The 72,089-nt window shown below is 35.2% G+C and overlaps 2 protein-coding genes and 1 pseudogene across 2 annotated transcripts in view; all 3 read left to right on the top strand.

Annotated features, from left to right (window-relative positions):
* Nucleotides 1-19,416: 19,416 nt before the first annotated feature.
* On the top strand, nt 19,417-21,088 carry LOC113688786 (anthocyanidin 3-O-glucosyltransferase 2-like). Its single transcript, XM_027206583.2, has one exon. The coding sequence runs from the start codon at nt 19,561-19,563 to the stop codon at nt 20,989-20,991; it is 1,431 nt and encodes a 476-aa protein (XP_027062384.1). The 5' UTR covers nt 19,417-19,560; the 3' UTR covers nt 20,992-21,088.
* Nucleotides 21,089-34,680: 13,592 nt separating this feature from the next.
* On the top strand, nt 34,681-35,136 carry LOC113690179 (histone H3.2-like; annotated as a pseudogene).
* Nucleotides 35,137-59,662: 24,526 nt separating this feature from the next.
* LOC113689162 (protein FAR1-RELATED SEQUENCE 5-like) overlaps nt 59,663-72,089 on the top strand; it is a 12,614-nt gene continuing 187 nt past the window's right edge. Inside the window, exons 1-4 of the mRNA XM_027206985.2 lie at nt 59,663-60,919; nt 70,778-71,169; nt 71,247-71,802; nt 71,906-71,986. Coding sequence (XP_027062786.2) covers nt 59,663-60,919; nt 70,778-71,169; nt 71,247-71,802; nt 71,906-71,986 — 2,286 coding nt within the window. The remainder of the gene's footprint in view (nt 60,920-70,777; nt 71,170-71,246; nt 71,803-71,905; nt 71,987-72,089) is intronic.

Below are 72,089 nucleotides of genomic sequence, written 5' to 3'. Positions count from 1 at the left end.
TACTTACCATTCACTAACTTGTTATTATTACTTCTAATCACACATTATTTTCTCATTTAAAACTCACTCTTAATCACCAAATTTAGTACACACTCCGTACCGATTACTCACACTTCACCAAGTGATCACACTACCAAAATGCACCAAAACACACCAAAAGCCCTAGTATGCACAAAAAAAACCCTAACTTATGCTATTACTTTAGAAAAATCATAACGTGAGTTATAAATATCAAAAATTCATAAAACTTGGTCTATTAAAAACTATACCTCAAATACTAATAATCTTTAGAAGACACCTCAAAGAGATTCAGTTCATAAGTTGGTCCAAATTGAGCCATAAACTACTACAGCATTCCTATTGTAACTTGTGTAGAACAGAATTTTCAGCCAACTTTAACAATTTTCTGGAATTTCTAGGGATTGAATCAAACTCTGATAGAAAGCCCTATGAGTCTAGTTTTAAATATAACAAACGGAATTCAATTCTGACTTTCTTGTACGAAGTTATAGCCAATTTTCCAAAGCTGCGCAGAGCCTCCTGCGAAAATTTCAAGATTTTCTAACAACTTGAGAATATGAAACTTTTCTTAACAAAATTTACTCTCTTGGCTCAAATTCGACCATTAAAGGAATCGAAAATCAAAGGTAAGTGAGTTCACATAAGGGTTATAAAGACACGTAAAATTTCGGGGTCTCACAGTTATACAAGAGTTGGGCTTAGGAATCAAGTTGTAATCTTGTGGTGTTTTTCTCTCATAATAAGAACAAATTTTTCTTTCCGGGGACGTAGGCTTGGTGATTAAACCGAACCACATTAATTCTTATGTGTTGCTTATTGTTCATGCAAGATATTGTTTTCTATTAAATTGTTAGTCTTTTTCTTTTCAAATAATTGGCCTGATACCCTAACAAGTGGTATCAGAGCTCCGTTAGGATTTTGGTTAATTATTTGAAATTGAGTGGGTGGTGGTATACCATGGGGTTTGGAACTATACAGTTTCCAATTCAACCGTTTAATGGAACTACAAGTTTCACTCTTTGGCAAAGAAGAGTGAAGAATGTTCTAGTTCAACAATGTTTGGCAAAAGCATTGAATGGAAAGAACAAGAAGCCAGAGAGCATAAAGGATGATGAGTTTGAGAAGTTGGACGCAATGTGTGCTAGCACGATTCGGCTCTATGTGGTGGACAACATCATAAATAATGTGATAGATGAGGAAAATTCTGCAGCAGACCTCTGGAAAAAATTGGAAAAGCTTTATCTGGATAAAAGCTTATCCAATAAGTTGCATCTAAAGCAGAAACTTTATGCACTAAAGATGGTGGAGGGTGGCAGTCTCATGGATCACATGAATACGTTCAACGGAATTTTGGATCAATTCCAAAAGGTTGGCGTACATATTGAGGAAGAACATAAGGCCCTTTTACTTCTTATCTCAGTCTCTGATTCTTACGAAAGTGTTGTGACGACCCTGTTGTACGGGAAGGATACTTTAGAGTTTGAGAATGTGCAGTCTTCTTTGTTGGATCATGAAAAACAAAGGAAGGCAAACCAGGATGTGATACAAGAAGCTGCGTTAATTGCTCGAGGTGAGAATAAAAGAGGAAAACAATTTGGTGGTAAATCTAAGGCAGGTGGTTCAAAGGCCAAGAGAAATGGTGGAGTCCATTGTTTTAGTTGTCATGAGTTTGGCCATATCAAAAGATATTGCCATCATCAAAAGAAAAATGATGAGAATGACTATGATGATGTTGCTGAATATGCATCGGGTGGAGATATTCTCACAATCTCCAAAGGTAATAATACTTTTTCTCGTGATGGTTGGATTTCAGATTCTAGATGTGTTTCACATGTTTGCTCCAGGTTAGACTATTTTGATACTCTCCAAAGAAAAAAGACAGGTTTTATGTCCTTGGGTGATGGATCTACTTGTCAAGTCAAAGGTGTTGGAGTGGTGAAAATCAAAATATTGAAGGGAGAGATTCGTTCTTTGGGTGGTGTGGTTTATGTCCCAAAATTACGAAGGAATCTAATTTCTTTAAGCCAGTTAGACTCTGAGGGCTACCATTTTTCCGCTGCAGGTGGAGTCTTGAAAATCACACATAGCGAGACGGTCTTGTTGATAGGGAAGAAGTATGGTAATTTGTACCATTTGAATACCTCAATGAATTGGGAGTGGAAGGGGATCCAAGAATGCTCTCAAATTTCAAATGGTGGTGAGAGGAAAAGTCCTGCTATGGGAGAGGGTGAATTGAGGCCTCTCTCGTGCGTCAACTAGATGTTGGACTCGATTAGGTACACACGTTCATTTGCCGATTGAATCAGTGAAAAACAAGACCGTCTTGATTCGGGTGTGTAGTTAGGCACCAAGGTATTTGGTGAAAATAGGCAAATGGAGTTTTTTGGATGGTTTGCTATGTTTGATAAAAGAAATATTCGTCAAGGTGGAGATTTGTTAGGAAATTGGCTTAATTTCTTTTAGTCAAGATCCTTATTTGGTGTGGAAAGTAACTAGTTTCCTACTTAAATTTTAGTTACTTGAAGTAGTAGTCAAGTAAAATCCTATTTAGTTTAGAATTAGATGTTATTTCCTACTCTATATGAGTTTAAGAATTAGTATTGGTTTCCAATTATTATTTGGTTTTTTGGCCAAGTAATGTTATCTATAAATAGGTAGATTGGCATACTGCAAAAACACAAGAAAGGAGTGAGAGAGTTCTTAGTGGGTGAGAGGGTTATACAAGAGTTGGGGTTTGAGAATCAAGTTGTAATCTTGTGGTGTTTTTCTTTCATAGTAAGAACAAGTTTTTCTCTCTGTGGACGTAGGTTTGGTAATTAAGCCGAATCACGTTAATTCTTGTGCGTTGCTCATTGTTCATGCGAGATATTGTTTTCTATTAAATTGTTGGTCTTTTCCTTTTCAAATACTTGGCCTGATACCCTAACAAATTCATCATACTGGAGGGTTGCTAAGGGTGTGTTTGGCCAGTTGGTGGTACAAACCTGCAAAGACTGCCAGAATGAAGTTATTCTCCGCCTGTTACCTATCTTTGTATGCTGGAATTTGTGGAAAGCAAGAAATGCAGCAGTTTTCCAAGGTGTTCTTGTTGATTTCCGTGCTGTCTGCAGAGCCATTTTTATTGATATACGGGATGTGTACTGGGTTAAGTTTAGGGAATTTCAGACAGTGGAGTCATGGCTTCAATTTTTCGACTTGGCTGATAAGCCGGCTGATGTATATGTAACAAGGCTCATGCATTGGGAAGCTCCGCCCTTGAGAATGTGCAAATTTAATATTGATGGCTGTTCGAAAGGAAACCCATGACCGAATGGTGGAGGGGGAATTCTTTGGGAATCTTTGGGGAACTTAATTTTTGCGTTTTCTGGATTTTTTGGCTTCGGATCTAGTTTACGCGCTGAAGCTAAAGCCTTGTTGTTAGGGATGCAGTTATGTGTGCAAAAAGGTTGTAACTGGATTGTTATTGAATCAGATTCCATGGTCTTGGTTCAGATTTCAAAACATACATATCAGTGCCCCTGGTCTATATGTAGTGAGGTGGAGCAAATTCTTGACATTTCTCATGGGGTAGCCTTGATCCAACATTGCTTACGCGAAGCAAACAAGGTTGCGGATATTTTGGCGAATCAAGGTTATGCTAATTCTGAATCTTTGGTTTGTGTTTACATCGATTTGCGGATTTACCAAAGATGGCTAGGGGCAAATCTCGACTAGATAAATTAGCTTTTCCGTCGGTCAGAAGATCGAAAGTTAAATGAATGGTTCTTCATCCTTTCATATATTATCTGGTATTTCTGAGACTAGGTTTATCCCCTCTTGTACGGTTTTAATAGAATAAAATTTTGAGCTGGCATCCCAAACCCATGTATGGGATTTGCCAAAAAAAAAAAAAGATATTTAACCAAAAGGTTATTTCTTGTTTTAATTTTCATTATAACTATGCTGCATATTTATGAAATAGACTATCCTTATAATTAAAATTAATATTTAATATTTTTAGATGTCATATATTTAAATAGACGAAAATTATTTTGAACGTAATAGATTAAAATAATTTTGTTGGGAAAAATTTGGCCCCCAAGAAAAAATTCGTTGCTTCGTTATTGGCTGACAGGATGCTTAATATGATTAGGAGACCTGACTTGGCAGTGGAACCGAGTGAGAAGGAACTGGAAGAGAGGAAGGAAAACGTTGAACATCACTGGAAGTTATCGTCTTTGGATGTGACTTGGTTAAGATTACAAGTATGCGCTGTTCCGGATGGAGGGGATTACACTACTGGCAAAATCTGAGGACCTTGGTTCAAGTAGCAGCAGGGATCTACAACGTTTTCATGGTAGAAAGTTAACAAAATTGCACATCGAAAGAACAATGCACAATCAATTTCAAGATCAAAAGATACAAAGACTATTAACTGGGAATGAAACTCTAATAGTGATCCCTACCAAGAAGCTAAATATATCACATAAGAGTGGCTAAGCATTGATCATCAGACAAGATTCCACACATTAAAGAAAATACCGGTAAGAAAATGCATCCAACTTCCAACGGAAGTAAAAATTTCCAAACAATTGTTGCAACAGAACTGTTAAGTAAGCACATAAATGATTGTCAATCAACACAAACAACATCGGATTGATATCTAATAAATATCATAGTGAATGGACAAATCAAAATTAAATATGTCATAGTAAAGCCCATAATGCTAGGATTAACATTTCCATTGCAAATTAATATATAAAAGACATGGAACAAGACTCAGCAAAAGAAATTAGATAATCATATATTGCACAACCACAAATTAGATTTGTGGTTCACATATACTTTTTTGTAATGGGCATGATTCATCATATACAATCTTTAAACTCTCTGTCTCTCCTCTGCTTCAATTTTTTAGATTAACCATTTTCGAAGCTTGTTGTCCAACATGTAGCCACAAAGGAATTCAAAATCGTTGCAGCTTTGAGGTATATCCAGCAAAAAATTACAACCACGAACATTAATCAGGATATAAAGCAATACTCATCATTGGAGTCATAGTTTTTTATTGATAACGAAAAGAAAGAAGAAGAAGAAAGTAATAGATTTTGATTAGACAAAGAATCATTTTGCACACACAATAAGAAGAATAGGTTATTAGAAGTAGTAATCAAACAAAAGTTTCATTCCTTTTTCTCTAAATGGACAGCATATTTCAATTAACTTGGGTATTATACAAAGAAGGGAAAAAGAATTTGCATTTCATACACAACATATTAATGCAAGACAAAGAGCACTTTCATTAGAGACGGTTCTTTCCTTCATTATCAATGCATGAAACTCACAGTTGAGTTCCCACCTCACAATCTCCCTTATTACCACAAGTGAGGCATAACAAGATTGAAGAGTCAAGATATGACAATTATTCTTACCTTCAAGTGGATCGTGTTACTGCTTTAAGCAAAAGCCAAAACATTCCATGCAATTCATCCAATCCTTCTCAATTTAAGTTTAGTTGGTTTTACTACATAGCATCCTCAAAATCAGTCATACGCAATTCCTCCAAAAAAAAAAAAAGCTATTAAAAAGCATGGTCAAAATTGAAAACCTCAAGAAATGAAAGTATGGATCAAACGCTGGCAAATTTTGAATATGCACAACAAAGTGACGAACTTCACAACTGCAAAAATAGAATGAAGATTGACCATTAATGGAAAACGTATAAACAAACTGATAATGTGACAAGCATCGAGAATGTCCTGAATGGCAATTAGCCCTGGCTAAAACATGAAGAAAACTGCCATCTTTGATGATTCCTAGAGGGATTGAACAAGAATTGTAAGAAAAACAAGAGGACTAAGTGATTCATTAAGTTGCACGTCGAAATTTAATAGTTTAGTTTCTTGAATTGATTTTAGGAGGCTGTTTTTGCAATGGAGATAAGAGATAAAGAAGAGACGAAGAGAAGAAGGGAAGGATGTTAGGATTTTTATTTTTTTTAGTCATGATATTGGGAATTTTTTTTCTCTTCTTTAATACTGATTTTTGGAGGATTTTTATGTTAATGGGTTTTGATTATATAGATTCTGTTTCTCCACTTGGTTATTTGGTTGGCTATGTGGCTCTAAGAGTTTTAAGATTGATTTATTAAAGGATACTGATACAATAAGAAGGAGTGGAATAAAAAGTAAGATACAAGTTAGAATAGAAGATCCGTTCTGAGGAAAAGTCTGAAGTAACGAGCGTTATGATAACGAAACTGTTTTTATCTGATATAACAGGTAAAAACACTTTTATCGACCATTTGATTACCTGTTGTACTGGTCATCTAAATAAAATAGTACCTAAAAATATGGTTAGTAAGTTTTACATTAAAAATAGTAAGTTAACTCAAGAAATTAATAACTTTTATGTCTCAAAAAGTAAATTTGAATAAATATGGAACTTACTTTTTTTTTTGAAGTAAATAACTACTTTATATCTAAAACTTACTTTTTGGAGAGTAAGTTTAGTTCAAATAATAGTAAGTTTTTATAGACTAATAGTAGATATTGTTGATAGAATAGTAAATTTGGTTAATCATCAAAACTTACTAGTTTGTGGCATAAATTTACTATTTGACTTAAAGAAACTTATATGAAACAAGTATTAGGAAGTTTATTTGAAATAATGCTAAGATTTTTTATTAATAATTGAAACTTAGTATTATAGTTAGTAATTACTCGTAATGTAAATGTATGATACACAATTGTACGTATCATTTATAAATGTTATATGTTTTAAGTATTTTAAATAAACTATGAAAACATTTTTTTTTTTTTGCATATGACCTTATAAAATATGTATGAATAATTTGTCATATTATAAATTTTGAATTATTTTTGAATTTGTGAAAGGTTAAAAAGTTTGGATGACAGTAAAAAAAAATCTTTCGAGTTATATATAGAATTGCACTTATCTATACATCACAATTTCCATATATGGACACCGATGAATATAATAAAATGGTACGCAATTTTCATATATTAATGCCTATAAATTTAATAAAATGGTAAAATCTTAATAAATTTATTTTCTGGGTCACAAGTATAAAAATTAAAGTTGTATTAACATAGCATAATCTTTGAAAATTATAGTAAAATTACCCATATGTTAAGTTCTGTGACTTTCAAACATACTTTGTATCATTTACATTATGGATTTGTATCCATATGTTTTCTATCAAACTCTTTTTTTATTGGCAAATGGTAAGTAAATTATTATAAAAGGGCATTTTATAATAATCATAATTTCTAATAGATGAATTTTATGTAAACTGTTAAAATTATGAATTCACAAACCATTAAATCTGACTACTTTATGGCACATATTAGTCTAAATGACTAAAAAATTACTATAATCATGTGCATGTTGATTGTTGAATTGAAATTTCCTTTATTACTAGTACAAGTTCTTCTAATCAAAGCAAAATCAAATCAAATATCTTTTCCTTTTGTATGCAGTAGTTATGCTTAATCGAAAATTATTAAATTATTTTTACAATGCATAAATTCTCCTAAAATTTGTAACATTTACCATGACCTCTAACCTTGTCAATAATACTAACCACCGACATGTAGATAATCTTAAAAGCAAAAGCCATCAATATGACAAAAAAAGAATGCTTTCATGTTGAACGAAAAAAATTGCAATTCTATATACTAACCACCAACATGTAAATAATCTTAAAAGCAAAAGCCATCACTATGACAAAAAAAGAATGTTTTCATGCTGAACGAAAAAAATTGTGATTCTATATAGAATCGCAGAAATTCATCATGAATGAGAATGAATTGCAAAGTTATCACATTTCTAATTTCATATGCATCCAGAATTTTATGCAGCATTACTTTAGAAAAACTTTCCTTTTTCACACTAAGAAACCTGTTAGGCCCGAAAATAACTCTTTTCTAGGCGACCACATAATGGAGCAGTTGATAAGAAAGCACAAGTGCTTGTGAGTAGAAGAGATAAACAATTTAAAGATCATAAATGTATGAATAAGTAAATAAAAAGGAAAGAATTGCAAACCAATTAACTACCCAACTCCTCTTGAGCTTGTAGATTGATTCAAACAAGCTACTTCAAGTTGATGAATTACAATCACTCTTGTGTACAAAGGAAAGATCACTTCCTCCTCGCCCCAAGCCGCACTTGGTCAAACAAGAAAGTTTTACTATCACTCGGATAACCCTCACAGAGCTACACTCATGAAGTATTCACTCACAAATGAAAAGTTTACAATGAACCTCACACCACTAAGACTACAAATCTTCTTTGAAGAGTATTTTCTCACTAAAATCTCTTTAGATCTTTTGTATCTTCAGTGTGCCAAAGTTGTTTGAAATATCTGACCAATCACTATTTATATAGAGTCAAGAAAGTGCCTCATAAATGCTTCTAACGGATAGAAAGTAGCTGAACAGTCAACTATCCGTTGGCAGTGTCGGACTTCCGATAGCCCTGTTTTATGCGTCCGACAGCAGGCAGAGAGTTTAAGAGATTTTTTTCAATTCTTTCGGACGTCCGGTAGGATGGTTTTCTGCGTCCGAAGGTATGATGTAAAACTGGAAATTTTTCTTCAATTCTTTAGGACATCCGGTAGGCCGGTTTTCTGCGTCCGAAGATACTCAATGGTTATCGGACGTCCGATGCAGTCTTTTTGAGCGTCCGACAACTTTCAGCAACCTTTGTTTTCTTTCAATAGCACTTGTTCATGGAATCACATAACTTCATAACTGAAAATATTTCTTGGAGAGATATTAGTATCATCCATTTGTTTTGTAAACATCAAAAGATAGGGATCAAGATCAACATTCTCCCCCTTTTTGATGATGACAAAACAATGGATGGAAAGAAACAAAAATAAGTATAAGCTCCCCCTCAATCATTGCAACCAAAACTTTTAAGAGCCAAATTCATAATCTCAGAATAACTCCCCCTTACACATTGCATCCATCTCTCCCCCTTTTTGTCATCATAAGATGAGAGTAATAACCAGCAACCATAATCCAACAACAATAACAAAGAATCCAATATTCCAAACAAAACAGAGAAATGATACCAGAATTCAGCAATACCAACATACCAACATATTACAGAGAGATTAGCAAATCATCGTTAGATCAGAATAGTTCTTTTCTCTCCCTTTTTGACATCATACAGATTCAGTAGTATTCAAAAATATCAGCGAAAACTCAGATCAAAGTATCATAAATATCAAAAGAAAAAAAATATTATGAACAAGAATCACTGCAATGATTAACAAAATCTCCTACTTGTTAAAGTTAGCATCATGTCTAACTATTCACATGCATTTCATGTCTCTTCTCATATTCTTTCTCACATAACAATCACTTTTCATGTGACCTTTTTGACAACAAAAATTACACATAACCAAAGAGTTATTTACATGAATAGGTTTAATAAATCTTACTTGTCTTCTCCTATGGATAGCAAATTCGTTGGAATTAGAATTCAACCTATTCTTTTGAAAACAGACTTGTTTCTTGTGTTTAAGCAACTCATTTAGACCATCCATTCTTCTTTTCAAATCACCTTGTTCCTTTTTGAACAATTCACAAAGCTTTATTTTTCTATCAAGCTCAAAGTGTAAAGCAGTCTCACTCTTTTTGAAGTAATCATTTTCAGCTTTCAACTTTTTATTTTGTTGAAAAAGATTTGCATTATCTCGAAGTAAAAAACTAATTTTCTGTTTTAATTCCTTGTTTCTAACATAAAATTTTTTCAAACTATCATGCAATTTTATAATAAAAGATTCAAGATCATCATTAGTTTCATCATCACTTTCAAATTGAGAGTTACAAGATGTTACCTCATCATCTCCAATGGCCATAAAAGCCAATTGAGCAGATTCTTCATCCTCTTTAATTTCACCATCGGAGTTGCACTCATTATATGTGAATTGAAATTTGTTGAATCTTGATTTTCTTCCTTCTTTCTTCTTCATCACTGGATACTCACTTGCATACTGTCCAGGTTGGCCATATTCAAAGCACTTATCAGTTTACTTTTTGTTAAATTCTAGCTTCCCTTTGTTTCTCAGGTTGTTGAACTGATTTGGGAGTGAATTGCTAGGTCCACCTTTTCTGAATCTTCTCTTGTTGAGTATTCGTTTGAAACTTCTTGTGATGAGTGCGATATCATTGGCATCACCTTCTGCATCTTCTTCATCTAGGGAGGTAGAATCATCTTCATCTTGAGATGCCTTTAGAGCAATGCTCCTTCTTTCTTTTACATCCTCATCCTCTTGCATTTTGGACTTAAACTTCAACTCATAAGATGTTAGAGAATTATTAAAAGATTCAATAGACATGGTATTCAAATCTTTAGCCTCCTCAATAGCAGTCACTTTATTTTTCCAATCATTGGACAAGGCGCATTCAGGATTTTTCTATTTTTCTCACCAAGAGAATATTCTTTTTCCAGCACCTCCAAATCCTTAATAAGGTCATTAAATCTACAATATATCTCATCAATGTTTCATGAGATTGCATCTTGAACGATTCATACTTGGTAACTAGAATGAATTTCTTTTGTTCTCTAACATTCTCACTACCTTCATGAATTTCTCTCAGTTTATTCCAAATTTTCTTGGCTGACTTGCAGCTTTTGACTCTAATAGATTCATTTGAGTCTAAAGCACAATATAACACATTCATGGCTTTTGCATTTAATGTGAGATGAGCTCTATCCGCAGCAGTCAGTTCACTTCTTATTTTTTGTCTAGATCTCTGAGTATTTTCATCTATAAGAGAGGCATCATATGGACCTTAACTAATAATAAACCACAATTCAATATCAATAGATTGTAAAAAAATAAGCATTTTTTCTTTCCAACTCACATAATTTGACCCATTAAATATAGGTGGTCTAATGACAGAATGTCCTTAAAAAAACATAGCATTGTTGGTTGTCATCTTTACTCCAAAGCCGATTGAGTTTAATCTCTAGGAGACCAAGCTCTGATACCAATTGTTAGGCCCGAAAACAACCCTTTTCTAGGCGACCACACAATGGAGCAGTTGATAAGAAAGCACAAGTGCTTGTGAGTAGAAGAGATAAACAATTTAAAGATCATAAACGTATGAATAAGTAAATAAAAAGGAAAGAATTGCAAATCAATTAACTACCCATCTCCTCTTGAGCTTGTAGATTGATTCAAACAAGCTATTTCAAATTGATGAATTACAATCACTCTTGTGTACAAAGGAATGATCACTTCCTCCTCGCCCCAAGCCGCAATTGGTCAAGCAAGAAAGTTTTACTATCACTCTGATAACCCTCACAGAGTTACACTCATGAAATATGCACTCACAAATGAAAAGCTTACAATGAACCTCACACCACTAAGACTGCAAATCTTCTTTGAAGAGTATTTTCTCACTAAAATCTCTCTAGATCTTTTGTATTTTCAGTGTGCCAAAGTTGGTTGAAATATCTGACCAACCACTATTTATATAGAGCCAAGAAAGTGCCTCATAAATGCTTCCAACGGATAGAAAGTAGCTGAACAGTCAACTATCCGTTGGCAATGTCGGACGTCCGATAGCCCTGTTTTATGCGTCCGACAGCAGACAAAGAGTTTAAGAGATTTTCTTCAATTCTTTCGGACGTCCGGTAGGCTGGTTTTCTGCGTCCGAAGGTATGATGTAAAATTGAGAATTTTTCTTCAATTCTTTAGGACGTCCGGTAGGCTGGTTTTCTGCGTCCGAAGATATTCAATGGTTGTTGGACGTCCGATGCAGTCTTTTGAGCGTCTGACAGCTTTCAGCAACCTTTGTCTTCTTTCAATAGCACTTGTTCATGGAATCACATAATTTCATAACTGAAAATATTTTTTGGAGAGATATTAGTATCATCTATTTGTTTTGTAAACATCAAAAGATAGGGATCAAGATCAACAAAACCAATCCCAGTCTCTACGTCTCTTTTATTTTTTGTTTAACCATTAAATGGGGTCAAAGTTGTTAGCAGTAAAATACTAAATAAATTTATTTCCATTTCAAACTCTAGTTAATTGTATACTAATATTTTACACCACAATCAATTGTACACCAATTTCCTTTTTTTAAGTAGCTATTATTTATTTTATTGCTTAGGTTAAATATTTACATATAAAATAATAGCAATAAAATGCCCATCCTCGGATCAATGGAACTTCAATGATTGTTAATAAAACTAATATTGCATTGATAAAAATTAGTCTACATAATGAAAAGTCAATGGCAACAATTGCTAAAATATAGCAATTTTTAATTATGGGAAAATAAACAACTAAGTTCCCAAAATATTTCACTTTTATTGTTTAAAAAATCTCAACTTGTTGACTAAATTCAAAATAATTCTATTGTCAAAAATATTTTTTCTCAAATTAACTTTCATGATTAGATATGAGATACAAATATGGTAAAATATCGCTCAAACGTATGTCATGGATATTTCAGACTTTTAGTAAAAAAAAATTTTGTTGTTAAAATAACATTGTATCATAGTGTACTAATTATTTTAGGACCATTTTATACATGAACTAAATTTAATTTAATTTTCTTATATTAATTGTTATACTAATTTTATCATTTTTATTATTATATTATTTCTCATTTTGTTTAGGCCTTTACTCTTATTATTTCTTGTGTCTTAGATGTAAATTTATTAAAACTTTATCATCTTATTATATTCGTAGGTGTTAATTTATAAAAATTTTGATATATAAACAAGTAATATTCTATATATAACTAGGAAGATTTGTTGTTATTGTTATCCAAACTTTCAAACTTTTCAAAAATTGAAAATTATTAAAAACTTATCATACGACAAAATTTTATTACATATTTTACGAGATTATGTGAAAAGTCAAACTTTTTTTCATAGTATTTTAAAATATGTAAATAAATTTTTTAAAATGATAACTATAATCATGTATTATACAGGTATATTATGAGTACTTACTAACTAAGGTACTAAAAATTAATCATTAATAAAACATCTTATCGTTATTTGAAATAAATTCCCTAACACTAGTTTGAAATATGTTTTAAAATAAAATAGTACATGTGTCTCATAAATCAGTAAGTTTTGATTATTAATCAATTTTACCATGTTATCAGTAAGAATTACTATTTATGTATTAAAACTTACTATTACTTGAATTGAACTTACACTCTAAAAAGTAAGTTTGGGATATAAAGTAGTAATTTATTTATTTAAAAAGTAAGTTTAATATTTATTCCAATTTACATTTTGAAGTATAAAAGTTACTAATTTATTACTGTTAACTTACTATTTTAGATAGGAAACTTACTTTCTTATTTTTAAGTGTTATCCTATTTAGGTGGATAGACCTATCAAATAATCAAATGGCCGCTAAAAGTAAATAAAAATAAATAAATAATGGTCATATAAGTGTTATCCTATTTATGTTTCAAAAAGTAAATCGAAATAAAAATGAAAGTTACTTTTTTTTAAAAATAAATTACTACTCTACATTCGAAACTTAGTTTTGCGGGGAGTAAGTTTAGTTCAAATAATAGTAAGTTTTTATAGATTAATAGTAAATCTTGTTGATAAAATAGTAAATTTGGTTAATCATCAAAACTTACTAGTTTGTGGCATAAATTACTATATTACTTAAAGAAACTTATATGAAACAAGTATTAGGAAGTTTATTTAAACTAGTGCTAAGATTTTTTTATTAATGGTTGAAACTTAATATTATAGTTAGTAGTTGTTGGTAACGTAAATGTCTAATACATGATTGTATGTTTCATTCATAAATGTTTTGTGTTTTAAGCATTTTAATAAATGTATGTATCATTTATAAATGTTATGTGTTTTAATAAATTTATTTTCTAGGTCACAAGTATAAAAGGTAAAGTGATCGTATCTAATGTAGCGTAATCTTTTAAAATTATAGTAAATTTACCCATATATTAAGTTTCGTGAGTTTCAAATATATTTCGTATCATTCACAATATGGATTTACATGCACATTTTTTATGAAACTTACTTTTAATTGGCAAATAGTATGTAAATTATTATAAAATGTCATTTTATAATAATCATAATTTTTATAGGTGAATGGTCTATAAGCTGCTAAAATTGTCAATTTATAAATGATCAAATCTTACTACTTTATGGCATATATTAGTCTAATCAACTAAAAAATTACCGTAATTAAGTGTACGTTGGTTGTTGATTTGAAAATTGCACCAAAGTCACTATTTCGTTATTACTACCACAAGTTTTTCTAATCAAAGTAAAACAAAGTCAAATATCTTTTCCTTTTGTATGCAGTATTTATGTTTAGTAAAAAATTAGTAAAATTTTGAAGTGAGAACAATTAATCAAATTGTAACCAAGAGAAAGTATGGACCAAAGTGGAAACCTTTGCCTGGGAATTCAATCGTATCGTTGGAACTGAGAACTAAATAAGAAGAAGACAGATGACTTTAAAGAGATAGGTGATACCCGAAAGTGTTTTAGGAACCCAAAATCATTTTCAGAAACCCGGTGATTTTTTCACTTAAATATGTACATTTTTTACTTTTAGTATTAGTAAGTTTAATTTAAACATAAGTAAATTTTGTCAAATAATAAGTAAATTAAATTACTCAAAGTGTAAATTTCTATTTCTGACTAAAACTTATCTTTCAGGCATATACTTACTAGTTTTAATTAAAAACTTACTTATCTTCTCGATTTGGCAACCCGTTTCTTTTCTAGGTATTTTATGATTAGAACTCCATTCTCTCTATATTACAAACCATCATCAAACTAATTGAAAACCTCAATTCTCATATAAACCATTCATCTGAATTTTGTTCCAATCAACCCATTCAACAGATTTATGTTCCAGTCTAATCGTTATGATATAGCAATGGCATTAACAAGCTATTTTAACTCTCCCGGTAAGGGTTTACGTATTAGTAATTTTTTGGGAGGAAGATGAGTTATTCACATGTCCAAAATATCGAAACAACCAGCATTTGATAATCCTTAGTTCAATGAAAGTCACGAATTTGCGGGTAGGTAGATTAGATTATGTTGAATGCCTTTGGCTCTTTACAATGAAATTCAAAATTTTTTCTCATGACAGAGCAAAGATGGTGATATAATTGATTGTGTCTATATCTATCAACAACCAGCATTTGACAATCCTTTGCTCAAAGACCACTGGATTCTGCAGGTTTGCCCCATGCAACACCACTCAAAAGAAAAATAAACAAAAAAAAATGCAAAAATATGAAGTATGTATAACACCATAATTGATTGACGGTCGGAAGGAAGCTATATGTCTTTCTTTTGCAGATGAGACCAAATTATCAACCAGAACTGGGATTTGCTGAGAATAAATTTTCCAACATTAAGTCCACTAACAATGAGCTTGAACAGAAACCAATCAGTCAATTGTTACAATTGGCCAACACAGCTTTCAGGAACCACTGTTTTGCCAAAAAAAAAAAAGAAAAATAGCACTTACCATTTAGGAAAAAAAAAAAAGCTACTTAGGATTTTCTAAAATAAATCTATGTGAATGTCACTCTGAAAGTTCTATCTGCATTATCCGTACTGAAGATTTAACTGCTGGAAATAAGCCAACACCTTTGTCGATGAGAAACATGCTTAATGTTTGAGGGCCAATTTGAAACAATGTTCTTGTTCTTCCGCTCGTTTTCTCTTTTTCTATTTTTCCCTGATCTTTTCTGTCTCGTGTGGGGTTTTTTAGTCTGTAGCTGCAGTAGTTCGACAAGAAAAGTATTATGGAGCGAAGGCAATCATGAATATATGGGAGCCCCGAGTTGACAGAAACCCAATGAATTTAGCTCATCTCAGCTTTGGATTACAGGAGGCTCATGCGATTCAGATTTAAACGTCATTGAAGCAGGGTGGCATGTAAGTTTTTAATGAAGTATAGTTGTTCACATGATCACAACCTTTTCAAGTAGTGCAAACTTATAACGATAGGCACTCAATGAACATCCGTTAGTGAACTTAATTTACACCAAAACTATTGTATGAATACGTACGTTCATATTTATTTGGACTCTTTTATTTCAAAATTGTCCATGTTTAATTTTAATTTATTTTTTAAAGAAACTATCACATAAAACCACTTTTATATTAGGGCACCTGTTACACACGCCTTTTTTTATTTTCTTCAAAATAGCATATATAAAATGATCACTTAATCATTCTATTAATTTCTTTGTGTGTCTTAATTGGACGACAACAGGTTTTTTTCCAGAATTATATGGAGATAAAAGAACAAGTATTTTCATTTATTGGACTGTAAGCATCCCACATTTGTTGATAGTTTAAAATTAAATTAATCACTTTCTCTTAAAAATTCAGAATGCAGCTAAAATATGGCATCATGTATTTATCGGTCTGTCTTCCATCCAACAATGAACAGAGGAATAATTTTCGATCAACAGGATGCTACAACTTGCTCTGTCCAGGCTTTGCTCAAACCAGAAATGAATATACATTGATCTTTATGTCCTGCTCCTTGATATTATTAGGTTGGTTTAGTATTTGAAATATTATCTCCCTTTCAGTGATCCCTCTTATTTCTGAAATCTTAACTGCTTACATTTGGAAACCGTTCTATGAATTTTCTCTCCTTTCCTGACTGAAGAAGAGGGAAGATGTGATTCTACAAAATCTACATGTATCATAGGATGGTAATAAGAATTGCTTCTGCAACACAAATTTACAAGAGTAATAATGGCCAAATTTCCGTGGCATTGCAGACGTTACAATGGAGTAAAAAATTCAAGAGGCTGATAATAAATTTCCATAGATGGCCAAATTTCCGTGGCATTGCAGGCGTCACAATGGAGTAAAAAATTCAAGAGGCTGATAATAAATTTCCATAGAAACAACAGATTCACAACAATGAATCTAGATCAGTTCAGTTCAATAACATCTGCTCCATCAAGCGTATCAACTTAGAATTCCAAAATGGGAGAAATCTCTCTTGCCTGAAGAATTCAAGTTATAAAGCTTATGTTGAGTTACTAATATATTAGTAATTCTCACCTGCACAGAGTAGCAATCACAACATACAAATTTCTCTTTGACATTTCACCAAACATCTTATATGCATTCACAAATTAATCACATTTAACTTAAACGCCTAGTCTCAAGTCCTTTCCTAGATGTTTCACATGGCTATTAAGTATATTTTACCCGTAGACAATCAAAACTACAACCATTTCCTAGATGTTTCAACGGACATTTTCAGCCCTAAAATTGCAATAAAATCTTCAAATTCTCAACCTTGATTTCGCAAGAAAATCTTGACAAACAAAAAAAATGAAATATAAATAAATTACAGCAATATAATCAAACGATTTGAAGAGAACATGATGGTCTAACCTCGTCACTGCTATTTTTCATATGCTCTTTGGCTGGCTACCACCGTCGCTAACCCTTTTGTTGTGTCTGCATATGGCAGCACTCAAAACCAACCGATCGATGAGAAATGATAGAGGGAAAGTGTGAACTAAAGATGAAAATTTTGAAGTGAGAAGATTTATTCAATTGTAACAAAGAGAAAGTGTGGACCAAAGTGGAAACCTTTGCCTGGGAATTCAATCATATCATTGGAACTGGGAACTAAATAAGAAGAAGGTAGATCACTTTAAAAGAGAAAGGTGATACCCAAAATCGTTTTCAGGAACCCAAAACCGTTTTCATTACTTAAATATGTACATTTTTTACTTTTAGTATTAGTAAGTTTAATTTAAATATAAGTAAATTTTGTCAAATAATAAGTAAATTAAATTACTCAAAGTGTAAATTTCTGTTTCTGACTAAAACTTATCTTTCAGGCATATAGTTACTAGTTTTAATTAAAAACTTACTAAAGTTAATATTAATTATTTTAATATAATATTTAAAAAGTCGCTAAAAATTTTGATCTGTCACTAAAGGTAATAGAAACCTATAATAGCAGGTTTCCCTAATATCATTACCATAACTATAGGCACTATAGCATTGTCCCTGTTCTGATGTCAAAGGATTGGAGTTGAAGTAAATGGCCCTGGCCCACTAAAGGATAGTGGGGCAAGTGTAGCCCACTACAGAGCAATGTTTTGAAAATCGGACCGGACCGGCCGGTTGAACCGCGAACCGGCCATGGCACCGGTCCGGTTTAATGTCATAGTTGACTTTGTTAGAAAACCGGTCAAGAACCGGTCGAACCGCAAAAACCGCTATTGAACCGGTTTTCAACCTTCCTCTTTTTTTTTTTTGGTAAAATATAGCTATCAAGATTCGAACTCAAGACCTTCGTAATCGAAGACCAATGTATTAACCGTTGCACCATCACATCTTATTTGTTTTTTTGATAACTTATTTATATAAAGCAAACACTCATATTTCTTTTTTTTATTTTTCTTACAAAATCTCATCCTCTCATGGTTCTTTCTTTTTAATTTTCAACTCTCTCTCTCTCTCTCTCTCTCTCTATCCTCTTTTCTTTTGTCACTCCTTTTTAATCAAATCTCTTTATTTTTAATTTATTGATGTTTTCTTCCATCTTTTAATTTTGTTTTTGTCCATTAAATTGAAAAAAGTTAAAAAAGAATTATGTTTTTTAACCCAAATTATTTAATGCCACAACCACTCACTTTTATCTCATTTTTTGTTTCTTATCAAGTTTACATTTCTATTTTCGATTTTCTTGATTTCCTTCGAACTCCAAACTTCCTTTTTTAAATTGCAATCTCTAAATTCCAAAACGTAAATTAAAATTTAAGTTCACAATATCTAAATTCTCATAGACGTGAATTTTGTATAATTTCAAAATATTGTGATATTTTTGGGTTGGATTTAGATATAATTGAAATTGAGATGAAATTTATTTGTTTTAGCTTATAATTTAAAAAATTTATTTTTAAAAATCCAAGTTATTAAAAAATAGTAAACTTTTCATCATATGAAGTATTAAAATAGTCCATTACATGTCTTATTTTGTACATATATATATTTATATAAATTATTTTTTAAAAAATTTATTGAACCGAGATTGAATCTGTCCGACCGGTTGAACCTCGATCCTTTCAATTCATCGGTTCAATTAACGATCCGATTTTTAAAACATTGCTACAGAAACACGTGGCATGTTTTTGATGGAATCTAGTCAAACCCAGCAAAACACGACAACCAATTTTTACTTTTTATTTTTTTGACCTTTCCTTTCGTTGTTGATGATAATTGACGGTATCATTTCAGCTTGCACATGCAGTTCGATTCCAGGTGATGTGAGCCATGACTTCACTTGCTTATTACCAGGTCAAAATATTATAGTTTTCCCTTGGACTTCTGTGGATTGATAGAAGTATAAAACCCAAGCCTTGGAGTCCAAGGATAAAATACTCAACACACACTTGTATCAAAAGCTAGGTGGACAGTCGAAAGCCTCTTACATAGTCTTGATTTCCATCTTCAATCAAATAATTTGCTGAAGTCAAGTCAGAGAAGAGGCGAGAAATGAAGAAACCAGAGCTGGTTTTCATTCCTTCAGCAGGGATGGGCCACTTAGCATCAACTGTTGAGCTTGCAAAGCTTCTTATTGATCATAATGAACACTTATCGATCACAGTTCTGATCATGAAGTTTCCCTTTGAAACAAAGGTGATTAGCAACACAGATTCGCAGGCAGAAGCTTCAGATTCTCGCATAAGGTTTGTTGAGCTCAAAAAAGATGAGTCTGCTTCACAAACGGCATCTCCTAGTTTGTTTTTGTATCAGTTTATTGAAGATCATAAAAACAGGGTGAGGGATGTCCTTGCTGAAATATCTAGTTCGGCCTCCTTTGATCTCGCTGGAATCGTCATAGACATGTTCTGCACCTCCATGATTGATGTAGCCGACGAATTTGGGGTTCCCTCCTATGTATTTTATACTTCTGGTGCTGCAATGCTTGGTCTTGTATTCCATTTGCAAAGTCTGAGAGATGATTTTAAAGAAGATGTCACTGATTTCGAGAATTCCAAAGTTGAATTAGCTGTCCCGACTTACATCAATCTTGTTCCAGTTAAAGTTTTGCCATCTGGACTGTTCGACAAGGAAGGAGGAAACATGTTCCTTAATCAGGCTAAAAGATACAGGGAGACCAAAGGAATCATAGTTAACACTTTCCTTGAGTTAGAATCCCATGCAATACAGGCTTTATCCAATGATAAAACCATCCCACCAGTGTATGCAGTAGGACCTGTATTGAATCTTAAGGGAAGCAATGGCCAAAATCAAGAAACTGAGATAATTATGAAATGGCTTGATCTTCAGCCTGACTGTTCTGTTGTTTTCCTTTGCTTTGGCAGTGAAGGTTGTTTTGATGGTGATCAAGTGAAGGAAATTGCCCATGCACTCGAGCGTAGTGGATATCCATTCCTGTGGTCATTGAGAAGGCCCCCACCTAAAGGAAAGTTTGAGTCTCCAGGTGAGTACGAGAACCCGGAAGAAGTCTTACCAGCTGGGTTCTTGCAGCGAACTGCAGAGGTCGGAATAGTTATTGGATGGGCACCACAGGCTGCAGTTTTGTCCCATCCTGCTGTGGGAGGTTTTGTCTCGCATTGTGGTTGGAACTCAACCCTGGAAAGCGTTTGGTATGGCGTTCCAATGGCAACATGGCCACTTCATGCTGAGCAGCAGGTGAATGCCTTCCAGATGCTAAAAGACTTAGGGATGGCTGTGGAGATCAAAATGGATTTAAAAAAAAAATTTCTCGAGCCAAGCACTGAGATTGTGGCTGCAGATGTGATTGACAAGGCAATTAAACATCTGATGGATCCTGAGAACGAAATCAGAAAGAAGGTAAAGGAAATGAAAGAGAAGAGCAGGTTGACACTCAATGAAGGTGGAGCATCCTCTGCTTCGTTGGGAAGTTTCCTAGATGATGTGATAGATTATATTCAATGACCGTTTACCCGATCTGACATCTGTCATTGGACCAAAATTTATGAACTCTAATATAATTAATAATATTTGCAAGTTTGCTTCTTAGGCGTGCCGGATATTTTCTTGTGCCATCCTAGTCATTTAAATGTTACTTTGTAGTTTGTAGCTCTAGTACATATTTTAATTATGGGAAGTGCCCCACCAAGGAAAATAAAAAATGCAGACTCACAAGACTCCTGGGAGGAAGGACATAAGATTTTACTCATGACACTCGACTTGCTTTTCTTTTCATAAGCCTTGATCAATCAAGCAAGAATCTGCGACAATTTGAAAAGCAATTTCACGGAAATAATAGATGTATTATCAAATCATGCAATTTTCACATGTAGGGGCAAGAATTAAAATCAGTGGTGAAAATTAAATTGCCGCAGTTTGGAAAGAATAAGGGACTGTTATAGTGCTGAAATCAAAAGAAGCGGACCAACTTAAGACAACATTATTACGGCATTGAGATCAGAATTTGCCACTTCAGTGTGTACAGATAACTAGTTGTGGACGTATGTGTTGTACTTGCAATTATCAGTGAATGAACAGTTAGAGTAACATATAATATAATCTATCACATCTTGCTGGAAACATGAATATTGCACAAATTAGATGTGTAATCTAGTTCAGATCGTTTAGTCCTTTCACTTTCTCATACCTAGTCAAAGCAATTTTGAACTATTTGAATCTCCCTACTACTCTCTAGTGCAGCACATCTTCCAAGATCCAAAACCTTGTATTCAAGTAATAGAATTAGAGTAGTTCTCGTTTTTTTTTTTTACCCTTTAGGAGAGGGAAATTAAGAGATGTGTTACCACAATAATGCAACTTTAAAAAATGTCAAAATTTATAGAAGAATTAATTCTTAGATTGTTCTACGTATGGACAATGCAACAATGCGATATTGATCAGGGTTGCACAATTTTCACTTGCACATGACACATGATGTGTCTCTCAATTTGTGCACCTGAATCGCAAGGGGATTCAAAGCCATTACCAATTTCTAGTTGCACTAGTACGACTAAATAGAAAACCAAAATATTTCATCAGTGAAAGAGAGCAGAAAAACTTAGATACCATAAACACAACCTCGTGTAGTAAACGAGCTACTCTTAGAACTTACTATAAGCATGATGGTGCACTATACAAAATTTATTTGAAATCATCATTGCCATTAGAATACAAAGATACGTACATCAACTATATGCATTTTCTTTATAGCCAGTCAAAAGTTTATTATTTTTATTCTACTAATAGTTTCTCGAGTTACTCATATTATGAAGTTGAGTTCGAGAGACTAACAACAAGATTAATTTAGATAGGACAAAATACCTTGAATATATGGTACAAGTGGTTTTGTTTAGTCAATTAGAAACTCAAAAAATCTTAGTTCACGTATTTTTATCTAACATATTTTTTATGCCCCTTGATCTAAGTTAGAAAAAAAATGTTATTTCTGTATAGGTTGATAAAACTAATGCCTATTGTCACAACCTTCAATTGTTTCATATCTTTTCAGTATTAAAACGACTAAAAGAGGCACCAAGATTGTCTTTCCCATCTTTTTAGTATTCAAATGACTAAGAAGCACCAAAATTACTAATAAAAAAATCAAGTTTTGGACAAAGTACACCAACATAGGTTATGAATAAGAAAAATGTGGGAGTCAAACAAGTAACATTTTGCAAAACATCATTTGTTGGGGTTCATACATATATCGAGAACTTCCTATTAATGATTTTAGAGAGATATGCATGTCTTAGCCCCGTATAATTTCTGTCTAAGTTGATATGGTATCTATTTAAACATATCTTTGATGTAAAACTTGCACATGCATTATCGGTAAAAATAGAACAATGCAATTGCATTTTACATCCAAAATTTTCTAAACTAACCATGAAAAAATAATTTTTTAACAAACAATGAAACTTCATCACTCCTATCACGTAGACATACAGACATAGAGACAAAAATATATATAGACACACATATATATGTGTGTATGTGCCTATATATATATATGTATATGTATATGTGCATGTATGTATGTAAGTGCTCTTTTCTTTCAAAGACAGTCCCTTTTCTTTCCCCGTACCGATGACTTGCTTGTTTTCATAGAATACTTTTTCTTTTCAGTTAAACCCATTGGTATGCCATGATTATTATTTTTGTACAAAGCAGTTGTGTCATTACAAATAGTTTCAAATGCAAAGAAACATTATATATGATCTCACTTAAGTGAAATTTTAAAACTAACTTTTACCATCGATATTTTTTTAATACCATCAATAGTATGAAAGAAAATTTCATATTTTATCTACTTGACTAATTATCATCATATTTTCATACTTTTTAAGCACTAGTTAAAATAAATCTTTGATAAAACAAAGTTTTAAATTGTACTATTTTACATTGAAAAATTGAAAGTCCAAATGAACACTAATGATCTATAAATTAGGCCATATATAACAAAAATAAATTATAATTTACTCCTCTTGAACAACTAAGAATTGTTCTGGTGACCGCTACTTCAAGTCTCTCTAGGAATAAATGATCATTATCAACTAAGGGGGCGCTTGGTTCATAAACCGGAATTGTAATTGGAATGGTATCATATACAAATAATTAGTATGGGTATGGCCTCCAATATATATTGCTTGGTAAACACTTTCTAGACTTAGGTATCAGAATAAAATATTTATTTTTTCTTTCTTCCTCGTTGCACATGCTGCCAGAGCAGAAGAAAAGAACCAGAGCCAATCTTCATCTTCTTCTTTGGTCAAACACTATAAAAACCAGAGCCAACCACAGAAGAAAAGACACAAGACTAAATGAACATTAACGGCCTTCCCCGTTTGGTTCTCAAAAAGTCTAAAATCGAAAAAACAAGCGGAGCAGGAGAAGAAAAGAGAAGCAACAATGGCGGCAATCACGAAGAAGAAGACGATGAGGAAACTTCCCCTTTGGAATTTTCCCCTTTTTTCTCGCGATTTCTTCCCTTTTTTGTGTCAGTTTTTCTTAGCCTTTGGAATTCTATGAATTTCTAAGTATGCGTTTCTTTTCCTTGGAAATTTGGATTGTTTTGTGCTGAAAATTGGGAGTGTTGGTGGGGGGTGAGTGTGGTTTTTTTGGGGGAGGAGGGGGGGCGGAGGTGTCAGCAGTATTGGTGGAAGTGGGGTGAGTGAGATCGTGGTTGGGGATGGTGTTGAAAGGAGAAGGAGTCAAATTTGGTAATCAACCAAAACCTCCCAATATGGTCAGGAATTGAGAGTCACCAGATTTTTAGATTTCATTCCAATTTTTAATATCCATACCTATTTAACAAGCAACAAATATGGTAGTGATTCCAATTCTTGATTCCTAAACCCTTGTACCGAGCGGCACCTAAGCATTTCACCTAGTGAAGGCAAATGTAGGCAAACCGAAAACCTTTAAACGATGGGATTGGAATATTAGTTTCATTATAGAATTTGCTAATAGATTCTTGAAAAGAAAACTAGCAAGAGGATGGTCAGCATGTGAAAGATCAAGAGTAGGAATATTTCATCAAAATCAAGGCTAGTGATATTGTTTTCAAGAAAACGCTTTAAGCTATAAATGCAAAAAGAAAAATCCTAGACATCAATAATTAAAATTTCCTGTATAAAATCAGTGTTGCCTATAAAGATATGTAATGCTAGCGGAAAGCTAGAGAGGTTAGAGCGAATTCAATACCACCCGCTATGTAACGACAAGGTAAAAGAATTGTTAGATAATTTGGATGGTTTTGGAGTAGAAAACATAATAAAACATCAACAAAGAGTAACTAAACTAGTAATATAAATTCGAATCATAGAAAAAAAATCTATAAATAAGTCAAAATTAAAAAACTAAACAAAAAATGATCTAACAACCAAATATATATTTTGGAATATCCAACATTTTGTTAGTTAAAACATTATTCATTATACTAGGTAACAATTGTTGTATATTTGTGAAATTACTAGTTATTGCATTTATAATAGCTCATATTTTCATTTTAAAAAATTTTAACCTTATTTTGAAACATAAGGGTAGTATTGAAACAAAAATTTTATCTTTCTTGCATTTTCTCCAAAACGGCTAAATTGTTACAAAAAATATAATTCAAGGGAGGTAGGTGATATTTTGAAAGCTTAATATGTGCTAAGCGATATTATGGGAATCATCAATGATATTGTGACTATTTTGACAATTTCGCCTAACTCCCCTGAGTTTTTGAATATTATATAGATTGAATGACTAATAGATCCAAAGGGGCGGGTACCAGCTTTTATTGCCTAAACGTGGTGGATTGTTGACTACAAAATTCCATGTCAATAATTAACAAAAGTGAGATGAATGTTCATCTCCACTATGGGGAAATTTAACTGATCCATGAAATATTCTAATGCTTTTGCTAGTCTTCTCATTTAAGGGGAGACGGCGGCGATAAGCGCGGGATGAACAAACCTAAGAGAAGATGCTGGAATGTGCTGGGCCAACCTCTTCATCATATTCATGCACTTAATCTTAGGTAATATAGATCTTAATTCTTGTGGGTGAAGTGGTACAGAAACATGCATATGTTAGAATATTACAAAATGAAGCTCAAACCCTGAATTTTTTGACCCATATTTGAATCCCATGTTGTTGAAATTGGGATTTTATATCTGTACTTTTGTATTGTTAGATCATAGATGAAATTGGACTTCAGCATAAAAATCCCAAGTTTTATATTAACTGCTGCATTTACAAAATAATGGACCACTTATCGTACAAAATCTTTTTTATTTGATTTTTTTATAAAGCTAACTTATCATATAAAGTTAAGAACATAGAGATGCTGGATAAACTCAATATTAATTCTTAGTCGTGCAAATTCTAACTGACCAACCCAGCGGCCCACGAGTAATTCCACATTGAGTTTGACCACATTTATACGTATTTTGCTATTGGATTAATCATTAATTGATCCATTCATGCCCCATAAAATGGCTTAAATCAAGATTTGGTGAAGAGCAAAGTCACAAAAAGATTTTTTCAAGTTGCATGAGAAAGAAAGCGTAATTACAAAGAGGAAAAACATTCTTGGACTGGAATTGAAAATTGGTTTTTAAAGCAATTGAAGGTTTGGATTCAGGACTTTAACTTACATATAGTTGAGAGTATTCCCAAATAATGTCAAGGTATTATTTTAGCTCCAGCTCAACTTTCTACGGAAATATACGAGTTTAGCCTAAGAAATTCTTAAACTGTTGCGTTGATTTTGGAGGCCATGACTTCCAATTGATTCTATTTAGAGTTGGAAGAAGGGATTAGCCTAGAATCTCTTTTGCAATACTAAAAATGAGCATGTTTTAGGAAATATCTTTGCTCTAATTTCATGTATTGGTTTGATAAATCATAGAAAATTTCCTCTTGTTTTTGCAGCAATTCCAGTAAAATAGACAATAGCATAGCTAAACTACTATCTTCAAAGTTTCTGTTTGGTAGATTTATGATAAATATTTAATTTTTTATTTGCAATATACATTTTGTATAGATGCCAATCACTAAATTTTGTTCATCATAGTTTCTTAGAATATATTATATTAACAATCAAAATTTATCAAAGAAATTTAACCTATAAAAATATTGTATTTTGAAAAAATATATTCACATGCAAAGCACGTGACATATTACTAATTATTATTAAAAAAGAAACCACTTGGACAGGTTGAGCTACTGGCTTTCCACAAATAGTGTTATTATTTGGGAACTATATGTTATTTGTATCCAAGCTAAAAATATAAATATTGTACATTCGTCCATAATTTTCTGCAAATCCTTATACTATATAAGAACGAGTTTAGGGTAAAGATGGTTTTTAGATTTCAACCGCAAGGGGTGGGGTTATTTTGGGAATGTGAGAGTGTTTGAAGCACAATTAGAGCATTAAGTACAAGTTATTACAGCTTTAATTTTGCTATAATTACTTATATAACCTTTCAGACATTTAAGGCTAGGGACAAGTTCGGTAAGTGACAATGTTTGGTGCCAAGTTGAGTATCAAGTACAACTGAATTAAACTTGTGTTTTGATAGAATTACATAAAAGGCCTTTTAATCATTTATTATACTAACACACAAACCTTCCAATTTCCCAAAGTCTTCACATAATTGGATTTTAATTACAATTAATTAACCTAATTATTACCTGAACAACCATTATCATAGTTATGCCCCATGTCCGGCCGATTGCCCTAAACAACCATCACCATAGTTATGTATCCATGTTCAGCCGATAGCCTTTCTTCTTTTTTTGTTTCACCTCTTTGGTTTTATTATGGCTATTAAATATTTGGTGGAAGGCATAACTTTCCTTTAAATTGAGGTCAGCTCTTTGGGCTTGAGGTGGCTTTTTTTTTTAGGATTGGTTTATTCAAGAACTCCATATAGTTTGCTTTTTGATAATTCTAATTCAAAAAACTAACTAATTGTACTATTTTTCCGGTTCTTGTATTTGTGGAATAGGTTGAAGTTGGTATCAAAATCGAGCTTTATTGCATATATCTTGAATAAGGTTAGCAATTTTATCACCTTGCTTATAATTCATTGAATGAAGTTGTGTAGAACTAATTTTTAAAGTAACGGAACTTATTTGTTCTTATAAATTTATTACTTATAAGTTATAGATATTAAGTCAAAGTTTAATTAGAACAGGGTATAACATGAGGGCATTGCAAAAGCAAGTAGGACGACGATCTTGAAGAAGTCCCTCCAAGCCTGAAGAAGATTGATTTGCTTTTGGAAGCATTGAAGCTCGTGCCACACTGGATCCAACACATGCTTAGTTTCATATCCCATCTTCTCCTCCTCGGCCAAGTTGCTAACATCAAATATTGCATTCATTAGACTTTCTGGTATGCCGTGATTTACCACCTACACGCGTCGTCACATACTATGTATCACTTAAACTATGTATTTTGACAGTTCTAGAAAGAAGGGAGTCTGAATTTCTAGAATTCCCGGTGTCTTGTTGCTACTAAATTGCTAGGAATCCAAATTCCCAAATGAAAAAGAAAAAAAAGAAAAAGGAATGATCTGGTAGTTACCATGAAGAAGCCCCAATCTTGACATCTTCTTCCAAAGTCTCAGATAGTTTGAAGATGCTAATCAGTATTGTTCAAAGTAAGGTATGAAAAAATAATGTCAGGGATTGAAACTTGAGGTTTTGAGGCAATAGGCTTATGGGCGTAGGTGTTGCAGTAAGCATAGCAATAAGGGATGGAATCAAGGCCTGGTGATTCTGCCAGTAGTTCAATGCTTGACAAAGTTTTTGATGGTTGAATAGAATTATTATGGCATTTTATATTATGGATAAAGTAGTTATTTTTATTTAGTTTTTCATGTAATATGATTTGGAATTCAGCTTGTGCTTATTTTAATTGAAAATTTTATGATTATAAAATTTATTAACTTAGAATTTTGTCCTTCATTGAAACTAAAAAAGAAAATTAATCATGCTACATAGTACTAAGATATAATTTGCACTCTATTTGCTTTCCATGTTATGATCTCATTCTTGTACTCTGTTGTTTATATAATTCCAAATACAAAAAATTTGCTTTTGTACTTTGGCAACTCGTTTTGCGATATTATTTAACATGTTATCTAAAAGAATTTGTAGTGAAACTTGAATTTGCGATATTATTTTGGGATTGTGAGGTTGTTTTGAGTGTAGTTGTAGTATTGAGTACTACTTTAGATAGCATGTGTATTATTGTGTTTACTGAAATGTCCTTGTATTCTAAAAGATGCAGTGATGATTTGTTCAAAGGTTTGGGTAGTTTGGGAATGTGAGATTATTTGGCCATCTTTTCTACACTGGGTACAACCCATAATAGCTTCTTTATTGGTGTAATTACTTAAATGTCCTTGCAGAGACATTTATTTTGGTTTGTATCAATTATTACTGTTACTTTGCTATTATAACTTGAAGAACTTCAAACATCATTTTCATCTCAATTAAAGCAAGGACAATGTGGTTTATTAAGGAATTTATGATTGAGCATTAGTTTCAACTTCAATTCTTCAAATGTCTGCCCCTTCACATTCTTCCGTTATGTTCCTTTCGTCTTCCGATAAATACTTATTTGTATTGCCATTATACTCTGGATTTCAATATGGTTCTCTGGTGTAGTTATTCTTGGTGGTTCAACTTGAGGTGAGGTTTCATTCTTTTTTTTAATGGTATGATTTACTTTGTAAAATCGTAATTTCTATTGTTAGTTAAATGCTTTCATTCCAAAATTGGATACTCTGTTAGCACAATTTAATATTGATATTATTGTTTCCCCACAAAGTTGGTAGTTCTATACAATTTAAATGATATGATTTTGTTGGAATAGGATTGGAGATACAAAACTTCCTCTTTTGGTCTACTTACATGGTGGAGGCTTTTTGATCAAATCTGCCTTCTCTCCTATATATCACGCGCACCTTAATGTAGTAGTTGCAGAAGCTGGTGTTGTAGCAGTTTCAATTAACTATCGGCTCACCCCCGAGCATCCTTTGCCTATTGCTTATGAAGATTCTTAGATTGCAGTCAAATGGGTTGCCCCTCATTCAAATGGCGAGGGTCCTGAGGTATGGCTTAGGGATTATACTAGCTTTGATAGGGTGTTTTTTGGTGGAGATAGTGCTAGTGGCAATTTAACACATAACATGGCATCAAGGGTTTGGCTGGAGATACTAGACGGTTTCGATCTTGATGTGATTTTTCTCAATTGTCCTTATTTTTGGGGGAAAGATCTAATTAGTATCGAGTTAATGAAATTACAGGTAAAGGCCTATGTTAAGGGCATGTGGCATTATGTTCACCCAAAATCTACGGGGGTTGATGATCCATTGCTGAATTCTCGGATGGAACCAAACCTTTTGAGGCTAGGCTTTGTCGTTGCTAAAAAAGTTAGCTACTTTAATCAACAAGAATGTTGTTTAGATGCATCTTTAAGTGGATAAGCACTTTGTTTATTGCCATTAATCATTTGGGTATATGTTTAAAGTTCATTTAGTCTTGTTAATGAAAAACTCATATATAAGTGTTTGTTTCAAAATATATGAACTGAGCAAGATAGCATGCATAATTTCCTTCTCCATCTTCCATCTTCCAGTATACATTAGATATTTTGTTACTTCATATTGTTACTCAATGTGCGTGAGTTTTTTGATATTCATTTAAACTGCCGTAAAATCTTCTTTAACCACAGGCACTAAATACCCGCGCGATGCGCGGGCATTCCCCTCCCAGTAATTATACATATATATATATATATATGAAATTTAACATTTTATCAACTTTTAGTGATTTAATATATTCAGATTTTAAAATTTAAAATTTCATATTTTGTCCTTCACACTTCAATTTTATCATACGAAACCTTAGAGGCTTAGACCCTAAGATGGTTCCGTGTTCATTACGCGACAATTGATTGATTGACAAAAATGCCAAGAAGAAAGTAGGAACTAGAAAATGTTCCCTGTGGGGTTTTCTATCCCACATCGGTATTGGGGGGGGTTGGGGTTTGGGTAGATAAGTCCCTCACAGGATTTCAAAAGTTGCCGGCTTTTGAAGTTACTGTGGGGAATCGGTTTATTTACGTAAATTCTTACTTCTATAAGAAAATGTCAGAAAGAAAGCTCATTTTCAGGGGCTTGGGGGGTCTTTATCTCTTAGCAGTGGGGCACCCTGTGGGGTTTTCTATCCCACATCGGTATTGGGGGAGTTGGGGTTTGGGTAGATAAGTCCCTAACAGGACTTCAAAAGTTGCCGACTTTTGAAGTTACTGTGGGGAATCAGTTTATTTATGTAAATTCTTACTTCTGTAAGAAAATGTCAGAAAAAAAAAGTAGGAACTAGAAAGGTCCAGGAAAGACACGCTGTAATAAGGTGGCGACGACAGCAAATGGAGAGGTAACACGTAGGCTGGGAACGTGAGAGGCTGTACTATGTGGGACCGCGAATTGTCGGCCTAGATCGGATAGCTTTGGGGAACGTTAGGGTTGGGAGCTGTGAGGAACCCAAAGCGAAGACGTGGCACGAAGTTATTGGACCGTGATTGTTTCGAGATGCACAATTCGGGTGACAGGGATGAGCCTATCTCTCTCTTTATTCTGATCTCTATCCGGTGGGCTCCAATTCCCGTCCCACTGATTGCTGTTTCTTTCACAGGCTGGGTGGCCCACTTCTTGGACAGGTGGTCGGTTTGACGTTGGTGAAGCTTCATAGTTCTTCTTTGGAGTTTGGATAACAAGAAGTAACAAGTTGTAGGGGCCACGCACTCTGATCGAACCGGGAAAGAGACCATTCAAACCGAATTAATGTTGGTTAATCTAATTTGATTGTGTCACAAGTTTGCAATGGGTATGGAGAATTGTAGCACAGCCCACTTGCCCTACTCACGCTTAGCTCGTTCCTCACTTCCCACTAGAGATGTAATCGAGCCGAGTCAAACTCGAGTAGTGCTATATTCGAGCTCGACTCGACTCATATATCCCTAGGCTCGAGTTCGGCTCGAGATCGATCGAGTCAAAAAAATTGATACTCGAAACTTGACTCGATGTACTCGCTCTAAGCTCGAAACTCGACTCAATAAGCCTCGACCCTTAGTCAAGCCTTATCAAGCCAAGTCTAATCAAGTTTTTTGACTCGACTCGACAAAAAAAATGAGGCATTTTTTAGACATTTTTTCTTTTTAGGTATTTTTATAATTATGTTATTACTTTTTTACCCTTATAAAATTTAATTATAAAGAAGAGTATATTGTAAATTCTGTATAACCTATACCCATAATAGTCATTTTATAATTATAATACATATATATTATTTAAATTATAAATATATTATTTAAATAGCCCAGCTCGACAAGCTACTCGACAAGCCGCAAGCCAAAAATTTGAGACTCGAAACTCGACTCAAACGCCAATCGAGCTACTCGAAACTCGGCTCGAACTCGGTCAACCCAAGTTCGAGCCAAGCCGTTGACCGAGCTACTCGTGAGCTACTCACGAGTAACTCGACTCGCGTACATCCCTACTTCCCACTCACATTTTTTATGCACAATATGAATTTGAGAATTCTAAACGTTAAGCACAGTATAAATTGTGGATTTAGTTAGAGTTTCAGGCAATTTGAGTTGACTCGCACTCTAACCTAATCAAGTCAAGTCTTACTTATGCCTTGTTTGGATTGTATTTTTCTGAATTTTTTGTAAAAAAAAAATATCTGTAACAATTTAATATATGTGAGGTAAAAATGTGATTGGAAAATATATTCACAAAAAACGTAACAATTTTTCTTTGAAAAAATTGCAATCCAAACAAGACCTTAATTTACCAAATTCAAATTCACTCAAGTTCGAAAGCTTGAACTCAAGTAAAAATAAACAATAGCAATTTCTAAAGTAAGAAACAAAATGGTATTTCAGTATTCAAGTTATGAAGCGAACAGGATAGTGCAGAAAAAGCTTAGTAGGAAGGGATGGAATGTAAAATGGTTGGTGAAACAGGCAAGGATAACAGCAGACCAACAGAATTACAACATCAACACAAGGGAGTTGGAAACCGCCAAATGAGGGTGTGATCAAGATAAATATGGATGCAGCGTCATATTCGCTCAAATGGTAAGAACATGAAAAGGGATCATAGCCAGGAATTGGGCTGGTAAAATAATAAGAGCAAAAGGGACAGTAGAAGGCATAAGGGGAGAAGCAAGAAGCTCTAGGGGTGAGAAGTGCATTATTGATGGCCAAGCATGCAGGGTGGACTAAAATATAAGTCCAATTAGACTGCAAAGAACAGATTATAGCAAGCAATGTACAGGACAGGAACATTGCAACAATCTCGGAAGATATTGAGGACTTTAAGGCAAGACGTTGAACAACGTAACTTCTCTGTTGTACCTAGGTCAGGAAATGTAAGTAGTCATATGCTAGCATGATATGCTTTCAGACCAGTTAGTGATATAGAATGGGAAAATGATTTCACGGTGTAGCTAATAGACACAGCCAAAAAAGAAATGAGGGTAGTTGTCTCTCTTTGTTATTAGCTCTTTTTGTAATATGTCATCGTTTGTAGAAAAAAAAGTAAAAATAAACAATAGATATGATAAATTTGAAAGGGATAAAATAATTTCATTCTAACAAATATAGAAGTAATGCATAAATATGGAATATTATAGGCTTGACAAGTTTTCATATCTTTGGACTCGAATTTAACTCAAAAGCTCACAATTGAGCGACTCGATAATTGACCGAGCCGGCTTATTTTCATCTTAGATTTAGTAGAAAGATGAGTGATAATTTTAAAGTTTTTTCATAAGTCTCCGTGTTGGTTTTGGGTTGGTCTAATTATCTCGTCTCAGGCACGTAATAGTAGATAAAAAATTCGAGAATTATGACTCTTCACAATGCATAATTTGCAGACATTTAACATCACACAATTTCTGAAGTTCTTAATTCGGAGAGTATTACACATATCCTTTCTTGACAACACACAAATATTTTTATTTCTCTTATCCTTTAGGTCATAACACACAAATTCAAAGTATGTCGTTGACTCTTCGCCCATGGCTAAACGTCACCTAATTGGCGAAGATTCCCAAATCATCTCAAGTCCTGCCTCAGACTTTAGACTCCAGACTTTCTCCTTTGATTCGCGCGGGGTAGGATACATATATATTTTATTTTCCACAGGTCAGAAATCTGTTCTTCCTTAGCATCGCTCGTCGTCAGCTTCAATGGATAAAGCCCAAAGGCCAAGTTTTGAGTTTCTGGGTTTTCCATTTCATTGGGCCAAAGGTTATATGAATTTTGACTCTTCGACTTTAAGTTGGAAGCCAAAAATGTTACTGGGCTGTTCATAAGGACCGCCTAAAAATGGAATAAATCACAGAAAACGGGCTCAAACTTTCGCTTCATTACATTCGGGATCGAAATAAAAGAAAATAACTTTCGAATTCCAAGTGCCAGCCAATTATTTCCATTTTTTTTTCTTGTTTTAATCGTACAGTAGTATTATTGCTCGTCGTCAGCTTCCAGCCTTTTTTTTTTTTTTTGCGTGGTAATTGGATATGTTACAAAATTGCGGGTACTACTAGTATTTGGCCCGTGCTATGCACTGGTTTTTATGAGGAGTCAAAGTATGACCAAACACAATATTATAACTCATTTCTTTTATATTTTCCTTAGGGAAAATGACCTATTTCATCCCTTACATTTCGTAAAAATTTTTTTTTCATCCCTCACATTTAAAACGAAACAAATTGGTCCTTCACATTTAAAAACCCAACCTTTTACATCCTAAAAATCAACTCTCAGTTGTAAATCAAACCATCTAACAACTCGGTTACAAATTTTAGGGGTAAAATTGGTAGATCACTCTCAAAAATATATTTCTAACAAATAAATTAAACAATTAAAAAATCTGAACCGTCCATTCCTCCTTTAAATCCAACAATACATTTTCACCCCCGCCAAACTCATCCCCGAAATCTTCAAAAATTTTCACTCCATTCTCATGTTTAAATACTGTCCTTCTTCAAGCCGCAAATCATCACAATCTTCACGAAATCTCTCTCAGCTCAGGCATTTTCACAAACATATACGACTCAGACTCGAATCTTTCCATCATGGCCAGAACCAAGCAAACAACCCGCAAATCCACTAGAGTTCAAGGCCCTGAGAAAGCAACTGGCCACAAAGGCTGCCAGGAAATCCGCCCCAGCTACCGGCGGAGTGAAGAAACCCCACATATTCCGTCCTAGAACTGTAGCCTTGCGAGAAATCAGGAAGTACCAGAAGAGCACTGAACTTCTTGTCCGGAAGCTCCTGTTTCAGAGGCTTGTGAGGGAGATTGCTCAAGATTTCAAGACTGATTTGAGGTTCCAGAGCAGTACTGTTGCGGCGCTTCAGGAGGCTGCTGAGGCGTACTTGGTGGGGCTGTTTGAAGACACTAACCTTTGCGCTATTCATGCTAAAAGGGTTACCATTATGCCTAAGGATATTCAGCTGGCTAGGAGGATTAGGGGTGAAAGGGCCTGAGTAACTGGTGATTTTCGATAACGAGTTCAGTTTATTTTAGATCTAGAATATAAATTTAGATTTACTTGGAGGAAATCAGTGAAATGCTGAGATGGGCTGATTGTATTTTCTTCTGCCTTGTGGCCTGTTTTTGTAATCAAAATTTGGTGGTCAAATGAATGAAAATCTTATGATGTAGTTCTAACGTTGCACAATAAAGTAGCAGTAATTGATTACAAACCAAAATGCCAAAGAAAACTGGGTTCAAGCTGAAAAATTACAAAAGATAAGCTGGAATGAACTTCTACTATTGCACAATAAAGTAGCAGTACTTGATTATTAACCAAAATGCCAAAGAAACTAGGTCCAAAACATCTTTCTTAGGACAGTAGCAAAAGTGAAACTAAAACAGGAGTAGCAGTCAAAAAAATTGCTTCAATGACACTAGCTTAGTTGGAACACTATGTGAAGTCCAACTGCACAGCTGATATTCTTTCAATAAAGTGCATTCCTGTAAAGAGCAGCAACGGTGGAAGGACATGTGCGCCTTGTATGGCCGACTCTACGACACACTCCACACTTGTAGTTCTTCTCACCATTCGATTCCTGGGCAAGAAAAACAATAGAAAAAGGTTAATCTATTGAAAATGAATATGATACTACAAAATTACGTTGAAATAATTACAAAATTGAATTTACTGAACTAGAACATGGTTTCTATTTTCGGAGACTTGATTGGATGTAAATAAAGTTGATGTATTCTGGCTTGCCATTGGTGCTTCTAGCATAAATCCTTCATGAGAAGATGTGCTGCTGGCAGGCACACCAGTGGCATTTTTATTTTTCTTATTTGAAACAAAAGCAGTCTCTCTAGTATGAACTTGACTCCCTTCATTTATTTCAACCATCATGCATTTTCGACTATTGTGACCAGCCATCTTGCATTTCCTGCACTTGTAAGACATCAGGCCTGTTCTACTCAACTTCTGCACCTGCTTTGAATTCTTCTTAGGAGCTGGTACTTCATCTGGCTCCCTCCTTCTAACTTTCTTTGGTCTTCCAGGCAACTTGATTTTTTCCGGAGGAAGCAAAGGACCCTTGTTTGCCTTTGGCCATAATTCTTCTCCATCCATAGGGCCTATAACTGGAGAGTAGGCCCTCATATAGGCTTCCTTTGAGTAACAATCATGAACAAAAGTTTCAGGTTCTTCGTCTGTCAAAGTGATGGCACTATATGCATGTGAACAAGGTATTCCACTGAGGTCCCATTTTCTGCAACTACAAGTTCTACTTACCAAATCCACAGTATATCTATCCCCATACATGCATCTAACTTCATATTTCCACACTCCAGCTGCAGTAGCAATACATGTCCGAGCATCATCTTTAATTTTTTCAAACTTTTTCTGTATCTTGGGACACAACTGACCTTTTTCAACTAGATTGTAATTAATTTCTTTAATTGTCATCATTGTCTTTATTACAAAGTCCCCAGTTTTATCTAATTTAGATGCATATACAAACCAATTGCACCATTTTCCCTTGCAATATGCTCTCACCCGTATCAAATCATCTTTTTTGAATCTGATTTTTCTACCCCACTTGACTCCATGTGCTCTGCATGCTTTTTTGAACAGCTGTTTATCAGTAAAAACAAGTTTCAATTTGAACTTTGGGTCATCCATGTCAGTTTTAGGATTAAACCTCTCATATTTTCTTGATTTAGAACAAATTCCCCCTTCATTATCACTTGAACTTGAGTTGCTGTCGAATTCCTTATCTGTTGAAGAATCTGTCTCCTCAGCACTATCAGAAGAAGCTTCTTCTACACCATTATATTTTTCGTGTCCAGCATCAAGGTTGCTTTTATTCACCCTAAATTGATCAGCAATTTTAACCCAATCATTTTCCCCTTTACTAAAAGTCCTGTAAAATTCATCTTCATCACTAAAATCATAATCACTATCGTGGAACTTCTCCCCTCCACTTGATTCATCATATTCCACTAAATGGTCTGACTTTCTTTTACTAATTTTTTTGCTATGACAAATTTTTTTACCATTCCTTCTCGTCTTCCTTGCTACACTAGCATGTTTGCCTCTAGCACAATTTATAGGTGTACCATTAGTTTCACCTTCATTATTAGCAGTAGTAGTTTCATCTCTGCTAATCACCCCATCAGCTTCACACTCGGGATTTTTATCTTCACCACCATAACCGTCTTTATCATGCTCAACATGAGTTTCTTCTTGGGCATTACCATCAAGAAATGCTGTTTGCCTATGCACAAAAAAAACATCAACCATCTTTTTCCACTCCCCAATCCTTGCCAACTCCGTTGCATCCTCTTCAGAGAACATGTAAAGCAAGCCATCTTGCATTCTTTGACCAGGTAGCAAGTAGTAGTACCTAATAGAATGTTCTTCATATCCAAGCTCCTCTGCAATCTTATCTAGGGAACACAAAGACCATCTCTCTGAGTTACAGTAGTGATAAACTGCAACCAAACCCCCTACGTATGCTCTCTGGTATTCCTTGGTTTTGTTGCTCTAAGGGTTTATGGCTTGAGAGCTTTGGCAGTATTTCGTTCTTTTAAAGAAGCAAATGGGTTTTAATTAAGATTTTTTAATTGTTTAATTTATTTGTTAGAAATATATTTTTGAGAGTGATCTACCAATTTTACCCCTAAAATTTGTAACCGGGTTGTTAGATGGTTTGATTTACAACTGAGAGTTGATTTCTAGGATGTAAAAGGTTGGGTTTTTAAATGTGAAGGACCAATTTGTTTCGTTTTAAATGTGAGGGACGAAAAGAATTTTTTTACGAAATGTGAAGGATGAAACAGGTCATTTTCCCTTTTCCTTATTCGTGTCACTTTTTTCACCTCTCAACCTCCTCTCTTTCCTTGATATTCCCCCTACACTTCACTACTCTCCTTTGCACTTCCTGAATCTAACTTTCTCGCATCCCTACAAACTTTCGTCATTCCTTCAAATTCTACCGAATTTTTTTGTATTCCTACAACTCTTTCTCATTTTATCAAATCCTATTTTCTCTTTGCTCTATCTCGCTCTCACCCAATTATCCTATCTCTTATCTAATTTTACAGCTCACTTGTCTCCTATTCTACTATTATTTTCATCTATTTATAAATGTAAATGGTAACCTATTTACTTGGCTCGCATATTAACAAATGAGTTTGCGTGTGTAATTTAATTGGATTTAAATGGGTGACCAAATTAACCCATTAATTAGTGGGTATGAAATTGATAGTTTTGGATCACTTATTTTGACTTAATTAAATTAGACGTATATTCAAACTCAATCATTAGTGGGTAAATCTAAATTACTCTAATAATTATATTATTATTTTTGCAAAGATGCATTCATTGTTTTTCCTCTTCTTTAATTTCTATTATTTTATTTTTTAAAATTTATCCTACTTCCTCCATTCATTTCATAAAAGTTTTAATAATTTTCATGAATGTTAATTTATTGTTTGCATTAATACCTAAATTATTTTTAGATTGTCGTATAGTGACAAAATTTGAAACTCACTATGATTATCATTTTAGACTCCTTTAAGCAAATTTTATGTTTTTGCTATTTCTTTGGGTAAAAATTGATTTATTAACTTGATATGTTGATATGATTTACTATTTTGTTGCTAAACAAAATGTGGATGAAAAAGTAAAGGAAATTGTGAATGGGCGATTGGATAATCCAAACCCATATAAAACTATATTCATTGACGGTTCGTCTATTTTGAACCATTAATTAAGTAGGAATATATAGATTAACCTAATTATAACTTGTCCAGATTCACATGAATCATCAAATTTGATAACTGTCGCTTAATCTTTACCTTCCCTAACTCTACAGTTCTATCTTTCTAATCCTTTCACTATTTAGGATTCATTATCTCACTTTTTAAGTGTTTTTTGACATATAAAAAGTTAGAATTATTTTTCCAAGTTGCTGCCTCATTTTTAAGTGTTTTTAATCAAATAAAAAGCTAGAATTGCAATCATTGAGAAAAAATAAACTTTCGGATGTAAATTTGTTGAAATACAACATTTTTATCAAAATTTTGCTAAAATACTACCAAAAGCAACCTTCTAAATACACCTTTATTAATTTAAAATTCATACATAAATTTTTCTTTACATGCACTTTTTGGTGTACATGTGCTAAATGAAAAATCATCTAAATGCTCGCACAATATTACTATTGAGTTTATTATAAGTGCAAATAAAATGTCATAATTGTTATTTACATACTCCAATTTAATGTTAGAGTATAATTTCAACATTCAAATTTTAAAACTTTTAAAAAACAGACCTATTGAATAAAATCCAATATAAAAAATATAAAAATTATAAAAAGCAAACCTATTAAAGTGCCCTCAGCTTGCTGAATACAAAAAAAAAAAAAGAAGATAAGTTTAAGAGCACAAGAAAATTGATTTAGTAATTGTAACATAAATTATTAAAAAATAAGAGTAATCGAGTATATCATTAGATGATTTTGACAAGTGATTATTGTATCCAGAAGGAAAGCTATAAAGAAATAATTGGGTGAATAACTTAAAAATAGGACTAATCACATTATCTCAAGGAGTTGGCTAGATAAATTAATCGTCTTTAATGAAGGAATAAAAGGGGTTAAAGTGATAAAGATATAATAGGGTGAATAATTTTAAAATGAGACTAATCAATTATTCTTGAGAATTTTGGCTTGACAAATGTATTTTATTTAATTAAGGAGTAAAAAGGACTTAAAGTATAAATAACAAACTATAAACGGTTTATAAAGGAGATAGTGAGAAAGTTTTAAATTTTAAATTTGACTAGTGATAGGATTAGTTATAACCCACTATTTTAAAGTTTTAATTAGACTTTATGTATTAAAATAAATACAAAAATCTAGAAAAAAGAATGGGAAGTTTGGAAGCCATTGAGAGGGTTTCTGAAAACCCCCTCTGCAATACATATAGATATATATTACAAGACAAGAATATCCAATGGTTTAATAAATTAATCCCAAAAAAAAAAAGCATAGGAGTGTCTCCCAAAATGAAAAATTGAATACTAGTAATTAGTAGATGCTATCTACTTCACAGTTTCAATTATGTCTTTCCTAATATTACATCTCAAATGTAACAAAAGACTTTAATAGAATGGGTCAAATACGTATGTAAGAACATTTGTGGTTTCAAATGAAAAACTTCATTGTAATTTCACAAGACAACAATAATATTGGATTGGGTTGATATATATTGTCTAATGCTTTAAATTAGAATACTGCTTTAGCTTTTGGCATGCATTTCAAGTCTAGAAAAGATAAGCTCTTTGAGGGACCCCTTTCCTTCCGTGCTTAGTCCTCTCAATACTTGTTTGCATAGCACAATTTTGTGATGAACCCTCCACTGGAAGATGTCGTTCCATTTCTTTTATCGCTCTTGAAAATGCCTCCGCCTACAGATATTCAAGTCAAAGGAAACAAGAATGTATAATCATGATAATTCTTCCATTTTCTACTGAATGAAAAAGGATTGTGCATCATAGAGCAAAAATATTAAGAGCAAAGAGTGGTTGATCGCTATGTACCCCATGAAAACAAAGCTTTGAATTCTAGCTCTATACTATCTTGGATTATTGATGTTAAAAATTTGTTTAAAATAAAGCAAGAAAATTTTGGCCATACTCAAATATTTGAAGAACTCACTTTTTTGTCTCTTTCTTTGGTATCTTATCCCATTGACATGCCAATAATTTTCTCTTGTACACTATGTTATACCCATTTTCCATCCTCTCAAACACTATGCCAATATAAGATTTCTCAAACACCTCTATTCAATGTCACAATATAAGATTTCTCAAACACCTCTATTCAATGTCACAATAGAAGTTTTCTTTGGCAGTGCTACCCTAATATCTCTAATTCCAATCATTCTTATATACTAAGTTATGTGTACTTATTATCCTCTCCAAAGCCCCTCCTCAATGCTGAATCACAAGCTCCCCTTTGAACCACTAGTTCTAGTATCTTGCGTCCAAACCACCCTCATACGGTCACGTTGTTAAAAGCCCCTCTCCTATCCCTATCATGTTACATATTGCAATGCCAGTAATCAATCTATAGCTAAAGTAGATCAACTGATCCCTGCATCATTCTAGTTTATATTGTGCAAGTCGGCTCGCAAAGTCTCAACATCTCATCCACGTCTTCACTTTACTATTCTTCTTTTCTAAAACCCTCATTTTATCATGTCTTTTCCATTGCCCAAATTCTAGTGTATACATGTGTATATGGTGAACACAAAACATTATTTACCATTTCCCTAAAATTTACTTGTGCTGTAATTCTATGCTACACCATCTCTATAAGTTAGAATCTGATACGAAGAGGTAGGGTTGTAATTCATTTTAGAGACTTGATAGACTTACTGAAAGAATTTACACTAATCTCGTCAAGATGGTAATGATACAATAAGGAGAAAATATATGCTTAAAATTAGCGATATACTAAATTTTGAACTTTTGGTTATTTTTCTTGTCGTTTTTCATATTATCTCTTATGGTCTGAAAATGACCACAAGGATTGTAGTGGATGGAGTATGAAGTAAGAAAAATCAATTCTTTGATTTGCAATATATTCTATATATGCAAGAAATCCATTTTTCTTATATTCAAGTCCTTAGAATTAAACTCAACTACGTATTTAAGTGCCCGAAGAGTTAGTTTAATTAGCATAATTGAGAGATAGGTGAATTGAAGCTTCAAATTTGCAACAACTTATTGTACAAACTCCAATTTTTTTTAATATCAAAATATATCTATCCCTTGCTACTTTATTGTGTATAACATGATTTGAGTTACTTTCCACTATTCTATTTCCAAAATGGTAAATTTGTTAGACACATAAATGTAGAAAGTATACCACAAATTTGAGTAGGAGGAGACCCCTAGGACTTGGAGATCCTAACTTTAAATCTTCCTTTCCCTTCCTTACTTCTTAAATTTCATCATTCCTTTGCAAGAAAAAAATTCAAAACCTGGCCATGATTTTGATTTTTATTAATTGTGATTTTTATGCTTGTAAATGAAACTTGCCTTGAAAATTTGAACTATTTAATTCTCCCTACTACTTTTCAATTCAGCAAAATCCTCCAAGATCCAAAACCATGTACTCAAGGAATAGAATTGGGATAGTACTCATTCATTTACCCTTCAATAGAGGGAAACTAAGAGGTGTGTTACCACAAAATGCAACTTTAAGAAATGCAAAAAACAAATATCAAACCTTATAGAATAATTTATTCTTAGGGTGTTCTACCTTGTAGGTAATGTAACAGAAGCGATATTGATCATTAGGGTGTTCTACCTTGCAAGTTCTAGCTAGAGAAAGTATCATTTCTAGGCCATATAATCTCAAAAAACGGACTCACTGTGGATCCGGCTAAAGTTGAAGTTGTTGCCAAGTGGAAGCAGCTGGAGAATCCTACTGAGCTTCGTAGTTTCTTGGGTCTAGTAGGGTATTACTATCGGTTTATAAAAAAAATTTCAAGAATTCAGGACCTCTAACTGATTAAGAAGCAGGGCAAATTCATTTGGGACACTAAGTGTGAAACTAGTTTTCAAGAATTTAAGAAGCAATTAACTATGACACCAGCGTTAGCTCTACCAAATGGGAAGGATAGTTATGTGGTATATACAGATGCTTCGAGAGAAGGTTTGGGCCATGTCTTAATACAAAATAAGAATGTAATTGCCTATGCTTCTCGGAAGTTAAAACCTCATGAGCGAAATTATCCGACCCATGATTTAGAACTCGCAGTCGTTGTGTTTGCTTTGAAGAAATGACGGCATTACTTGTATAGGGTGACTTTTGAGATGTATACGGACCATAAAAGTTTTAAATATCTATTCTCCCAAAAGGAATTGAACCTGAGGCAGCGTCGGTGGATAGAGTTTTTAGAAGATTATGATTGTACCATTAATTACCATCCAGAAAAAGTCAATGTAGTGGCGGATGCTTTAAGTTAGAAGGCTCAGCTAGCAGGTTTAATGATAAGAAAATGGAACCTGTTAGAGAATGTTAGTGAATGGAATCCTTGCCTTGAACCACAGAAAGTTATTTTTGGGAATATTGTGATGAAATCAACATTGTTGGTCGAATTAAAGAGGGCCAAAAGAAATAACCAACAGTGCAAAAGTGGTTGGAGAGGGTGCAAAAGGGAGAGTTACCTGACTTCAATTTAGGTCCCAATGGAATTCTGAGATTCCAAAATCATATTGTTGTACCAAAAGATGAAAGGTTGAAAAGAGATATTTTAGAAGAAACTCACTGTTATAGGTATACTGTGCATCCAAGTAGTGGTAAGATGTATCAAGATCTCGAAAGTCTATATTGGTGAGATAATATGAAATGAGAGATTGTTCAATTTGTCCAAAAATGTCTTACTTGTCAACAAGCAAAGGTCGAGCATAAAAAACCATCAGATTTGCTACAGCCTCTAGAAATACCTGAATGGAAATAGGAGTACATAACGGTGGATTTTGTTTTAGGGTTGCCATGAACTCAAAAAGATCATGATACGGTTTGGGTGATAGTGGATCGATTGACTAAGTCAGCACATTTCTTGCTGGTTAATATCAAGTGTTCTTTGGAGAAACTTACTAAACTTTATATGGATGAGATTGTAAGATTACACGGAGTACTAGTAAGCATAGTATTCGATAGAAATGCTAGATTTACATCCCAATTTTGGCAAAAGTTACAAGAGGCTTTAGGGACTACACTGAATTATAGCACAACTTATCATCCTCAAACCGATGGACAGTCGGAAAGAACTATTCAAACTCTTGAAGATATGTTAAGATCATGTATTATGGATTTTGGAGGAAGTTGGAGCCAACATATGACATTAGTTGAGTTTGCTTATAACAACAATTATCACACCTCTATTTAAATGGCACCATATGAAGCGCTTTATGTACGAAAATGCCGATCGCCAATTCACTGGGATGAAGTAGGAGCGAGAAAAGTTATGGATCTGGCAACAATACCATGGGTTGAGAAAGCATATGAAAAGATGAAAGTAATTCGTCAGAGGCTTCAAACGGTTAAGAGTCAACAAAAGAGTTATGCTGACCATCGGAGAAAGGATTTGGAATTTGAAACTGGAGACAAGGTATTTCTTAAGGTTACTCCATTAAAAGAGAAGAATAAGGCAGGAAAAGGAAAGAAGTTACAACCAAAATACATAGGTTCCTTCAGCATACTCTAACGGGTAGGAAAGGTGGCATATCGATTGGAGTTGTTAGCAAGTTTATTTCAAATTTACGATGTTTTTCACGTTTCTTTGCTTAAGAAATATCACCTGAACCTGACTCATAAACTGCCACCAAAGGATATTGAACTTGATGAGTCTCTAACCTATGAGGAATGACCTATTCGACTACTAGAACGAAGTGTGAAAGACTTGAAGAATAAGCAAATTCCACTGGTTAAGATTCTGTGGAAATACCATGAGGTAGAGGAAGCAACCTGGGAGGTAGAGCCGGACATGCAACAGAAATACCCTGAGCTATTTACGAGTAAAGGTATGAATTTAAAGATCAAAATTCTTTTAAAGGTGAGAGAGTGTGAGGACTTGAAAATTAGTTTATATTTTCTTATAATTCTCTTTTTTTTAATAAGTTAATTTATAGTTTCCTTAATACTAATTTACTTACCTTAATATTTGTAATTATTTTTTTATGATAGAGTCGAGAGTTTTTACTTTTACTTTTATAGTTTGGTGCACGCTAGGTTTTATGATGCATTGGGGTAGTGTGATTAATCGGTGAGGTGTGTGCATTAAATTTGGTAGAAAAGAGTAGGTATTAAATAAGAGGATGTGATGCCCCCACTTCTCCCTAAAACGAACCAAAGGGTATCCGTGGGACGCCTGCCCAACTCTCGTCAGAAGTCGAAACAATTTCCGTTCAAACTTAATACAATAGTTTCTAAAACGACAAGACAAAGTAAAGAAGTGCGGAAAACTTCTATAAATATTATCCTTTGTTACGCCACAAGTTCAGGTACATAAGTTACCCAATTCTTATATCAGGATCCCCAAAAGATATATCAATCCCCGAAATATACAACTGCCAAAAGTCTAGTCAATTAAATTTGAAACCCTAATACAAAAGTACAACCAAAGGGTTCCACCAATTTTCACTCCGTCCATTCCTGTTAAGAAAAACAAATCTACGGGGTGAGCGATTGCTTGTGAGGCCAAGGACACACATGCAATCACGTTGTCCAAGTAACAATCCCAATTAACGAGTAAAACAATAATATTCGAGTAAATGACACTTGAGCAAGAAAAGGTAAACAGGAACAATTCAAGGATATAGGAGTTCTCAGGAGCTATTTGCCACTTGCACGATCAAGAACCTCCACGAGTTGACACTCCATCAATCGGGTAGGTTATAATCCGTAGGATCTCACTTATCATGTCCCTGTTCACCATTACATACCCCTGCACCGGGCCCGCCTGTCATTTGTTTGAGACGATACTGCTCGAGTATGCCAAGCAAGACCTCTCGCTAGGTCGAGCTTACGTTTTCTCATGGTTCACCAAGGAGCCCGACCAAACTCCTACCGGCTCGAGTTCAAGGTTGGCCAGTGAGAGTTGGGCGTCCCCCACTTAATATTTATGAGTCGAGGAGGTTCACTCCAACGACTTATGCAGCCATAGCATAAATAATCACTTAAACACTTCACTTAATTCACTTAACGAGTCACTTCATGCAATTCAATCATTTCATGTCAAGTAATTCAAGTACACTTCACTTAAATGAGAACGAGTGCGATAAAGTACACACTCGACTCAGCATTTCCAAAATATTCGATATCAATAGCATTTAACATGTATCACGTATTTCACACACTTGATACTCACCAATCACAAAAGAAACAAGTGAGCAATGTCCACTCGAGGGTTCAGGCGTCCATCGTGGGAATCCTCTTGAAGGTCCTCTTGAATGCTTGAACAATTAATAATAAATTATTACACACTATCACTTAAAACCCCTAATTATCGAAGAAGATTGTACAAGTGTACAATCTAAGGAGATGTCGCGAAAAGGAGTCTTAATTACTCGTGAATCGAGACTCAAAAGTGGGGTTTTACTAATACAAGGAAATCTGATTTTCTTCTTTAAGATCAAGTATAAAATGATCCAGCGATATCGAAGGAAAATGGAGAGTTCTAAAAACTCAATTTCCTTAAGTTTGGAAATTTCAGATTTGACAAGCAATTTTTGAAATATCGTATCTCACTCTCTGTAGGTCCAAAATTGGAAAACTTGGTACCGTTAGAAACTACTTACAAAGTACTAAAAGTTACTAGATGACACTTTTCCATGATTCAAAATGTAAGACATTCGAATTTCGGCTTCAAGTTGCTATTTTGGCTATCAAGACAGTTTTGGGGTTAGTTTTTGGACAATTTAGAAAATTTGGCAAAATTTACAAAATGCGATCTAGCATCTAAAATTTGAAACTCAATTAGAGTTACAATCCAAGTTTAAAACACAACAAGCGGAACAAGAATTGGAATTTTGAGCACCAAAATATAGCGGCTCAAATTTATTGAAATTTCCTCATTGAATAGGGATTTTCCAGATTTGAAGCATGAACTTTGAGGCTTTAGTTGGCCATCGAAATGAACTCGGAATGGCACCAAATTTGGCAGTATTACACTAACATATAAGGGTTATTCCTCTATCAAATTTCGTATAAAAATTCGTACGAGAAGTCAGTTAACAAAGCCACTAAAGTTTCAAGAATTTTCAAGGTAAATCTGCCTTGTACTTCAATTTTGCTTTTCTCAAACATTTGGCCAATGACCAAATCTCAAACATGGTTCATTTGTGAAGACAATGTCTAAGAAATATCCAAAATATATTTGATAGGTGATTAACACCAAGGGTTTTAGAATAACAAGTCCCAATTCAAAATGAGCCATCGGCTAGCCCAAAATGAGGGTTTTCAATCACTAATGCAGTTCTGAAATTCGGCCACAACTCACTCAATTCAACTTGGAATTGGGTGTGGTTAGTGGCGTTGAAAACTACATTTATAGGGCTACAATTTCTCAGAAGGAATCATTTTGAAATTCTATCCATAACTCGCTCAAATTCAAGCAACAATTTCTAGCACATAACAGGCTTTCTAACACTGCCGAGAAACAGGACAGATGACTTTAAAAGGCTGGTACAGTTCACTCAAGTGGAATCAGAGGATGCATTTTATATCGTTGGAAAACTGGAAATGTCTAGTTTCTAATGCCAGAAATGGCACTCAATTTTGACGTCGGAGCAAAGAGTTATGGTCGATTCAAAATCGCTGCCAGAGCAACTCTGGACAGTTTTCCAGCCATGAAACCATTTCGAAATTTAAACATTTACCCAACCAAATTAAGTGATTTTTGGTGGAAATTTTCCACACAACCTATAAAATATATTTACATCAAAATTAAGTCAATTTAAGCACAAAAAATTGCACCAAGGAGCTTGGCAAAGACAGGGCAGATTTGGCCATTCAACATGCAACACTTCCTTTGATTTCCTTTTCACTTTTACCACTTAGCTCTACTAGATTAACATTTAATCAACATAATTAACATCCAATCTCATCAAATCATATCATTAAATCCATTGTGAGATTTCATAGAACCCACTCACAAGATTTCCAATAATCCAAAGCTATTCACATGAAGCTACAGCTTCTAAGTGCAATATAACTTACATAAACTAAGATTTGAAGAGTGGATGATCATATACCTCCTTAAATGTTAAGACCAGAGATTTTTGGTCCTTTGAACCACAAGAAAACCGTGGAAATTAAGCTCTTTTCCTAACTCAAGATGATCTCCAAGTGATTTTGAGTGTGGTAGAATTTGAGATGATTTGGTGTAAGTTTGAGTGAGATGAGATGAAGAAATTTTTGAGTCTTCTTCCTCCATGTTGTTTGGCTGCTTGAGTGTGTGAGAGGGAGTGAAATCTGATGTAGTTAGCTTCTAAAGGAAGCTTAAGAGTTTGTGGCCCAAAATTACTCCAAGTCAAAAAAAAATAATAATAATAATGCGCGTACGCGCGCGTTTCCTCTCGGGTTTGTTTCACTTGTGCCATAAATTTTTAATGCACTTCCATTCATATTATTATTATTCACTCTTAATAATATAAAAATAAGGATCTAATATCCCTCAAATAATTGTGCGTGCGAAAACGAGTACTTCTGATTTGTGCGCGATAAAGCAAAATTTCTAAGAAATTCTTATAACGATGGCATAACTATCTAGTACTTGAGTATTTAATCATAAAAATACCTTTTTAAAACTAATGTTTAAGTCTTCAATTTCCAAGCTCATTGTACCATTGAATCGATTATTATCTCCAAACGCGCATTCACTATTCTCACTAAACGAGATTTTATAAATTAAATTTGGTAACAAGTCATTTTAAAAATACATGTAAGCCATAGTTCCATGTAATTGGGTCTAAAAAGGTTGGAATAAAATATTTGGAGCAAATGAGTATTTAAATATTTAAACAAGCTAGAAATAGGGATTTAAAATAAGTAAATTTTGCGAATCCTCACATCCTCTCCCCCTTTGTGAAAAAGTCTAGGTATTTTCCTCGCATTTCTTCTTCAACTTCCCAGATTGCCTCCTCTAATCCATGGTTCCTCCAAAGAACTTTTACCAATGGAATCCGCTTGTTCTTCAGTTCTTTCACCTTACTATTTAAAAGCTTCACTGGTTTCTCCTCATAGGTCAGCGTCTCATCAATTTCAGTACTTTCCGGTTGCAAGATGTGAAAAGGGTTTGGTTGGTATTTCTTAAGCATGAACACGTGGAAAATATTATGAATCCGAGATAAATTCGGTGGCAGTTTCAACTTATACGCTACGTTTTCCACGCGTTGGATAACCTTATAAGGTCCCACAAACTTCAGTTGTAACTTCTTTCCTTTTCAAGACATCAAACTTGCTTTCAGAGGTGTAATCTTAAGAAATACTAGATCTCTAACTGTAAATTCTAAATCCTTCCTTCGGTTATCCGCATAATTTTTTAGACGACTTTGTGCAGTCTGAATCCTCTGGCGTACCAATTTCACTTTTTCATTCGCCTCCTCAATCCAAGGTATTATAGTTGGGTCTAACATTTTTCGTTCACCTATTTCATCCCAACAAATCGGAGACCTACATTTTTTACCATAGAGTGCTTCATACAGAGCCATTTAAATAGAAGAGTAGAAGCTATTATTATAGGCAAATTCTACCAGTGTCAAAAATTTACTCCAACTCTCCCCAAAATCCAACACACAAGTTCTCAACATATTCTCAAGAGTTTGAATTGTCCTTGCAGACTGTCCATCGGTCTGGGAATGGTATGTAGTACTAAAGTTTAATTTAGTCCCCAACACCGCTTGTATCTTTTGCCAAAATCTCGAAACAAATTTAGGGTCTCTATTGGACTCAATACTTATAGGTATACTATATAACCTGATAATCTCATCCAAGTACAATTTAGCTAACCTCTACAATGGGTACTTCATATTAATCGGCAGAAAATGAACCAATTTAGTCAATCTATCCACTATTACCTAAATGGCATCATGATCTCTTTGTGTCTTAGGTAACCCTGATACAAAATCCATAGTGATGTTTTTCCATTTCCATTCAAGTATCTCTAAAGGTTGTAAAAGTCCTGATGGTTTCTGATGTTCAACTTTTATCTGTTGACAAATCAAACAGGTTTGGACAAATTGAGTAATCTCCTTTTTCATGCTCTCCCACCAATACAAATTCTTCAAATCCTGGTACATTTTATTCCCTCTTGGGTGTACCGTAAACCTTGATCGGTGTGCCTCTTCTAAAATTTCTTTCTTAAGCTCTTTATCTTTTGGCACTACTATCCGATTCTGGAACTTCAATATACCATTCATTCCCAAGTTAAAATCTGACTTTTCTCTCTTCTTGACTCTTTCTAACTACTTTTGTACTTTGGTGTCCTTTTCCTGGGCTTCTTTAATACGTTCCAACAAAATAGAATTCACTGTGATATTTCCAAGAATAACTTTCCTCGGTTCCAGTCGAAAATTCCAATAACTAATTCCCTCTAACAAGTGTAATTCATTAATCATCAATCCGGCCACTTGCACTTGACGACTCAAGGCATCGGCCATTGACCTTCCCTGGATGGTACTTTATCGTGCAATCATAGTCTACCAAAAATTTCATCCACCTACGCTGTCTCAAGTTTAGCTCTTTTTGAGAAAACAAGTATTTAAGACTCTTGTGATCAGTAAAAACCTCAAATGTTATTCCATAAAGGTAATGCCTCCATTTTTTTAGAGCAATTACTATAGCTGCTAATTCCAAGTCATGAGTTGGGTAATTTCCTTCATGTAGTTTCAACTTTCTAGAGGCATACGCTATCACTTTCTCATTTTGCATTAAAACACATCCCAAACCTTCCTTGGAAGCATCTGTGTAGACTACAAAACTATCTTTTCCATTCGGTAGAGCTAACACAGGCGCTCTTGTCAAACGTCTCTTCAATTCTTGGAAACTCTCTTCACACTTAGAGCTCCACATAAACTTTCCACTTTTCCTGGTCAACTCAGTCATGGGTCCAGTAATTTTAGAAAAATCTTTAATGAATCTCGGGTAATACCCTACTAACCCTATAAAACTTCGAACAGTAGGGTTTTCCGGTTGTCTCCACTTCGAAAAGGTTTCAACTTTAGTTGGATCCACTTTGATTCCATCCTTAGAAATTATGTGGTTCAAGAATATCACTTCTTTCAACCAAAACTCACACTTGTTAAACTTAGTGTACAATTGGTGTTCCCTCAAGGTTTGTTAAACAATTCTCAAGTGTTCCTCGTGATCCTCCACATTCTTAGAGTGCACCAAAATATCATCAATAAACACCACCACAAATTGGTCTAGATAAGGCTTAAAAATCCTGTGCATTAAATCCATAAAAGCAATAGGTGCATTCGTTAACCCGAACGGCATTACGGCAAACTCAAAGTGTCCATACATCGAGTTAAAAGCAGTCTTGGGTACATCCTTCTCCAAAATCCTCAATTGATAATAACACTGTCTCAAATCCAATTTCGAGAATACTACCGCCCCTTACAATTGGTCAAATAATTCATCAATGTAGGGCAATGGGTACTTGTTCTTAATAGTAACATCATTTAGGCCATTGTAATATTTACACAACCTCAAACTCCCATCTTTCTTTAACGAACACTTTTGATTATAAAATCCCGTTTCAACAAGTCCTGCAATTGCAGGTTCAACTCTTTTAGTTCAGCTGGAGCCATTCTATATGGCGTCTTAGAGATAGGTGCTACTCTCGGGGTTACATCAATCTTAAAAGTTATTTCTCTTTCCGAGGGTAAAGACTAACTTTTCAGGAAAAACATTTGGGTAATCTTTCACTACAGGCATGTCCTCCAGATTCACTTTATCATTAGGAGTGTTGATTAGAAAAGCCAGGTATCCCTGAGCACCCTTACTTAACATTTTCCTACTTCGGATTCCTGAAATAAGTGCAGATGAAGCTAATTTGCCCCTTACATCCAACTTCAGGGTGGCTTCTCCCGGAATACACAATTCTACTATTTTCATCTTACAGTTCATTTGGGCATTGTAACGGGTTAACCAGTCTATCCCTAGGATCACGTCATATCCCTTAATTGTTAAGCCTATCAAATCGGCCAGTAATTTCCGTTCTCCAACCCAGATCTCACAATGTCTGTATACTAAGTTAGCGATTAGACTCTGGTCCCCAATAGGCGTCTTAACCTCCAAGTCATAAGGTAACTTAATTGGTTTCAAGTCTATTCCACTCATAAAATTAGGGTTTACAAAAGAATGAGTCGCACCCGGATCAATTAAAATCTTAGCTAAACGGTGCAAGACAGGAATCGTATCTTCAACCACCTCAGTCACATCAGGTATCTGTTGATGATCCAGTGCATAAACCCTAGCCGGTACCTTTTGTCGGCTTCCTCCGGCACTGGTCTGCTTAGAGGTTGACTTTCTGGCCTGTGAGAGTTACCTCCTATTTTTGGCGCTTTTGGACAACTCGCGACTTGATGTTCAGCACTACCACAAAACAAACACTTTCCAAACTTCCTCCAACAGTCATTCTCAGAATGATTGGGTTTACCACAATACCCATAAGTAATTTGAGAGGTCACGGCTGAACCACTAGAAGGTACTCTCCTATCTTGAACCGGCCCACTACGATCTTCTCTGGACAAAGCTCCCCTTGAAGCTCCAGTAGTTCTTATTTCTCCCATTCCTCTTTCCATTTTTGAAGGCTATGCATTCTTACTAGCCTGTCCAGAAGTATGGCTAGAAAAGTTTCTTTTCTTATTGTGAAAGTCCCTTACTTGTGTTCTCGCACTCTTAACCCTTTGTACTTACTCAAGAGCCTCAGTAAATGTAGAGATTTGGGTTGCGGCCAAGCCCTCCTGGATTTTCATATTAAGCCACTGTACAAATCGTCTTATCTTTCTTCGTTCATTGATCACCAATTCAGGAACGTACTTAGAAAGTTTAGTAAACTTCCCTTTCGTACTCAGCTACACTAAGGGTTCCTTGTTTCAATTTGATAAATTCATCCTCCCTCTTTTCTTGAATTAAAGGAGGAAGGAATTTCTCATTAAATTCCCTCATAAAATTCTCCCAAGTCCAAGGGGTTTTGGCTCTCTCCCACTTTCCCCTTATCACATCCCACCAAGCACGAGCTACTCCCTCAAATTGGAAAGTAGCAAAGTTCACTCGCCTATCCTCGGTATAGTATAAGGCGGTGAATATGTTAGTCATTCTCTCCAACCAATTCTCCACTACCTCAGGATCAAGTTCATCAATAAATTTAGGCGGGTTAAATTTCAAGAATCTCTCCAAGGCTCTATCCTCCCCTCTATCTGTCCCTCAGTTTGGTTAAGTGGTCCAAGACCTTGTCTTTCAGCTAAACATTCTAGAATATCAGTCATCCTATTAATGGCGGTAGCCACTTGATTTCCCTCTATATTCTCTTGTCCGTGGGTCGGTCCAGTTACAGATCCCTGGTCATCCCCGTGAGTTTGGGCTTATCTAGTCCCTCGCCCACGGTCTCGACCACTCCTTCGTCCTTCCATTATCCTAAGTATGTCTAGTGCAAGAAATAAATCAATTATGCGGGAAAATGTCGAAAGCAAGAACCAATCAAGAAAATATTTAAAATAACAATAATTTACATTCATTAACACGTCAAAGTTCATACAATTAGCAAGTCATGGGGAAAATCACAAAAATATAGCACACAGGTGCTACAAGAGTACTTTCAGTCACATATGACTAAAGTAGAATCAAGTGCCTCCAAAAGTAGGCCACACAATCATGCAAAATACAATGGCCTCAGCACTAGCATCACCCCAACTAATTCTAACAATATTAGTCAAAAGGGTCAAAAAGGGGGGTCAATCACTCTAGACCTAATCCACAGTATGGCTATCAGGTGGAATCTTCTCCTCAAGATCCTCCTCCGGATCCTCCTTAGGGTCCTCCTCCTGAACCGAGCTCTGGACAATATCCGTCACCCCCTCTATCATCATATGGCATCTGTTAAGATCCTGGAAGTCCGATCACGAACCTCCTCTCCTACTCTAGCAAGTCGGACCCTAGCCCTCTGAAGCTCCTCGCGAGTGATTGCAGCAGTAGCCACCTCGCCAGCCAGTACCTCCTCAAGCTCAGTGACCCTCTCGCCTTGAGCACTAACCATCTGTCTCAACTCGTCCACCTCTGCTTGTAAATCTAGGTTGGTGTTCACCAACTGATGACGCTCGTCATCCAGAGTTAGTACTAGGTAGTTCGGGTAAGTAAACGTCACCCTACACGAACATCGAGGATACCTATCATAGGGCGAATAATGCACATGAGCTCCTCCACCCAGAGCTCGGTAGTAAATAGGCCTGGGGGGCTCTACATGGTCATTAGCGTGGCCATTCTCATTAGTTGCGGGGTTTCCATTCCCATTTTCCATCCCTGCAAAATAATCACATTTTTTGGATTAGAAACTTAGTCACAAGCTCGCTCAAATATCACTTGAGGTATGACTTAGTCATCCTATCTCAAATCTTAAGGGTAAGGTTTCTAGTATATCTCCCAATTAGATCTCTAACCTAGCGCTCTGATACCAACTGTGATACTCCCACTTCTTCCTAAGGCGAATCAAAGGGTATCTGCGGGACGCCTGCCCAACTCTCGCCAGGACTCAGTACAATTCCCGTTCAAATTTAATACAATAGTTTCTAAAACGACAAGACAAAGTAAAGAAGTGTGGAAAACTTCTATAAATATTATTCTTTCTTACACCACAAGTTCACGATACATAAGTTACCTAATCCTTACATCAGGATCCCCAAAAGATACATCAATCCCCAAAATATACAACAGCCAAAAGTTTAGTCAATTATATTTGAAACCCTAATACAAAAGTACAACCAAAGGGTACCACCAAGTTTCACTCCATCCATTCCTGTTAAGGAACACAAATCTATGGGGTGAGCGATTGCTTGTGAGGCCAAGGACACACATGCAATCACGTTGTCCAAGTAACAATCCCAATTAATGAGTAAAGCAATAATATTCGAGTAAATGACACTTGAGCAAGAAAAGGTAAACAGAAACAATTCAATAATATAGGAGCTCTCAGGAGCTATTTGCCACTTGCACGATCAAGAACCTCCACGAGTTGACACTCCGTCAATCTGGTAGGTTATAATCCGTAGGATCTCATTTAGCATGTCCCCGTTCACCATTATATACCCCTACACCTGACCCGCCCGTCATTTGTTTGAGGCGATACTGTTCGAGTATGCCAAGCAAGACCTCTCACTAGGTCGAGCTTACGTTTTCTCATGATTCACCAAGGAGCCCGACCAAACCCCTGCCGGCTCGAGTTCAAGGTTGGCCAGTGAGAGTTGGGCGCCCCCCACTTAACATTTATGAGTCAAGGAGGTTCACTCCAACGACTTATGAAGCCATAGCATAAATAATCATTTAAACACTTCACTTAATTCACTTAACGAGTCACTTCAAGCAACTCAAGCATTTCATGTCAAGTAATTTAAGTACACTTCACTTAAATGAGAACAAGTACGATAAAGTACACACTCTGCTCAGTATTTCCAAAATATTCGATATCAATAGCATTTAACATGTATCATGTATTTTACACACTTGACACTCACCAATCACAAAAGAAACAAGTGAGCAATGTCCACTCGAGAGTTCAGGCATCCACCGTGGGATCCTCTTGAAGATCCTCTTGAATGCCTGAACAATTAATAATAAACTATTACATACTATCACTTAAAACCTCTAATTATCGAAGAAGATTGTATAAGTGTACAATCTAAGGAGATGTCGCGAAAATGAGCATTAATTACTCGTGAATCGAGGTTCAAAGGTGGGGTGTTAGTAATACAAAGAAATCTGATTTTCATCTTTAAGATCAAGTATAAAATGATTCAGCGATATCGAAGGAAAATAGAGAGTTCTAAAAACTCAATTTCCTTAAGTTTGAAAATTTCAGATTTGACAAGCAATTTTTGAAAAATCGTATCTCACTCTCTGTAGGTCCAAAATTAAAAAACTTGATACCGTTGGAAACTATTTCCAAAGTATTAAAAGTTACTAGAAGACACTTTTCCATGATTCAAAATGGAAGACATTCAAATTTTGGTTTCAAGTTGCTGTTTTGGCTATCAAGACAGTTTTGGGGTTGGTTTTTGGTCAACTTTGAAAATTCGGCAAAATTTAGAAAATACGATCTAGCCTCTAAAATTTGAAACTCAATTAGAGTTACCATCAAAGTTTAAAACACAACAAGCAGAACAAGAATCGGAGTTTTGAGCACCAAAATATAGCGGCTCAAATTTACTAAAATTTTCTCATTGAACAAGCAGAACATGAACTTTGAGGCTTTAGTTGGCCATAGAAATGGGCTCGGAATGACACCAAATTTAGAAGTATTATACTACCATATAAGGGGTATTCCTCTATCAAATTTATAATAAAAATTTGTACGAGAAGTCAGTTAACAAAGCCACTAAAGTTTCAAGAATTTCTAAGGCAAATCTGCCTTGTACTTCAATTTTCCTTTTCTCAAACATTTGGCCAATGACCACATCTCAAACATGGTTCATTTGTGAAGAAAATGTCTAAGAAACATCCAAAATGTGTATGATAGGTGATTAACACCAACGGTTTCAAAATAACAAGTCCCAATTCAAAATGAGCCATCAACTAGCCTAAAATTAGGGTTTTCAATCACTAATGTAGTTCTGAAATTCAGCCACAACTCACTCAATTCAACTTGGAATTGGGTGTAGTTGGTGGCATTGGAAACTAAATTTATAGGGATACAATATCTCAGAAGGAATCATTTTGAAATTCTATCCATAACTAGGTCAAATTCAAGCAACAATTTCTAGCACATAACAGGCTTTCTAACACAGCCGAGAAACAGGACAGGTGACTTTAAAAGGCTGGTACAGTTCATTCAAGTGGAATCAGGGGATGCATTTTATATCAGTGGAAAACTAGAAATGTCTAGTTTCTAATACTAGAAATGGCACTCAATTTCGACGTCGGAGCAAACAGTTATGGTCGATTCAAAATCGCTGCCAGAGCAACTCTAGACAGTTTTCCAGCCATGAAACCATGTCAAAATTTAAACATTTACCCAACCAAATGAAGTGATTTTTGGTGGAAACTTTCCAGAGGATGGGTTTTTGGGGTTAGCTCACCCTCACGGGATCGCGACCCTTTTTCCCGACCGTTGTAGCACGTGTGTTGCCCAGGGCATAATGGGTATGATGACTTGACGTCATCCTCACCTTCCTTCGGCTTATCACCGGTAGTCTGTTCAGGGTTCCAAACTCAACGATGGCAACTAAACACGAGGGTTGCGCTCGTTGCGGGACTTAACCCAACACCTTACGGCACGAGCTGACGACAACCATGCACCACCTGTGTCCGCGTTCCTGAAGGCACCTCTCTCTTTCAAGAGGGTTCGTGGCATGTCAAGCCCTGGTAAGGTTCTTCGCTTTGCATCGAATTAAACCACATGCTCCACCACTTGTCCACATGCTCCACCACTTGTGCGGGCCCCCGTCAATTCCTTTGAGTTTCATTCTTGCGAACGTACTCCCCAGGCGGGATACTTAATGCGTTAGCTACAGTACTGCATGGGTCGATACGCACAGCGCCTAGTAAACGATTTGAATTCTGACGACTTTGAGCCATTTGAATTCTCTGGCAGATTAACTTAACCTTTTCATAAAGCCTATTCTACCTGTGAAAATTTTTTTTGGATCTATAATCTTTTTTTCTCCTACTTTGTCCCAATAGAATGATGATCTACACTTCCTTCCATAAAATGCTTGTACGATGCCATCTGAATAGACGTATCGTAACTATTGTTATAGGCGAATTCTATTAGAGTTACATGTTTGTCCCAATTTCCTCCGAAATTCATTATACAATATCTCAACATGTTCTCAAGTGTTTGTATGGTTCACTCCAACTGCCCATCAGTCTATGGACGATAAGCTATACTGAAATTCAACAGAGTACCTAAAGCAATCTGCATTTACTACCAAAGTCAGGATACAAATCTAGGATCTCTATCCAACACTATACTCACCAGTATCCCGTGAAGTCTTACCATCAATTTTGGCAACTTCTCCAAGCAGTATTTCATATTTATCGGCAATAAATGAACTGACTTAGTCAATCTATCAATTATTACCCAGATTGCATCATGACCTTTCTAGATACGGAGTAATCCTGACATAAAGTCAATAGTGACGTGTTTCCATTTTCATTCAGGTACCTTTAAAGGTTGCAGCAGTTCAGAGGGTTTCTAATGTTCTACTTTAACTTGTTGGCATGTCAAGTAGATTTGGACATACTAGCAATCTTTCTCTTCATGTTATCCCAACAATACAACTTCTTTAAATCTTGATATATCTTATTACTGTTGGGATGCACCATATACTTAGAACGGTGAGTTTCATAAAAAATCCTCCATTTCAGCTCTTCGCTGTTTGGGATAACGATTCAGTTCCAAAACCTTAATATTCCATCTTTTCCTAAACAGTGATCATCCAACTTTCCCTCTCAAGCCTTTTCCCATCATTTCTGTAGAACAGGGTCTTTCTCTTGGGCATATCTAATTTGTTCCACTAGTATCGGTTGCACCAAAATATTTTCAAATACTATCTTTTGATTTCTGAGTTTGGGGTTCCATCTATAAACCTCTTCCAACATTCCCACCCTTAACCATTAACCCTGCCACTCGTGTCTTTCTGCTAAAAGTATTGGCTATAATATTAGCTTTTTCAGAGTGATAGTTAATCTTACATTCATAATCCTCCAGGAATTTTATCCATCGACGCAGTCTCAAATTCAATTCTTTTTACAAAAAGAGGTATTTCAAACTCTTATGATCCATATAAACTTCAAAAGTCACCTCATACAAGTAACAGACGGGATCCTCTGTCCAATTTTCTGTGTCCAATTTCCTGTCCAACACAAAACTACGTAGTTCCACTTATTCTTGTGGCTGACGTGGCACATAAAAATAAATGCCTGTTTGGCTCCATTATACTTTTGGATCTCTCTTCTTTTTTGGATTTCCTTTATTTACATATCTTTATTACAATTCCCAAAACCCTATTACTACCATAACAATTCCCAAGACCTGTTGCCGTGAGCGTCAAGAAGATTTGGGACTGCTTTGCCGATGGTAAGAAAAAAATAATATTCATCTGCACAATTGTTTCGGCTGACTTACAATGTATCAGTTGTGGATGTTCCTTTTCTTGGCATCAATTTATAAGTTTTTTATGCCGTCTTTCGTCTATGTAGTAGGGACCCATGAAGGTATAGTAGGTCTGTTGTCTTTATGCCGTCTTTTGTCTACAATTTATATGAAGTTGCTACAGTGTAACTTTAGTGCATTCGTTTCACCAATTTTTTAGATTATTCTTTCCGTTAGGCCCAGCTGCAAATTTTGCTTTGTACTTCCAAGGATTTGATTGTCTCTCTGTATGTCTCATATTTAATCATATATTCCATGTTAGTGAATACTTAATTTATCTCTTTTGGTTCTGAATATGGATTTTCAAGCATGAGATAGTAGCCACTATAATTTATCAAATATAGGACTGGAGAAAATTCATTAAACAGTTTTTTGACATTAGATACATAGTTCGGAAATTTTAGCGCATCTAATGCTTCAATGGTTCAATATGGTTCTTAAAGATCATTTAATTACTTGAATTGGACCATGAACCAAACATGGTGGATAATATCTTATTTAATATAAAATAAGATTAATTATTTATTAGTGTTAGCCTATTAAATTTTGATGATATGTAAATTGTTCTTGCACTTTTAAATATTAACAAAAAAATAAATTGTTATATATATTAGGCTCTAAACTCAAGTTATATGGGAAGCAAACCTTCACCTTGCCGTCAATTACACTTCGAAGAATTCAAAGAGCAAAAGAAGGACTTTGACATTGTTAATGAAGGCAACATACATGATATTGAGGAGACGAGTGGGCTCAACTCTGTTAAGGACTTGAATAAAATCCACTCATCTATCCCTAATAAAACTATTCCACACATAGGCATGGAGTTTGAAACTGAAGATCAGGCTTGGCAATACTATTTGGCATATGGCAAACTAGTTAGATTTGTTGTTAGAAAAAGTAAAAGCCACAATGACAAGTATGGCAAATTGATTGCTAGGACATTTTGTTGCAGCGCTGAAGGAAAACGGGGAAAAGATAAACGAGATGGTAGCGTGAAAGTCCCTCGCCCAGAAACAAGGTGTGGTTGTTTGGCACGAATGAAAGTTAATAGTCGCCAAACTGGCAAGTTCCGTGTGATTGAATTTGTGGTAGAGCATAATCATTACCTTTCACGTCCAAATAAAACTCATCTATATAGAAGCCACAGGAGTATTACTTCTAACTTAGCTGTTGACATTGAAATGGCACATAATGTCGGAATAGCACTAAAAGTAGCTCATGAGCTTATGGCTAGGAAAGCTGGTGGACGAGAGAATGTAGGTTTTATTCCTGAAGATTATAAAAATTATTTGCGTTCTAAGAGAACAAGAGATGTGAAGATAGGGGATACAGGAGGGGTTCTTGAATATTTACAAAAAATGCAATTTGAGGACCCTAATTTTTTTTATGCGATACAAGTTGATGAAGATGATCTGATAACTAACATATTCTGGTCTGATGGAAAGATGAAAGCAAATTATGCAAATTTTGGAGATGTTATCTACTTTGACACAACTTACAGGAAAAATAAAGAAGGCCGACCAATTGCATTATTTGTGGGTGTAAACCATCATAAGCAAACTACTATTTTTGGTGCTGCTTTGTTATATGACGAAACTTCAATGACTTTTGAGTGGTTATTTGATACTTTTACTAGAGCTATGTCTGGGAAAAAGCCTATGACAATTCTCACAGACCAAGATGCAGCAATGGCTAAGGCATTAGCTTCTAAATGGTCTGACACACATCATCGCCTTTGTATTTGGCACATCTATCAGAATGCTGCCATTCATTTGAGTAGTGCTTTTACTGAATTCAAAAGTTTTGCTCATGATTTTAGTACATGCATATATGATTTCGAGGAAGAAGAAGATTTTGTTGCAGAATGGAACAGAATGTTAGAAAAATATGATCTTGTTTATCTCAATTCATATCTTTTGATGATTACAAAACAATTGGATGTTTCTAACACCTTTTGTAGAGATCCCTTTCAGAAATAAACCAAACAGGTTTGTGGATTTAAAGCAGAAAAAGAAGATCAAAAAGGAATGAAGTCTGCTGAGGATGTTGTCGGACGCACAAAAGGAGAGTATCGGACGTCCGACATTCTTTGAGTATCTTCGGACGAGTAAAGAACTCTGACTCGGACGTCCGAAGAAGACAAGCCAGGAGTTACTCGATTACTGATCAAGTTCGGACGCTCAACACCTGTGTATCGGACGTCCGACAAACGTTGCTGCTCTTCGGACGCAACACTCTGGACGCATCGGCCGTCCGAAGGAATTGAAGAAGAAAGTCCAAATATTCATCCTACCCTCGGACGCATAAAAACCAAGCATCGGACGTCCGATAGCACCAACGGCTAGTTGACTCTTCAGCTGCTTTTCACCCGTTGACAGCATTAATTGAGGAACTATCTGGTCTCCTATAAAAGGAACAAAGTCAACCACCTCAAGGCAACTTTGTACATCAAGCCTACATCAGATTGTGAGTGATTCGTGTGCTAGAATACTCAAAAGGAACATTTGTACTCCTTGCTTGTGCAATCTTCATGCAGTTTTTTCAAGTGTGACATAGCTTCTTCAATAGTGTAGCATAGTGAGGGTTTGCGAGTGCTTGTAAAACTTCCTTGCTTGACCAAGTGTGGTTTGGGGCAAGAAGGAAGTGATCCCTTCCTTGTACACAAAAGATTGGTTGCAAGTCTATTCAACTTGAAGTAACTTGGTATATAAAAGTAGTGTTCAAACCTCAGTTGTGTTTGAAGCTTGGTTTGTTTCTCTATTCTCATTTACTGCTTTTCTACATAAACTGTTCTTCTCTCCATCTCACGAATACCTGTGCTCTTGTGTTATATTGTTCATTGGGAGGTATTTGAGAAAAGAAAGGCTGTCTGTGAAAAAAGTTAGAATATATCTTAGCAGGTTTTTGAAAGCCTAATTCACCCCCCTCTTAGGTTGTCTTCGATCCTTACAATTGGTATCAGAGCTTGGTCTCCTAGAGATTAAGCTCAAGCGGCTTGGAGTAAGATGACAACCAGTAATGTTATGTTTGTTGAGGGGCAATCTGTTACTAGGCCTCCCATGTTTACTGGTTCCAATTATGTTAGCTGAAAAGAAAGAATGATTATCTTCTTGCAATCCATTGATATTGAGCTGTGGTTTATTGTAAATGAAGGACCGCATGATGCTAACTTTCTTGATGCAGAAACAGGTTTGTTGCGACAAAAAACGAGAGCTGAGATGAATGCACAAGACAGAACCAATCTCACATTGAATGCCAAAGCGATGAATGTTCTTTACAGTGCCTTAGACTCAAATGAGTCAATTAGAGTAAAAGGGTGTAAATCTGCCAAAGAAATGTGGGATAAGCTAAAAGAAATTCATGAGGGCAGTGACAACGTAAGAGAACAGAAAAAGTCCATTCTGGTCACCAAGTATGAATCTTTTAAGATGGAGCCTCACGAGAACATCGACAAAATGTATTGTAGATTTAATGATCTGATCAAGGATTTAGAGGTGCTTGAGAAGGAGTACTCTCTAGGTGAAAAGAACAGAAAAATTCTGAATGCTCTATCAAAGGATTGGGAAAGCAAAGTGACTGCCATAGAGGAAGCCAAGGATCTAAATTCCTTATCCATTGAATCTCTGATTAACTCTCTAACCTCTTACGAACTGAAACTTAAATCTAAGTTGCAGGAAGAAGAAGACACAAAAGGAAGGAAGAGTATTGCTCTGAAAGCTTCACAAGATGAAGATGAAACAGCCTCATTGGATGAAAATGACTTGGAAGGTGATGACAGTGATATTGCACTCATCACAAGAGGCTTCAAAAGATTTCTCAATAAGAGAAAATTCAGGAAAGGCGGTTCCAGCAATTCCTTCCAGAATCAGACTAATGACTTCAGGAATAGAGGGAAACTAGAGTTCAACAAGAAGCAGAACGATAAATGTTTTGAATGTGGCCAACCTGGACATTATGCAAATAAGTGTCCAACGAAGAAAAAGAAGGAAAACAAGATTGAACGAAAACCAAAGTTCAACAACTTCCAGATTACCTGGAATGATTGCAACTCAGAAGGCGAAGTTGAAGAAGAAAAGGAATCTGCTCAAGTAGCTTTCATGGCTATTGGAGATGAAGAGGTAACACAATGCAATTCTCAAACCAATAGTGATAGTGAATCTGATGATGATGTTAATTCTTTTCTAGAAAAAATGCATAAAATCTTGAAAGAATCTTATGTTAAAAATAAAGAACTGAAGCAAAAAATCAGCTTTCTAATACAAGACAATGCAAACCTTTTTCGACAAAACAAATGTCTTATGCATGAAAATGATAACCTGAAAAGGATTGAAACTGATGTGCTTGCTGAACTTTACAAAAAGAAAAATTACTGTGACTCACTCAAAAGTGAGCAATGCAGCTTAAGAAAAAGGATGGATGATTTATGCAAATTGTTACATCATGTGAAACAGAATCATTTTCAAAAGAATGACACTGTACCTTATGTTAATACTCATCGAATAAGACTAAACCAAAATACAAATGAATTTGCTATCCACAGAAGAAGGCAAGTCAGATTCATTAAACCTGTTCATTTGATTGATTCAATGTCAGTATGCAACTTTTGTTGTCAATCTGGTCACATGTATAGCAACTGTCATGTTAAGAAAAATATGATGAATGGCATGAGATGCATGTGGATAGTCAAACATAAGACTAACTCTCAAGGACCCAACATGTAAAGGGTACCAAGTGTTATCTTGTGGGTTTGTGTGTAGGTGAACCAGGAGTACATTGCTAAAGAATCAAAATGGTTCATTGATAGTGGATGTTCAAGACATATGACTGGTGATGCATCACAATTTATCAAACTCAAGCAAAAAGCAAGTGGAAAGGTAACATTTGGAGATGATAACAAAGCCAAGACTGTTGGTATTGGCGATGTTGGTAAGAATGATCAAACTCTTATCCACAATGTTCTTCTTGTTGACAATTTGAGCTATAATCTGTTAAGTGTTAGCCAATTATGTGATAGGAATCTGTTTGTATTGTTCAAAAAGCTTGAATGTCTCATATTTGACTCAAAGTTCAACATTGTTTTCAAAGGAAAAAGAGTTAATGATGTCTATGTAGTGTTTCTTGAAAAAATTGATTCTTCACATCTCAAATGTCTCAAAGTAGCAAATGAGGACCCATGGTTGTGGCATAGAAGGTTGTGTCACTTCAATATGGATTTGCTGAAAGAAATTTCTAAAAAGGAACTTGTTAGAGGTCTTCCAAAAATTAAATTTGAAAAAGACAGAATCTGTGATGCCTGCCAATTTGGAAAACAAGTCAAGGTTTCTTTTAAACCTAAGAAATGTGTTTCTACTTCAAAATCACTTGAATTTCTGCACCTTGATTTGTTTGGTCCTACACAGACTGCAAGCCTTGGTGGTAAGAGATATTATTTTGTGATTGTTGATGACTACTCTCGATACACTTGGGTAATATTCCTTACTCATAAAGATGATGCCTTTAAGAATTTTACCTCATTATTTGCCAAAATACAATATCTGCTTGGCTTGAAAATTGTCAGGATTAGAAGTGATAATGAGACAGAATTCAAGTTCTGTGGTTTTCCAGAATTTTGTGATCATAATGGTATTACTCATGAATTCTCTATTGCTAGAGTCCCTCAACAAAATGGAGTTGTAGAAAGAAAAAATAGAACTCTCCAAGAGGCTGCTAGAACCATGCTTAGTGAATGCAATTTACCAAAATATTTTTGGACTGAAACCATAAACACAGCCTGTTATACCATGAATAGAGTTCTTCTAAGACCAATTTTGAACAAAACTTCCTATGAGCTCATGTATGACAAAAAGCCTGTTGTTAGCTACTTCAAAGTATTTGGGTGTAAATGTTTCATTTTGAATATCAAGGAACATCTTGGAAAGTTTGACAAGAAATCTGACGAAGGAATTTTCTTGGATTATTGTGAAAACAAAAGAGGTTTCAGAGTTTATAATCGCAGAACATTGATTATAGAGGAGGCTATACACATTACTTTTGATGAATCTAATGGTGACATTTCTATGAGTTGTGGTGAAGATGATGACACAGGTGTTCAAGAAGGACTAAAGAAGCTAGCAATCAATGACCATGTCTCTGCCTCCCCAGAAACTGATTCAAAGGATAATGATGCTCAGATCAGTCCAGCTGAAGAAGTGAATAATAGAGATACCACTACTCCTAATGATCTTCCAAGAGCATAGAAATTTGCTCATAATCATTCCAGGGAGCTTATAATTGGTGATCCTTCTGAAAAGGTCAGGACTCGTTCCTCTAGACACCTGGTAGATAATCTTGCTTTTATATCACATATTGAACCTAAAAATGTTGTTGATGCTTTGAATGATGAGCACTGGATTTTAGCTATGGAAGAAGAGTTAATCCAATTTGAAAGAAACAAAGTTTGGACTCTGGTTGCCAGACCACAAGGTCATCCTATCATTGGCACTAAATGGGTTTTTAGAAACAAATTGAATGATAAATGGGAGATTGTTAGAAATAAGGCTAGACTGGTGGCTAAGGGATACACTCAAGAAGAGGGAATAGACTTTGATGAGTCTTTTGCACCAGTAGCCAGACTGGAATCCATAAGAATGTTTTTAGCATTTGCATGTTTCAAGAATTTTAAACTATTTCAAATGGATGTTAAGAGTGCTTTCTTAAATGGATTTATAGATCAAGAAGTCTATGTTGACCAACCTCCTGGTTTTGAAAATGAATCTTATCCAGATCACGTGTTTAAACTCTCAAAAGTTTTATATGGATTAAAGCAAGCTCCTAGAGCATGGTATGAACGTCTGAGTGAATTTTTGATTGAAAATGGGTTTAAAAGAGGCATTGTAGACACTACACTTTTTACAAAACAAAGCTCACAAGATCTTTTGATTGTGCAAATATATGTGGATGATATCATATTTGGTGCTACTAATGAAAAACTGTGCAAGGACTTTTCCATCATCATGCAAAAAGAATTTGAAATGAGCATGATGGGAGAACTAAATTTCTTCCTTGGACTCCAAGTGATTCAAACCCAAGATGGAACATTTATAAATCAAACAAAATACACCAAGGAGTTGCTGAAAAGATTCGGAATGGAGGATTCAAAGCCTGTTGGGACACCTATGTGCATATCTACCAAACTAGACAAAGATGAAGAAGGTACAAAAATTGAGGAGAAGAAATACAGAGGTATGATTGGAAGTTTACTTTATTTAACTGCTAGTAGGCCTGACATCATGTTTGCTGTGTGTTTATGTGCTCTATTTCAATCCTGTCCAAAGGAATCACACTTGAATGCAGTAAAAAAAATCTTGAGATATCTTAAAGGAACCTTAAATTTTGGCTTGTGGTATCCAAAATGTCATGAACTTCCTTTGTGTGGATTCTCTGATGCTGACTTTGGTGGTTGTAAAATAGATAGAAAAAGTACTACTGGTATATGCAACTTTCTTGGAAATTGCTTGGTCTCGTGGTTTAGTAAAAAATAAAATGCTATCTCACTGTCCACTACTGAAGCTGAATATGTTGCTGCTGGTGCTTGCTGTGCTCAATTGTTATGGATGAAAAACACATTGAATGACTTCGGTTTAGTATATGAATGTGTGCCCATGTACTGTGACAACACTAGTGCAATTAATCTAACAAAAAATCCCATTCAACACTCTAGGACTTAGCACATTGATATAAAGCATCATTTCATTCGCGATCTTGTCTCAAAGGGGATAATCCGTGTTGAGTTTGTTTGTTCTAAAGAACAGATCGCTGATATCCTCACAAAAGCTCTTCCGCTAGATCAATTTGTGTCTTTAAGGACTAAATTGGGTGTTTCAGAAAAAATGTTCTGAGTCTTATTTCTGGTCAATCCTTATCGGACGTCCGATGAATTGGAACGGACGTCCGACAGTGTTCTTCATCCAAGGTCCAGAAAATCCATGGCTCGGACGGTTGTGTCGGACGCATCACTTCGTTCGGACGTCCGACACTCAAAAATGTGTCCTATAAGGCAGTTACCCACTCTTCTCAACTCATTTTCCTCCATAAGTCTCGGACGCGACTCTTCAGTTTCTCTAAAATTTGAAATTCAAATTCCTCTCTCCTCAAACCAAGTTTCGAGAAATTGACTCAACCAACTCTATTACACCTCTCTTGCTCATTAACCACTCATAAAAGGCACTCCTAACACCCAACTACCCCAAAATTCCCAATTTACATACGAAACCCTAACCTCATATAACCCTCTCCCTGCGGTATCATAGTGCACTCTTGTTGGCTCTCACTGTTTTTTCCTTCTATACACAACATTCTGCATTAAAAAACATATCCACATTGCATCATGGTGAGAATGAGGGGAGGATCTGCCAGTGCCGGACGGCCTTTTAAGATGAGGGATGAAGACATTGAAATTGTTGATCCACCTCCTGTGGCACCAAAAAGGAAGAAAGTGACTCGTAGTGGCAAAGTGAAGGAGACTGCCCAAAGAAAATTAGTTACTCCAACTCCTGAATCATCTGATGAACAAATGGAAGAGCAGATCTCTGAAAGGAACATTGCTGGTGGAAATGAGGAACCAGAGCAGGCTACCCAAGGTGATGAAACTGTCACAAGGTCCTCTAGTAAAAGAAAAAGGACTGCAAAGGGGAAGAGAACTCCCCAATCCAAGAAAAAGCAATCTGCTGATCCCTCTGCTGATCAGCAGAATGAAGAAAACATTACTGAGAGTCAGCCAACACCTGAACCCTCCATCAAGAAGTCTCCAAGGACAAGGACTGAGGCTCAGAATGTTGGTGCATCTGTCACTCAAACCTCTAAAGGGACACGTTCTGGGAAGAATCCAGTATCTCAGCCTGCGCCTGAACCCATTCCTCTACCAAAGTTCATCGATGATGAAGCCAGAGACAGATTTGAATTAGTCTCTCAAAAAGAGTTCATCACCCAAAGGCTCATCATTCCTTTTGAATTTCGTAAGCTTGATCTTGAACCTGTCATCAAACTCTTTGAATTCCAGAAATGGACTCATCTTTTGACCATTCCTAATGTTTTCTATCCTGATATGCTGTATCAATTTTTTGCTAATCTTAGAAAGGGTACATCACACACTGAACTCATCTCTAGGGTCAACTCTGTAGACATCATGTTAACTCCTGACATTGTGAATTCTATTCTGAAAACTAGTATTGAACAAGGTTTTAAGGGAAAAATTGCAAATTTCTTTTCATATGAGGAATTCCCTTCTGCCTATCAACATTTTTATAATGCAAAACTCATGACTTATTTTCAAACCAAATCCAACACTTCTGCTGAGGCTAGATTGGATGATCTCAGTCCTCAGAATCTGATCATCTTCACCATCATTTCGAATCTGTTGGTGCCAACTGATGGCCACAGAACAGATGCAAACAAAATGGAACTATATCTTTTCTACTGTTTTGTTGAAAAAATCCGCATTGACTTTGGATTTGTAATGTGCAAATTTCTGCTCAAAATCAGCACTGATAGTCGTAGGAAGCTTTCCTATAGAAGATTTCTGACCCCCATTTTTGCTTATTTTGACATACCCTTTTCTGGCAAATATCCAAAAGACAGTGCTTCTTCAGTTTTCTCCAAAGCTTATTTTGAAAGAAAGAACCTAAAATTTTTTGATGGTCACTGGTGCTACAAGGAGACTGTGGCCGAGTCTAGAAGAAAAAATTTGCATGAAACCCCTGCCACTCCTAGAACTCCCCATGATCAGTCAGGGTATGTTTCTCATTTCACCATTCATCCCAGAAAATCTGCTAGTAAGTCCTTCTCTTCCAACTCTGAGGTCATCTCCTTGCTTGAAAACCTCAAACAGCATGTTATGCTTCTTGAAGATGGTCTCATGATGACAATGACCTCTGCCCAACAACCTCCTTCCTTGAAAAAGAAATCTTCTTGTGCCTCCTATACCTGAGACAAATGAGACTGCTCATCAGAAAGAACCAAGATCTGAGCCCACAAGGCCAACTCCTGGTAATGAGACCACACCAGCTTTCAGTTCTCAGCCCAAGGATAAAGGCAAGGCTCCAGTAACTGAGGAAGTATTTGAAGATGATGATGAAGAAACTGAGGAAGAAGAGGACCCTGAACAGTATCGTCTGACCAGAAGGAGGCCTGGATCATCTAAGATCACCATCTAGGTACTACTAAGTCACTGCACCTAAACCTAGGACTACAGTTCATCTTTTGCATTGCACTTTTGTACTAAGCGTTGAACACCTGGTCTGTACAACTGGATATTTTCTCCTATTTATGAATGTTTTAACTAAGTGTTTGTTATGAATGCTTTGAATGGATGGTATGATTGGTTATATGAATGAATGTTTCTGTTTAATGCATTTTCTACTATCTATCTGTTCAATGAATGAATGGTTCAATCTTGTGATGACAAAAAGGGGGAGAATTGGAATTGGATTTGGTTTAACACTGATAGTATAGAGTATCTAGTTAGGGGGAGACAGTCTCAGGGGGAGTTGAGCTGGATCAGCACTGATGATGTGGATTGCGGTTCTTCTTATATACTACTCATGCACTTCGATAGGGGGAGCTGTTATATTTTGTGATCATGCACTTCGTTAGGGGGAGTTGTTATATTTTGTGCTATATCCAATTGTTTTGTCATCACCAAAAAGGGGGAGATTGTTTATCTCAATTCATATCTTTTGATGATTACAAAACAATTGGATGTTTCTAACACCTTTTGTAGAGATCCCTTTCAGAAATAAACCAAACATGTTTGTGGATTTAAAGCAGAAAAAAAAGATAAAAAAGGAATGAAGTCTGCTGAGGATGTTGTCGGACGCACAAAAGGAGAGTATCGGACGTCCGACATTCTTTGAGTATCTTCGGACGAGTAAAGAACTCAGACTCGGACGTCCGAAGAAGACAAGCCAGGAGTTACTCGATTACTGATCAAGTTCGGACGCTCAACACCTGTGTATCGGACGTCCGACAAACGTTGCTGCTCTTTGGACGCAACACTCTGGACGCATCGGCCGTCCGAAGGAATTGAAGAAGAAAGTCCAAGTATTCATCCTACCCTCGGACGCATAAAAACCAAGCATCGAACGTCCGACACCACCAACGGCTAGTTGACTCTTCAGCTGCCTTTCACCCGTTGACAGCATTAATTGAGGAACTATCTGGTCTCCTATAAAAGGAACAAAGTCAACCACCTCAAGGCAACTTTGTACATCAAGCCTACATCAGATTGTGAGTGATTCGTGTGCTAGAATACTCAAAAGGAACATTTGTACTCCTTGCTTGTGCAATCTTCGTGCAGTTTTTTCAAGTGTGACATAGTTTCTTCAATAGTGTAGCATAGTGAGGGTTTGCGAGTGCTTGTAAAACTTCCTTGCTTGACCAAGTGTGGTTTGGGGCAAGAAGGAAGTGATCCCTTCCTTGTACACAAAAGATTGGTTGCAAGTCTATTCAACTTGAAGTAACTTGGTATATAAAAGTAGTGTTCAAACCTCAGTTGTGTTTGAAGCTTGGTTTGTTTCTCTATTCTCATTTACTACTTTTCTACATAAACTGTTCTTCTCTCCATCTCACGAATACCTGTGCTCTTGTGTTATATTGTTCATTGGGAGGTATTTGAGAAAAGAAAGGCTATCTGTGAAAAAAGTTAGAATATATCTTAGCAGGTTTTTGAAAGCCTAATTCACCCCCCTCTTAGGTTGTCTTCGATCCTTACAGATCTTCAAAATAATGACTGGTTGAAACGATTATTCGGAATAAAGGAGAAGTGGGCATTAGTATATGGGCGCCAATATTTTTGTGCAGACATGACTACAACTCAAAGAAGTGAGAGTATGAACAGTGTTCTCAAAAGGTATGTGAATTATAAACACAATTTTCTTGAGTCTTTTAATCATTTTCAGAGGCTACTTGAAGATCGCCGTTATGAAGAGTTAAAAGCTGATTTTAGGGCAAATATAAGCTTTTTAGCATTACAGTATCCTTGTGAGCTCTTGAAACATGCAGCGAATATGTACACGCCTAAAGCTTTCAAGTGCTTTCAAACTGAATGGTGCAAGTCTTTAGATGCTAAATTTCATGATTGTGGTGAAGTTGAATCTGTGAGAAAGTATGAGATTACCCTTTTTAAAAAAGTTACTATCATACTGTTTTTCATGACTTGTTAAATGACAAGTTTGATTGCAGTTGTAGAAATTTTCAATTTACTGGAATTTTTTGTTCTCATATTTTGAAAGTTTTTATGATGAGAAATATTGTCAAGATTCCAAGTGAATACATATTAAAGAGATGGACACGCAAAGGAAAAACTGGATTTTTTGGAGATGAAGATTCTACTGTTGACACCAACAATTTAGATCCTAAATTGGTCTCAAGCATGCGGTATAGAGAATTGTGCAGGATATATGTTCAATTAGCTACACGAGCAGCGGAAACAGAGGAAACATACAAAATTGCAAAAGATAGTCTTCTTAAGATGCTTGAAGAGGTGGATGCAAAATTACAGGGTGAAGTAGCCTCTCAAAAATCAAATGAAACTACTAATCGCATGAGCCAATCCGGGAAAGCAGTTGGTGAAGGAAGTGGTAATAAAATCAAAGGGATCAAAGCTAAGGCAAAAACTACTTCTGGTAAAAGGTTGAGAAGTAGTTTAGAAAAGGTTTCAAATAAGAGAAAATCAACAAATAAAAGTCGAGGTGGAGCAAAAGTTACAACCTCAGGACCACCATTATCATCAACACAGGTATAATTCTTTACCTAAAGTTTCCAATCTATTATCTATATATTATGCATTGATTATATTGATGTTGTTGTAAATTTATTTTTTCCCTAATTTTTATTGGTAGGCTGATTCAAGTCAATCAATGAATGTTGAAAATTTTAAAAAGGATGCACAACATTCAATCAGTATGACTAGGTTACTGGAGGTATTTTGGCTTCTTAGCCAAAGAATTTTTCATAGTTTATGGCCATATTTACTAACATTTATCTAATGCAATATTCTATTTATCATTATTCATTTTGGTTATA

The sequence above is a fragment of the Coffea arabica genome, chromosome 5c, assembly GCF_036785885.1.
Source record: "Coffea arabica cultivar ET-39 chromosome 5c, Coffea Arabica ET-39 HiFi, whole genome shotgun sequence".
Lineage (NCBI taxonomy): Eukaryota > Viridiplantae > Streptophyta > Magnoliopsida > Gentianales > Rubiaceae > Coffea > Coffea arabica.
Note: the sequence above shows the minus strand (reverse complement) of the source record. Positions and strands in the feature narration are given on the sequence as shown.

Coding starts and splice junctions, on each gene's coding strand:
- LOC113688786 (XM_027206583.2), top strand. CDS start 19,561: ATGAAGAAACCAGAGCTGGTTTTCATTCCTTCAGCAGGGATGGGCCAC.